Consider the following 72,089-nt stretch of genomic DNA (forward strand, 5'->3'; position numbering starts at 1 on the left):
AATTCCTTGACATCATTTGAAAATGGATCTGATAGCATCTATCTCCCAGGTTGATCTGAGGATTAAGTTGTATTATGTAGGTTAAGTATGGAAAACAGTTACATGCTACTGACACCAGTTAAGTGATGGCAAAAAGAGCTCTGGGGGCGGGGGGTGGGAGGTTGGGGTACCAGGCGGTGGGTATTATAGAGGGCACGGATTGCATGGAGCACTGGGTGTGGTGCAAAAATAATGAATACTGTTATGCTGAAAATAAATAAAAAATAAATTAAAAAAAAAAAAAAAAGAGCTCTGGACAAAAAGGGGATGTGGATGTAGTCCCACCTCCATTTCCTGTCAATAAAATGGAGTGTTGACATTTTCACAAGCTCACATAGATCAGAGACATGAAAAAGCTCTTTAAATGACAAATGGCTGAATAATGTCAATGGTCATCAGTCCAAGGGGGACGTTGGACCTGCAGACCTCCAAAGTGTCTCTCAGGCTGGTTATAGAGGCAAGTACTTCCACTGATTTTTCTTCAGATATTTTATGAACTGAGAATATAAGTTGTTACATGTAAAATGGGATGGTTCTTGTGGTTGTTGGAATTCAACTTGGCCAAGATTCTACATAGGATTCCATCCTTATTTAGCTCCTACTTGGATGAGAGGGTTTTACTTCCTTTGAATGTCATGCAGGCATCTCAGACTCAACATCCCTAAACAAGAGCTCATTTTTTCTGATTCTTTCCTGCAGTTACCTCTCAATTAATGGCACCACCATCTACTATGTTGCCCACTGAGAAATCGAGGCATCCTTTGATTCAGCCTCCTGGCTTATCTCTGTCCCTAAGTGAGGGCATACATCAGATCTGCTGAATCCATCCCAAGGTTTTGCTGCATTCCCATTTCTCCATCCCGTCATCAACCCAGTGCCCTACCCAGGAACTGGCTTCTCAAGTGCCATCTCTAGTCTTGAAAAATTGGTTACTATGGTCATCCATATCATTGTCACCATGCCCAGCATTTTTTGAACGCTAATGTGTGCCAGCACAATTATATGCATATAAATATATGTGTGCATACTACCACTGATGTAGTATTGTTACCTTCATTTCACAGATGACAAAATTGAGGCAGAGAAGGTAAGTAATGTGTTCAGGCTTACACAAATACAAACTGGCAGTGCTTCAACTTGAACCTAAGAAGTCTGACTCCAGGGCCTGTGCCCTGGTATGTTGTGAAATTATTCTAAGTCAGGCATCTTTCCTGGCTATAGAGAAGATGTAACAATGCCAAGAGGAAGGTATTATCCACATTTTGCAGATAGGGATTCAGATTTAAGAACCATAAAGAAAGAGCCCTGTTCACCAGGAGGTGAAAGTAGAGACAAGCCACCAGCTGCATCTGGCAGCATGGGAGTGGTGAAGCCAGAGAGGACTGTGGGTACAAGGTGCTGCTCTGCTTTAGTTACCAGACTTGACCCTGTGTGTTTTAATCTAAAAAACAAAGCCGGAAAACAAGCTCAGAGAATTCTAGGATGTCAGAGATGAAAGGGACCTATGGGGCCTCTTGTTGAGGAGGGTTTTACACAGATGCAGTATCCTAAATCGTGGGTTTAAGAGAATCTCCTGGAGTCCCGTATTCAGGAAGTATGAGGGTCAGTTCTGAGCCCCATGTCTTCCAATATTAAACCCAAGAGGCACAATGGGCTTTTCTCTCTTTTCATGGCAAATTCCAAAGACATGAAAGAATAAAGAGATATAATAAATAATACAGGAGAGCAGCAATCAGTAATCACTCTCCCCAATCTCTCTCTCTCCCCACCCTTTCTCTGTCCCTCCTCTTCATCTGTTTAGTCCAAAAATTCCTATAATCAGTTATAAATTCTCACATCACCTCTGCAATTCTTATCAGGTTTTTGCAGTTAGGAGATAAAGACCCATGGTATCTTCAAATCAAGCAGGCAGTTGAAGTGATGAATCTTTCCTTCCTAATTTCAGCTGAAACCACAAGGTGGGCCCCAGTCACAACCAGTGATGGGAAAGGGGAAGACGGGTTGGGGGGTGGGAATGGCAGCATTGAGGGGGTTATGTGAGCATGTGAGTCTCCCACTCGGCCTCTGTGGCTCACCCAGGCCCGCCCCCCTGACCCACTTTCTCTGGCCACCAAAAAGAAGAGAGATGTTACACAGAGATGTTATAATGTGGGACCTGATAGCATCTAGTCTGTTCCCACCAGATAAGCATTCCCAAAGCAGCTTCTCGTCTGTCAGTCAGTCACCATTGAGGAGGCCAAGGTGCTGCCACAATGAACTGAAACAATAGCACACTATTAGCTGCGGAATGTCCCCTGCAAAGTTCAGGGTTTCTTGGTCTGGGTTGAAAGGCTGACATTCATGGTAATGAATAGGACATTTTAAAATCACTGGTCTATACCCCACAGCATTCTGCCCAGGGACAATTGAGGAGAACTAGATGACTACAATAAGGGAACCCAAGACTTCATTCTCACAAACTAAGAATGCTGTTGGCGGTTATAGAGAAAACAATCTGACGTGTGCTTTTATTAATGCTCTGCCTGTGCATGTGGGACAAGCATACAGATGCTCAAATCCAAGCCAGACTGCTCTGGCTCCCTTTGGATACTGCTGGATCCCATCTTCAGAAATAGCAGAGAACCAGTTTCTCTGTTTATTTCCCAGAGTAAAATACTAATTCATGCAAATGAATCACTGAACTAGGTCTGTTAGACAACTTCTCATTTTCTTAATGATTCCCATTTTCTGGAAACCCAAGAGCATGTTGCTAAAGATGTTGATCATCTAGATTTTTCCACATGTATTTTATGCTAAATCTACACACCTTATGATTCCCATAATGATATTTTTTCTCGCTTCTCTGCCATTGAAACTTTATTTCCTTCTTTACCTGGCCAATTCTTACCAATGTTCAAGATTTGCCACAAATATATATCAAATTCAAGATTATTTTTGAAATGGAAAAATTTATTTTCTCATGAGAGTTGGCAACGTTTCCATTCTATGGTGAAATAAGAAGCCAGAACTTACGTTTTTAATTTGATGCCTAGCATACATGCAATAAACTACATAAAAAGCAATTATCTCAACTAGAGCTTGATAAAATTTTATATGCGTCTGTGTAACCACCATAGAGTAAATGGAGAGCATTCCTATGACCTGTCTTTTCTGTCCACTTATTATCAATACTCCACCCATGACATAACCACATTTTGATTTCTATCACCACCAATTAGATGTTCCTACTCTTGAACTTCTTATAAAATGAAGCCTGCACTTTCTTGTGTCTGACTTTTTTTGCTTAGTAATGTTTTTCATTTCTTCTTTTTATTTATTTATTTATTATTATTTTTTTAAGATTTCATTTATTTATTTATTTATATTAAAAAAATCATTTATTAGAATCTGGAAATACATTTTTTTCCCATTTATTTATTTGACATAGAGATAGCAAGAAGAGGAGCTCAAGCAGGGGGAGTGGGAGAGAGAGAAGCAGACTTCCTGCTGAGCAAGGAGCCTAGTGTGGAGCTCTATCCCAGGATGCTGGAATCATGATCTGAGCTGAAGGAGACACTTTACCACAGAGCCACCCAGGAGCCCCAGTAATGTCTTTTAGATTCCCCCATGTTATGGCTGGTTATTTTTTTATTGCTATGTACTTTATTTGAGCATTCCATAATTAGTGTATCCATTCCTCTGTTGAGAATTGAGTTGTTTCCAGCTTTTGGCCTATGTGAATGATCTTGTTCATATTTTTTGGTGGACAAATATATTTGTTTCTCTTGGGGATAAAATAATAAGTGAGATTGACGATTTATAGGATAAACCTGTGTTTACATAAACTAAAGTAGATCAAACCAAATATTCCAATTATTTGAGATTTCCAGTAGTACTACAACTTCATCAAAAACAATATTAAACTTAGTATTGTTTGGTTCATTTTAGTTTATCTTAGATGAATAAGAGATCTTAGATGAATGCTGGTGTCTTTCCATTTTCCTATTAGAAACCTGAGCATCCAATTTTGCAAAATGCCTGTTCAAATTTCTTGCCCTTTTAAAAAATAGAATTAGTTAGCTTTTTCTTATTGGGAAAGTCATTTGAACAGACACCCCCCCCCCTCTCTCTTTAAGGAAATAGATGTTTATTGTAGAGAACATTACAGAATAAAGTATGAAGAAGATAAAAATCCAAAATCTAAAAACATTATCCAGAATCCAATGTTTTATAAATAACAAGAGGTAACATTTTCTACATTTCAGTTCTGATGGTTTCCTATGCTGAGGTAGAGTATATTAACACCCTTAAACATGACACTTCTCAGAAGAAGATATGCAGGCCATGAGAAGATGACCTTTTCTCTAATCAACCCCCCAAAACAAAACAAAGATATGATCTGTCTTGAATAGTTCCTTCCAACAAATTGACATTGGTCTTGTCCTGTGTTTACTAGTATTACTGTTGAAATTCTTTCTTAGCTAGATTGACCGCTGGAGAATAGGTGGGTGTGAGCCAGTCCTGACTCAATTCCGGGCTTCTAGAAAACTCTCTCTGGCACTCTTCTGCTTTACCAAATGCAACCTCCATTAAATCCTACCAATGGTTTTCCTGCTATTTGGAATTGTTACAAATTATGATGTAAAGTTATCATTTTTCAGGATGCAATATTGTGCTTTCCTCAAGTCCTACTTAGAGAGGTTCCTTGTATAATAAAGCAGAGAAAAACCTATTGTTTTAACAGGTGACACCAGGATTCTTCTGTTTGGAGGAAGTACTTTAACAAGTGGTCGGTGTAGGAGGTATATGTGGACGAGGGCTGAAATTTAGGAAGATTTGCACGAGATCATGGGAGGAACTGTTTGACTCCAAGAGTGGGGAAGGGAAGCCAGGTGAGGCTTCTGAGCCCTTTGGAGTATTTTCAAAGCACATCAAGATGATAATATCCATTATCACACTTAAAAATGCTGATGTGGTAGATGGTATTACAGATCATCTATGTTTGGTGCCACTTCCTGTGGGAGGATTATACATCCCCACACTCTCAGAACTCAGGCATGGCCAAGTGACTTGCTTTGGTCAATAAATTGTGAGTGAAATTGATGTGCATCATTTTCTAAGCAAAAGCTTTAAGAGTCAGTGAGTGATTCCCTCTTTGGTGAAGACTGGCTGTGTTCCAGATAGCAAATGCTCTGTCAGCCTCCATCCACAAAAAAGAAAATGGGAACAGAGCCAGGGCCAGCCATGATGAATATGTTGGGTGAATAGACAGTAAAACTTCATTATTAGAAGCCACTAAGATTTGGGGTCATTTGTTAATTTAGTCTTACCTGACTAAGTCAGCTTGGTTCTGTTTTATAAATGCTCCTTTATTCCCTGTAGCTCCAACCATGCAAATCTCTAGCAAATTATGCTCTGCTCATATGTATGTTTCATGAATAATTTTTGTTGTTGAATCAAGGCAGGAGATGCATTTCGGATCTGGGTTGATGCATTGCTTAGGTAACACATGCAGAACCAGAAGAAAAAGGTTTATCTAGAGAATGCTGGTGGCCCTGAAATGCACAGAAGTGGTAGCAGATACTTGAACATTCTCAGACCATGGAGGGAGAGAGTGAATCAATTTTAGCCAGATATTAAAATAGCTAGGGATTCCCATCTGAATAGTGCTAATGGAGCGAACTTTAAGATAATACGTACCAGTGCTATTCTACATAATTTTCATGTGTAATACGTTTTCATTAACTAGACTTAGCTTAGGAAGTTAAGGATGGTGATGCTTGAGAGAAGGGTTTGCCATCTGGCAGGTGACGAAACGAGAGGACTGTACCTGGTCAGTCGAAGCCTGGGGTCTCTGAACCAGTAGGTGATCCAGGGGACTCAGGAGACGGCCTCAAACTTTTTGGATCATTACATTTTCATTTTGAGAAATGAGGGTTTACTATTTATTGAACTTTGGTTTTTTTCCCCCTTAAAATTAGCTGTAAGTAGGAGGAAATTCCAGGCAGCTTACAGTATTCAGTTGCCTGTCAAGCTGATCCCCAGTGAGCCCTGAATTGTCTCCTTCTTCTTTGTCTTTGGTGGAATTCTTATAGGGGTGGGGTGGGAGAGAATATATTAGAACCTGCTACCTGGGTATCATTTGAGCTATGTTTCTGTAAAAAAGAAATCTTCTGTAGGAACATACTGTTGGGGAAGTGATGGATACTCTTTTTTTTTTTTTTTTTCCTGTTAAGAGCCCGTGTCCCTGAATCTTGATGTGCAAGCAAGCTCCCTTGGGGAAGGCTGGGTCTTCATAGCAAGTGGATCTTTTTCTTCTGCTTAGTGGAATGCAGCAATACAGAAGGAGCTATAGTGATACTTCCTCCTTTGACACACTCTGGCTCTTTATTTAAGGTGCAGAGTTTATGTCATTCTGAGGGGGCACAGTGGCAAGATGACAGTGACCTTTGAGCTGCAGCTGATGGTGGCCATCCAGGCTGCCTCCCTGTGCCCAGGGGCTTCTTCTCTTTCCCAGAGTCAGTGCGTCTTCACAACATCCACTGGTGTCTGCAGAGTACCCAGTGCCTTGGCATCTCTGATGACTCCTGTTTGTATTTTTCTCCTTGGTTCCTCTAAGCTTCAGACTCAGATATCCCACGGCTGATGTGAATCTGCTCTTTGAAGTCTAATAGGCATCCAACCTGACTTATCCAAAATGGAACTCGACTCCCACTGGACTCCCCATGGCAATCTGGAATCTGATGGTGTTCCTGTCTGTCAATTCTCCTTTATGGGACTGGCAGGCACCACATATCCGCCCACCCTCTTTTTTTTTTGTTTTAAAGATTTTATTTATTTATTTTGTCAGAGAGAGAGAGAGCACAAACAGGGGGAGTGGCAGGCAGAGGGAGAGGCAGTCTCCCCACTGAGCAAAGAGCCTGATGCTGGACTTGATCCCTGGACCCTGGGATCATGACCTGAGCCAAAGGCGACACTTAATAACTGAACACGCTGGCATCTCTGTCCTCCCACCTTCTTGAGAAAAAAAGCCAACACCTTGAGTTCTGTGTGTGTGTGTGTGTGTGTGTGTGTGTGTGTGTTTGTTTTTTTGGTTGTTTATTTTTCATCCTCATTCACCAGAAAGATCTATTAAGTCTATTTCAAAAAACACATCCCAAATCTACCCATAGTTTCCATTACACCTAAGCAAATGGCCATTATCTCATGCCTGGGCTACTTAACTCATCCTGCAACCCATTTCCCTGCTTTCCTTTCTGCCTTCAAGTCGTTCGTTCTTCATACAAGTGCCAAAGAGTTGTTTTCACAGTTTAGATTGGGTCACTTTTATCTTGCAGTACTGTTTTCGGCACTGCATCGGTCCCAGGACAGAACCAAAATTCTGTCCCATGTGTACAAAGGTTCTAGGCAACCTGGCTCCTGTCTGCATGGTCGAGCTCCGTCTTGTTCCACTCTCCCCTGAAGTCCTTACTCCCAGGCACACTGGTCTTCCCCAGAGTGCCAAGTTCTCTCCCCTCCCCAGAGCCTCAGCATCAAGGTTCCTCCTGCTTGGAGCACTATTTTCTGGTTTCCTCATGAATGCTTCCTCACCAAAGTAGGTCTCAAGCTTCATAGTCATGTCCCCAGAGGGGTCTCCCACAGAGTCCCCAGGTGCACTCTGTAATGTCATTCTGCCTTCTTCCTCTATAGAACTTACCAGTATTTAAAGGATATTGGTTATTTCTTTTTTCTTTTTACTTGATTAGAGCTAGTTCCCCCTCAAATGAGAACAATGGGTTATTTGAGGACATGAACATGACCTTGCTTATTGATGTAAGCCCAGCTTTGAATAGTGCTGGCACACTTAATAAATACTTCCGGAAAGAATAAATTAACAGGTTGTGAAAGGGTATTTTTTTTCCCTAGGAACATCAAATGGTAGTCGTATCCCATGCACTGAGGTCAGAGTAGCAGCCAGCGGCCTTAGCAGAACTAACAATTGTGATAGACAGAGTAATGGCTCTGCAAAGATGTCCATGATCTAATCCTCAGAATCTATGACTATGTTACCTTACATGGCAAAAGGGCTTTGCACATGTTGATAAAGTTAACCATTCTGAGATGGGGAACTTTCCTCAGGATATGTAGTGGGCCCAGTGTAATCACAAAGGACCATGTGAGAGGAAGGCAAGAGAGCTGGAGTCAGAGAAGATGATGAAACAGAGGGTTACAGGTGCACCCAGGACCCAAGGAAGGCAGCAGCTTCCACAGGACAGAAAAGGCAAGGAATAGATTGTCTCCTGGAACCTCCAGAAGGAATGCAGTTCTATGTCTTAGATGCAGAAGACCCATTTCAGATTTCTGACCGCAAGAACTATGAGATAATAAATTTGTGATGTTTTAAGCTACCGAGTTTGTGACAATTACTGTTACCATAAAAAGTGAAGATAACATTGTGGCCATCAGCAACTTCTGAGATTTCTGGGGGATCAGACATTGGCCCTACTGGGAGGTGGAACAGGAGGGAAAGAAATGATGATGCCCAGTGAGTGCTTCATGGCTAGGCAGGGGCACACCTCTGGCTTCACCACTGCATTGCCATTGCTGGACACCATACCAGATACAGCACATAGCAAGAGTCCAACAACTGGTTCCTGAACAAACACATACGGTTTCTCTTGTAGCTCCCTGAATATTTAGAAGACACTTTGGGGAGGACTTGGAATGCTCAAAAGAGCGAGCGGGACAAATACAGAATGACCTCAACAGCTGCAAGGGGTCCGTCCTGACAATGTTGTCAAAGCTCTCAATTTATGAATAAGAAAATAGTGGGCTGGAGTGTTGATTTTATCCCAAATCACATTTTAATCAACAAGCACCTGTATTCCGTGTTTATCTTTCCATGAGAAATCTTTTACATGTCATTAATGCTACTTTTTTTTTTTTTTTTTAAATGGAAGAGCTGTTTGGCACACAGAAACGTTTTATCTTTCACAAAATGTGCCGTGGACACAGTGATGGGTGGGGATCCTCAAACCACGGGAACACGTGGCTCCTGGGAAGAAGCTCGATTGGCTGCTCTTCTGTGACCCGGTGGGGGCACAGTCCAGATGATGCCCAGCAAAGTGCTAATGGATACTCGTTATGAGTCTGTGGAATCTTTTGGGAATAGAAGAAATCACGGTGTTAAATCCTGAATCTAGGTCTGTGATTCATTATTATGTGTCTAAAACAATCTGGCCCTGAGAAACATAGATTAAAATTTGGGGACTCCCTGAGGTATCACCAGATGGGTGGAGGGCACTTGTCTGGCTCTGTGATGTCTGGGGGTAATGTCCGGGTGACACTGTCCCGAGACAGGTGGACAGGGATGGAGGACACTCTCCTGGGTCACTTGTTGGTTTTAGGGATATGAATTTCCAGTAACAATTTTTAGTGGCTCATATTTAAAAATACTTTTATTTTTGTCCCGACTGACTGTTTTCCTGGGCTTCACTGCTCATTATTTCTTTCCTCTATGGGACTGGGATATTTGAAACCTTTCAAATTCAGGCCAGTGGCTTTGCTTCTGCCCTTCTCATCCCAAGAGAGTTCACTGAAGATTTAAGAGTGGCTTTTTGGTCTGCAGTTATTGTTTTGTGACTTTTGTTTCATGCTGTCTAGAGGAAGGCCTTTCCTCCAGTTGTTTAATAGGTTCTGACAGCTCTAGATGCCACGACCCTGGGAATTAGTCACGCCGAGAAGGCAAGTGGCATTTACATCCACTCACCTTTGGAGACTTGCATGTAGAGTCTTGCAGAGAAATCGAGGTTGGGATTCAAAGTCAGTAACTGCCTCAACCCCCCCGAATCACTGATTAGGAACAGGCTGTTCCCCCAAGACCATTTCCACTTCTATGGCATGCTTTGAATAGAATTGATACATTTTGGAAATGCAAATGGATTTAATTTGAACAAAGTGAGCGACAGGATAAGTTAGATTCTTACTTTTCACCAGTTGCTTCCTGGCGCAATATTTCAGGCAGATGTTTTGGACAAAAAGATAATGCCAGGTTCACATCCTGATGATAAGGGTCACAATGCTGTTAAAGCCTAATTCCAAAATTACTTCCAGCATAGCGCGAGAGATGAGCTATGCAGTACAGTTTTTAGCATAAATGATCAAACTAAAAGCTTTGAAGAAAGCCAACATCTGTATAATTTCTTTACATACTATAATGTGCTTCCATAGGCATTATTTTATTTTGTTACCCTCCTTGTTAATCCCAGGAGAAATAAGGCATGAAGGGTGAAGACCCAGGAGGTTCTTCACCTGGCTTGCCTTCAGCAAAGTCCTGCTTGGTCAGTCTAGGAAGAATCCCCTCTGCCTCAGTGTCTCCACTTAGTAATTTTTCCATCCACTAACCCCCCAAACCGGCTCCTTGGCTAAAAGTCTCTACTTCCCCTTCTTGGACTTGGAGTTGAGCCCAGTTCTATCCCACGGTCTCTTTTTCCTGATTACAATCGTTCTTGAATAAAATCTGTTTTTGCCACTTGAACTACTGTCCAGCTCTGGTTTTCATGAACAAGCGTCGATAGCAATGTTATTAATGACAGCTGACATGCGTATGACACAGAAGAGTTGATGAAGCGTTCTGAAACTATTGTCTCACTTGAGCCACACCACCATGCTGTGAAGCAGGGATTAGAAATCCTGCTGTTTGGGAGAGGGTACCTGGCTCTACATCCATGCTGGCTTGCCCGCTGACGTGGTGGAAGGGGTGGAGGAAAGACCCATCCCAGGATCCCGGTCTGTCGGCCTCCTTTACCCTTTCAACTGGACTCAAACAATTAGGGTTTTTTTTTTTAAATCTCTTGAGCACCAAGGTGGTTTCTGGAGATTTTGAGGAAAATGACGACAATAATAAAAAAAAAGACTAAGATCTTTGTAAGTGCTTTATAGTTTATAAAATCCTTTCACACACATACCCTTATGTGGAATTCTGGGAAGGAATCAAGTCCTGTCATTTTGCAAGTGAAGAAACCAAGTCTGAGGAATGAAGTAACGTAGCCATGCTGGGGTCACCAAGGGCATGTGTAGCTCAGTCCTGTGACTTCAGAAATTGTGATCTATTAAACCACCCTCTCTCAAAATAAGTCAGTTACCTTAGATTAGAATGGAGGGACAAAGCAAGTTTTAATGGATTCACAAAACAAAAACAAAAAACTAAAACTGAAGCAAAAAATGCAACAGTCTACACTGGGTAGAGCATCACTTGGAAACTTCTTGTGCTCCCTGCCCATCTTCCCTCAGCGGCCTCTAGCCTCATACTCACGCTGGTTTTCTCTGGAAGTTTTTGCTTCCATCGCTTATGTTAGAAGTGATCACCCTGTCCATGGACATTTCTCTCTCACATTCCCAGACACACACGCTTTTCTGATTTCAGGATTTAAACTTTACTTGCTTTCTCATACTGGGCTTTAGAATCTAGTTAGTTTTATCTTGATGATACCATGAGACAAATATACTAAGGAATAAATTTATGTTTTCTAACAGTCTACACTTATATCTGTCCCAAACCAAATATCAAACCAAAGCCTAATATGTGATGTACACACACGTGTCTAGACACCAGGGTGCATTGCTAGTATCTATACAGAACATCCTCAGTTTATATAGGTGTGTTTTATACAACATAGACAGAACTACAATCAGCACATATCCCAAAGAATAAAGAGTAACACGTGGAAGCTAATTTTCCCTAAACAGAAAACTCTTCACTATTTATCTTATTATTAAAGTATACCTACTAACCTGTTAAAAATCAAACAGTACAGGAAAGTACATCAAATAAAATGGAAGCTTTCTATGATCTATTTCCCCGAGAGAACTACTGGTAATAGTTTGGTAAATATATTTTTAGCTTTTAGATTTTTTAAAAAGATTTTATTTATTTATTTGACAGAGAGAGAGATCACAAGCAGGCAGAGAGGCAGGCGGAGAGAGGGGGGGAATGCAGGCTCCCTGCTGAGCAGAGAGCGGGATGTGGGTCTTGATCCCAGGACCCTGAGACCATGAACTGAGCAGAAGGCAGAGGCTTAATCCACTGAGCCACCCAGGCACCCCCCTAGATTTTTTTTTATGTCTATAAGTATGTATATGTGAATAGTCTATTATTTTCAATAGGAGTGGAGTTATAAACATTAATGTGTACTTTTAAATTTAACAACACATCAGGAAGATCTTCTCAACTCTATTTATATATCTAGCTATATAACCACACACTTACATATTCCTGTATTTATATCTATATCTCTATATCCATATATTTTTGGGTCTATATGAGAATCGAATCCTTTTAGTTTGTATATCATATTACATAACCTAGATGTGCTATAATTTCTTTAACTGATTCCATATTGACAGATGGTTTGGACATTTCAGTGTCTCATTATTAAAAATAATGATGCAGGGATGCCTGACTGGCTCAGTTGCTAAAGCATGTGACTCTTAATCTCAGGGTTGTAGGTTCTAGCCCACATTAGATGTAGATGTTACTTAAAAGAGAGAAACTTTTAAAAAATAATGATATTTGCCAGAGGGGAGGTTGGTGGGGGATGGGTTAAATAGTTAATTGTGATTAAGGATTAAGGAGGGCACATGTTGTAATGCTGTTAACTAACTGGAATTTAAATAAAAAGAAAGAACTAATGCACTTTTATCATTATATTCATCCAGATAGTAAAGTAAAATTTCATTTCTCTTTAGGCTTCATTTCTGTTTTCAGTTTCATTTTAATGTTTTTAATATTTCTCACAGAATAATAAAATAATTCTGATTTGGATGATAAATTATATGGTCAATCTTATTTTTAAAATATACTCATCTTGGCTTGAGTGTTTTCAATAATATGTCATAAAACTCATTTGACTTCAATGCATTTTATAAAATTCCTTAAAATAAAAATTAATAAACCTATTTAAATTGAAAAAAAAATGATGCAATGAATATACAGTCATACATACATTTGAACAATTATTGGGTTACTTCCTTAGGCAAAATTTTCCCTAAGTAGAATCATTATTCTGATATATACTGCCAAATTGTTTTCCAGTAAAGTTTTGCCAATAGACAACTTTCATCGGCAGGATATGTGGGCTCCCTTCTCTACACCCCGTCACAAAACTAAGCATCATCAGTCTTTGAAATCTTCCGAGGCAGATTTTTTTACTTAATGTGATTCTACTCTAGCTCTAATATTTTCCTTTCAGAAGATAATCCAATTGAAAGTGTGAAAAAAAATAAAGTGAACCACAGCAATACATCTAAATATAATGTCAATTAAAGCTATGCAGAGTGAGCTTGCTCAATGATGAATCATAAAGAGCTGTTAGAAGCACACACAGATGAGATATTCTGAAAAATCTTTCCTTTGATTGAACAGTGGCAGTGGTAGGAAACTCACAGAGACACCCAGCAACATGCAACCTGGCATTCAGCATGACTTTACAAATAAACAGAAAGGCATGGTGCTATTTGGAATAGTGTGTAACAGAGAGAAGAGAAGAGGAAGTCTACACTGTATACAGTCTGCATTCTTCATCTGGTCCTAATTACAGCGCAGGTGTATAACACCTCATCAGTCTATCTGTTCTTCCATCATTATTCTATCTGTCCACACATTTATCTATGCCTCTGTCCGTTATCCAACAAACACCATTGTGTCCACTGTGTTTATTCACTTGACAGTGTCAATTTCTGTGCCAGAGGTCCTCATGGCCTTGTGTCTCTGCCCCTCTCAGCTCTGCATGTCTGTGACTGGCTTCATTCTGGAGATGAGATCTGACCTCGGGGAGGCCAGGTGACCACTATGGCTCTATCCCGTTTTCCAAATATAACCACCAAACATAAGATGCTTATCTTTCTCTCTTCTGTATTTCAATCTCAGGAAAGGAACTGATTAGCTTTGCTTGTAACAGGTCCCCCACATAGAAGAATACTCTATGGTGAAGGATGGAGCACCTTCAGTAGCTGACCTGGGTCCTTGGGAAGCCACCCTCTGAGAAGGGCATGCCTTGTGGACACGATGAATAGGAAAAGGGGGGCTCAGTAAACTGATTAGACCAAACTAGAGCTGCCGCTGTTTTCCATGAGAGGGAGGGGGTCATAAAGCATGGGTGCTTCTGACTCCTGTGTGCAGTCCTGGGGGAACACACTAGGAGGGGAATGTACCTTATGCTAAAAGGTAAGGATGGAATTGAAGGCGGAACAAAAGGCATTAGGTGGTTGGGGAATAACGAGTAATTTTGTTGGGCTGGGGGATATGATCTGTGGTGGGAAATAGTGGGCTCTGAGGTGGGAGAGGAAGTCAGGAATGAGACGACATGCTCAGAAGTTAGAATTTTATTTCCTTGGAAGAGTGATACAGGACAGCGTCCATTTTGGAAGACAGATCGAAAGACAGGGATTTGGGATAGAAAGATGACTGGACGGATGGCAGCACTTGCTTGGAAGCTGCTGCAACTGTCCAGGTGACTGAGATAGGAAGGTAGGGAGGCGGGGAGACTTTGAGAAGAAAAATGTTCACATGGTCAACAGCAAAAGAAATTTCCCAACTCCTTGAGGAATTTCATACTCAGGGCTGGACCTCTAATATCACCAGCATCTTGCTGGCCACCCCCCAGGAGTTGAAGCTTGACTCTTTCTGGGTAAGACCTTTTTCTTCTCAGGCCCACCTGCAGGGAAACTGTGGCCATTTCACAGCTGTGCCCACATGCTTTCTTGTCCCTGGCCTTGAATGGTAGTTTGTTTGCAGAAGGAAAGACCAGTGGGTGTGTGGACCATACTGAGCAAAGGGACAGTGAAGGGAGGTGGGATCTTGTGGCTATGCTCAGAATTCTGGATTTTGCTTTACCCATGCTAGGAAGCCACAGGTGAGGTGTGAGCAGAAGAGAGCCTGATATGCAAGTTATAGATGATTTCAGCAGATTTTCCGCATCTCACGATAAGAGACAGGCAGTTGGGCAATGAGGAGTGGGAGTGGAATGACAGCAGAGAGAGCTGTTAATCACTGCTGCTCAAACAAGGGACAATGGTGACTTTCATTGTGTCCATTTAACAGCAAGGAGATTGTAGCTTTTAGGATTTATACTATTGTCACAGCTTCTCTAGCCTTTGAAACACTTCTAGAATCTCAACTGATCAGTTTTGAATCAAATATGACTCACAAGACTCTAAGTGATATGCCCAAGAGCAAAATGGCAGTTAAGGGAAAGTTCTGGATTCAAAGTTTAGTTTGTCTGGCTCCAATACCAGGACACTTTCATCAGTCTTAGAATGCTGTTCATAATAAAACACTAGCTGATTTCTAGGAATCATTGTCCATTAAAGAAAATAGAAACAAGAGAATATTCTCTTTCTTTTTTTCACATTGGCTAACATATTACTTCATTTTCAGATACTGGAATTACAATACTCATTTTCCAGAAAAAAATTAAGTGTAATAACCAGGAAAAGGCACTTATAGGAATAACTGAAGCAATAACTAATATCCCTAATTGAGAAAGATTGAATCTCTAATTTTTAATATTAAAGGAACGCTGATTTAATATCTAATATTTATTTAGTATCCATTATGTTTTGGATACTACATGCTTTGCATATGTTATAACTAATCCCTGATACAAAATTTAAGCTGATATTACTTCCCCCAAATTAATGGTATAAAGAAAGCAATAAGGTCCACAGAGTTTACATAATTTGCCTCCAATCCTAAAACTGACAAATGGCCAAATGGGAATTGAAACAGAACTCCAAACCCTCTATGTGTGGAGGGGAGGGAGTCGATGGTGACATGCAGTGGTCTAGCCCCTTTGGAGCTCTCTAACCTTCACCATCCTCCCCCACATCCATTCAATAGCACGCCCAGGACAAAAGCCCCAAGACTTAGTGTGCAGAGCCCATAGCTGTTTTATGAAGCCAGTACTGTAGGCATACATCAGGATGGTTGAGTTGTGTATTGTTTTCTATGACTAAGAAATAGTCACTATCCCGTCATACCAGTAGTTTGAATTGGAATAACCACATTGAAACATAAAATAGATCAGTTTTTGAAAAGATCACATGCTAGGTAAAGATTTAAACAAGGTAGGTGGTGTGTGTGTGTGTGTGTGTGTGCGCGCGCGCGTTTGTGTTACATAGAATGTAAGTAAACAGTTTTTATTCTCAGATTCTCTGATGTAGATGAAAGGGTTGAAAACATCAAAGGAAAAAAATTATCCCTTTTGCAATAGAATTTTTTTCTTTCTTCCTAATTCTCTCTTTCTTTTATTTCCTTCCTCCAACCTTGTTCAAATAATTCTGCTTTCCAATATCATTTTTATTGTTCTTGATGTCATTGGGCTTGTCTGAGGGAGTGGAAACATTGTCTGGACTTTCACAGTTTAATAGCTGAGAAGGATAGACTTTTTCTTCTCATCTATCATTCATGGTTTGTTGTTGTGAGTTCACAAAGCCAGGAGCTTTCCAAAAGTGGAAAATAATATTCGGGAAGTAAACAGAGAAAGAAAGCTAGCCTTCTGAAAGAGAGTCCTAGCATCCTTCTGCCCATTCATTTGACATGGCCCAATCATTCTTTTGGTAGGTAGGAAGCAGAGAATGAATTGATAATTACACTCTCAAAGTTCTATATTACTTTGTATGAAGGGCGAACACACAGTGGATGGACATGGCTTGCTTTTCTTAGCAATGGGAGGTCTTTACATCTGCAAATACCAGAAAACAATCTAAAGAACATGACTAGTTGGAACATCTCAGAGAGCTTGACACTGTCATGTCTGGTGTATAGAGCTAATCATACTTTATCTCTCCTTCCAGCAAGCTGGTTTCAAAACAAATGAGCTGCAAGTTAGGAATATGTATATAAATTATTGTATACCTAGAGTAGGTAAACTTCCCATGACACAGAAACTAAATTGTTAATCCTCCAAGAGAGCTGGGGGCATGTGTACAACTTCTTTGTGAGCTTGGTGCCCACTCGCCATAATACCATGGACATCTGGAAAGGCCATCTCCGTGTCCCCCAAACTACAGGGCCTAGTTACTCTGATGCAGTATATCTGTGGTCAATGTGATCGATACTCTGGCTCTAAGTTCTATTTCTCTTGCCTTCTTTATATCTTTAGCACTTATCTGCTGATCCTGACCCTTTGAATTTATCTTATTTGAACCTGATAACCTCGATTTGAGCCGGAACCACTTAGTTTTCAACTTGCTCTGCGTTCAGACTAGACTGTAATTCTGAAATTCTCTCATCTTAGTTAGCCATGCCTTGCTCCACTGCTGTGGATAAGCTGTGCCTTGTTGTTGGCCCTCAAACCCCTGAATCTCGGTCAGATCAGTAGAAGGGTAAAATCGAACTCTCAGAAATGCCCCACATAGATGAGTATCTACATCTCTGTCTTTATCATAGTTTTTATATCTATACCTTTTTTTCCATATCGACCTTCTGATTTATCCTCATGATTCATTTTTTCATAGTAAGTCTTATCTTACTCTTCAAGCCAGATGTGTCCCTGACTCTGGACAGAGCTTCTTTCCCTTATCAGCTATGATTTGGTTTTTCTTTGTTCTGGGAAACTACCTTCCCAGTTCAAGTGAGCTTTCTCGACCCTGTTCCTTGACATTCTCTTTAAAGGCAATGCCAACAATGAATTTGCATTGGAGTGCAAAAAGAACGTTGTCTTCTGTTCTTTGTGCACTCATGTGCACAACATCTAGTAGACCTGGAAACAAAATGTGTAAGTACAAGGTAGACAAAATTCATGGGCTGAATGAGAAATTGTTTTATGGCATATTGTCCCTGCAAGAGCCTAACAAATTCACAAGAAAAGTTTGCTTTGATCAATAAGACACATCTTTATTGATTGTCTGATACTGAAGTTGATCTGATAGCTACTATTACGGCAAAGTGGCCTTACAGTTAACTACTTACATCTGGTGAATTTTTCTTCTTCTTCAAATCTCAGCTGAAATAAAACTTTCCTATTACATCTTCTAGGGTTTGTCCTTCCTGCTGGAATAAATTGTTCCTTTCTCTTTTCTGGTTATGTTATTTTTATCTCTCTTTAGCACATATTTGTTTTGCTTTATGTTATCATTAGTTGTAAACATATTAAACATCAGTCTGTTCCACTTTTGTAAAATGGGGGTAATGATAGCATTTTTTGACCAGGACTATTGACATGATTTTCAGGGAGGAAATTCCCCTCATCAAAAATAAACAAGTAAATGAAACATACCATGGTAATTAAAGAATTGCTCAGTAATCTATCACTAAAATTTTTCTATAATCCTGACATGAGGTCCAATTATTAGGTTGTGGATTTACATATCTCACTAATAAACCTACTAATAAACCTGACTTAGAAAAAGCATATTGAGCATATTGAACAAAAATAAAAGTTTTTATGTATTAGTAATTTGGTGCAACATGAGGGTAATTTTATACATATTCTACCTATCTCCAAGCATTGATTATACTTTGCAAAGTCTTTTTAATCCTTTATGAATTTTTATGTAGGTTTTCATTGAGAACACTTGTTTGAGTTCATTTTTGTAAATCAATGGTTAGGTTCTCTCCTTAAATCTGAATCACACATTACTTTAAATTTTTTTTTTAATTTTTCATTGTATGAGTTTCTTGTAATATATTTAACAAATTCCTTAATTTTGGATATGCCTTGTTTCTCACATCTTTATATAGGTGTACATAAATTATTTTCATCACTTCCTTTATTTTTAAAATTTAAATTAAATTAAGTTTTTTTCAGTGATCCATAATTCATTGTTTATGCACCACACCCAGTGATCCATGCAATACGTGCCCTCCTTAATACCTATCACTGGGTTCACCCAGCCCTCCACCTCCTTCCCCTCTAAAACCCTCAGTTTGTTTCTCAAAATCCATAGTCTCTCATGGTTTGTCTCCCCCTCTGATTTCCCCCAAATCACTTCTCCTCTCCATCTCCCAATGTCCTCTGTGTTATTCCTTATGCCCCACAAGTAAGTGAAACCATATGATAATTGACTCTCCGCTCGACTTTCACTTATTTCACTCAGCATAATCTCTTCCTGTCCCGTCCATGTTGATACAAAAGTTGGGTATTCGTCCTTTCTGATGGAGGCACAATACTCCATTATATATATGGACCATATATATCTTCTTTGTCCTTTCCTCTGATGAAGGGCATCTTGGTTCTTTCCACAGTTTGATGACTGTGGCCATTGCTGCTATAAACGTTGGGGTACAGATGGCCCCTCTTTTCACGACATCTGTATCTTTGGGGTAAATACCCAGTAGTGCAATTGCAGGGTCATAGAGTAGCTCTATTTTTAATTTCTTAAGGAGTCTTTACACTGTTTTCCAAAGTGGCTGCACCAACTTGCATTCCCACCAATAGTGTAAGAAGTTTCCCCTTTCTCCACATCCTCTCCAACACTTGTTGTTTCCTGTCCTATTAATTTTGGTCATTCTAACTGGTGTAAGGTGGTAAAGCAATGTGGTTTTGATTTGAATCTCCCTGTTGGCTGATGATGTTGCAAATTTTTTCATGTGTCTGTTAGTCATTTATATGTCCTATTTGGAGAAGTGTCTGTTCAAGTCTTCTGCCCATTTTTTGACATGATTATCTGTTTTGTGTGTATTAGGTTTGAGGAGTTCTTTATAGATATTGGATATCAGCCCTTTGTCTGTAGTGTCTTTTGAGAATTTCTTCTCCTGTTCCATGGGTTGCCTCTTTTCTTTGTTGACTGTTTCCTTTGCTGTGCAGAAGCTTTTGATCTTGATGAAGCCCCAAAAGTTCATTTTCACTTTGTTTCCTTTGCCTTTGGAGACATGTCTTGAAAGAAGTTGCTGTGGCCGATGTTAAAGAGGCTACTGCCTATATTCTCCTCTAGGATTTTGATAGATTCCTGCCTAATGTTGAGGTCTTTTATCCATTTCAAGTGCATCACACATTACTTTGATGAGAACTTTATTTCAGACTTCAGAAGTCCTATCAAGTGATGGTAATTAGAATGGCCAAAATTAACAAAACAAGAAACAACATGTGTTGGAGAGGATGTGGAGGAAAGGGAACCCTCTTACACTGTTGGTGGGAATGCAAGTTGGTGCAGCCTCTTTGGAGAACAGTGTGGAGATTCCTCAAAAAATTAAAAATAGAACTTCCTTATGACCCTGCAATTGCACTCTTGGGTATTTACCCTAAAGATACAGATGTCGTGAAAAGAAGGGCCATTTGTACCCCAATGTTTATAGCAGCAATGGCCACGGTCACCAAACTATGGAAAGAACCAAGATGCCCTTCAATGGATGAATGGATAAGGAAGATGTGGTCCATATACACTATGGAGTATTATGCCTCCATCAGAAAGGATGAATACCCAACTTTTGTAGCAACGTGGACGGGACTGGAAGAGATTATGCTGAGTGAAATAAGTCAAGCAGAGAGAGTCAATTATCATATGGTTTCACTTATTTGTGGAGCATAACAAATATCATGGAGGACAAGGGGTGTTTGAGAGGAGAAGGGAGTTGGGGTAAAATGGAAGGGGAGGTGAATCATGAGAGACTATGGACTCTGAAAAACAATCTGAGGGGTTTGAGGTGGCCGGGGTGTGGGAGGTTGGGGTACCAGGTGGTGGGTATTGGAGAGGGCACGGATTGCGTGGAGCACTGGGTGTGGTGAAAAAATAATGAATACTGTTTTTCTGAAAATAAATAAATTGAAAAAATTAAAAAACAATGATGGTAATATGATGTTACATGGTAGCCAAATTTATTTTCATATTGAGTGAAAGGTCCTTAAAATGAAATAAATTTACTGTTTACTGTGGTGAAAACTAAAGAAGCAAAATGGTGGTGGGTATTATAGAGGGCACGGATTGCATGGAGCACTGGGTGTGGTGAAAAAATAATGAATACTGTTTTTCTGAAAATAAATAAATCAATTTAATAAAAAAAGAATAACTGATAAATTTAGAGTTAAAATATGTTTTAGTAAAAGAGTTTAGAGAATGGGCAGATTGTTTTAAAATAGATTTAAAAAAATCAATGTTGAGTGTGAAGAAATTGTCCACATTTGAAGTTGTGATTCTTAGCATCTACTTTTGAAAATTTTTCATTTAGATAAAAATTAGAAGTGCTATACAATTTTTAAAAAAATTGTATTTATTTATTTAGTAAACATATAATGCATTTTTATCCTCAGGGGTACAGGTCTGTGAATCTCCAGGTTTACACACTTCACAAGTCCTATATACAATTTTTAAGAAAGTAGAATTTAGCATAATTGTCTGAAGATAGATTAGAAATTTAAAAAGTGAAAGTGTGAGAAATGAGAATAAATTTGATAACAATATAAAAATACACAGAATCATTGCAAAAGTAAAATCCATTTTGAATAATGGATTAAAATGCTGAGAGATTTATGAAAAGTTTGAGTATTGGCCCTGCACAGTATTGTGTACAAAAATCACCACTATGTGAAGATTTTGACTGAGGAAACCTTTCATTTTGGTTAAATTCTTCTTACAAATTTACCCTTTAATTGTCATCAACTCTCAGAAAAACATGTTTCTTAGCACAGAATCCAGCCCAGTAATAATCACAAAGAGAACGGTCACCTCCAGTGGGATAGTAGACCAATAGACCAGTGTAGACTCTGGTGTTATAAAGAGCCTGAGAGCCCACAGGGAAAGTTCCATGGCTCTTGGAACTCTATTCCTTTTATATAAAGTGTGGAAAATTACTTGAGCTGATATATTTAAAAATAATTTATAACTGTAAAGCTTTGGACAAATGTATAAGAATATTACAATGCCTTATTATCATTATCAGTACTATAATGATTGAATCATGTTTCAATCTTACTTCAAAATATGATTTTTTGTTTTTTAGGTACAAGAAACACATTATAGAAGCTGCTAATGTACACATAGATACTTTTATGTAGTACTGAAAATAAACTCTCTTTAGTTCAACGTCTTGTGCTAGTTAGTTACCTGTTCACTGGCACTAGGCCAGTCAATGCCTTCTGTGTATCATTCACTAAAATACTTGATTAAATAGGTTCTTCAGCTCTTTCTTTGCTTCATTCATAGACTCATCCATTTATTGTTCTGTTTAACAAACATTTAATGAATGTCTATGTGAGCTAGGCCTTGGGCTAGGTGCTGTGGATTTAACCATAAAAGAAATGGTCCCTATCCTTAAGGAGCTCACAATGGCTGGGATCACAAATGAAGAAAGAGAACAGTATGATGCAGTGCAGGGGCGCTGTGTCTTTAGCAGCACATGGCTAGAAGGAAGAGAAGAGCAGCATGAAACCCAGCTGTAAGGATCAGAGGAAGACTCTTGGAGGAGATGACAGATAGACATCTGAGCTAGCTCTTGAAGAACAATAAAGCTTGGGAAGACAGAGGGATGGGGGAGGAACATAAGATTTTTCTAATAAGCAACACCTCAAGTATCTTGTGCTAGTTTCATCTTAATGTTAGTTGAACTGAATTGAGCTGCCTTGAAGGCAAAAGTATTTTTTAAGTGTTTACAAGGTGGTGTGTGGCATCTGAAGCATAGAAAAGAGCTCTTCAGTTAATCAATTCTCTTTCATGCTGCCCAGTTAATAATTGCATTCATTCTCAAAGAAGCTCATAAATATATTACCACTTCAGGCCTACGGATTCAAAATGCATAAATGAAAAATGAGCAGTGCTTCCTTCCTCACTGTGAATATTTTAAGTTCCAACATTAATATACTCATTTCTCTTTTATAAGCACCAAAATGAACATTGAAAATAATGGGTTTTGCTTTATTGATGTCAGAGAAACTACAGAAATGTAAAAACATTGAGGTTGTTTTTTTTTTTAAACAACCAAATAAAATAAATTCTTGCCTCCTGTGAAATGCTGTAGTTTAATCTGAAATAAACCACAGGATACAAACATTATATTTACTTATATTAAAAAGAGAAATTCACGTAACATCTTTTACAGGACTGGATGAAATGGCACTGGCTCTTGGAGTGTGTTCAGAAATTGTTACTGATGAAAAGGCAGTGCAAAGGGTGACAGCAACTTTAGGAAGAACACTGATATTAGAAATGACGGCACTGGGACTTCTAATGTTGAGAAAATGAAGGCCAAGGGAGGGAATGAGAGCAAATATTTCCTGAGCACTTGTTATGTTTCTGAAGCTTCACAGGGGATACTCTTAGCCATGTTTCACAGATGAAAACTCCAAGGGTTAAAAACATGGAAGAACTTTCCCTGTGTCACAGAGTTTGGACTAATCAGTGCTGGAGATCAGTCTTCTGTCTATCACACCCCTGATCCTGGGAAGTTTTTCTTATGCTGTTTCACTGTATTAAAAGAAGACAGTAGAGTAGAAACAAATATTTTGAGGAAGAGGAGAGAATAGGCATTTAGACCAAAGAGCCACAATCACTTCAGTTAAATGGGGAGCAGGTCCTGTAAGAGTGAGGAGTGGAGACTTACGGGGACAAATCTACTGTTCTCCTGGGCATCAGGTGAACTAAGGTATGATGATCATTTGGACTTTCTGAAACACATGCTTTACTAAAGAAAAGTAATAAAAAGGAAAGTTTTTTAGAAATGAGTTATGATTTTGGTTTGAAAAATGTGACTGCTCTAGGATAATTCTCTTTGTAACAAGAAGTCATGAACAAATGGGTCATTTACCCAGTTCCTTCTTATTTGCAGTGATTTGTGTGTGTGTGCATGCCTGTGCATGTTTGCATATGTACGTGTATGTATGAGTAAGAGTCTCCAACACAACACCTCAACAAAGCCTGAAGATGACTGCTGCACTCTTTCCATAAGTCCTTGCCCTTTGCTACCAGTAAAGATGAACGGCCCACTGTTCTATTTCATTTTTATCCACCTAGCTCCTCATGCAGAAGGTTAGTCGTTATCTCTATTACTATTGGATTGGGACTCCATGAATTTGTCTCTCAAAGAAAATTATGTTTTACCTGCAAACTTCTAGGTGACACAATATAAAACTCTGAATCTTGAATGGCCCAAGCCAGGAGAAGGAAGAACTGAACTAATGGGAGTAAAAGGGGCCGTTTGGAAGACCTCACATTGTACTGCAAAGGTGGAGATTAATACAATCAGGAAGAACAATTATGAGCAAGGCTCTCTGGTGTAGTCAACAACCTCCTCAGTATCTCATAAAGTTCCAGAATTTCCACCTTCCGAGATGAACTCCCTTGGACCCAAGTATTTAAGTGCTCTTCATGCCGGTATGCCTTGGAATGAAGTTACATTTTAAGCCAATGTCAAGGATGATGTTATCTTTCAGACAGGGAGGAAGGAGATGAGAGAGTCAAAGGGCTCCTCTTTTCTGATTTTGCCACAAGCTAGGCTTACATATAGACGATTGAAACTGAGCCTGATCAATGTCACTCTGTCTTGTGATAGTAAGCATTCTGTTCAGCTTTAATATCCCGTATGGGTTTCATCACCCTTGGACACTATCTTATTGGTTTCTTTGTGCCTATGAAAGATGGTCTTTAAAGCCTGTCTTGTAAAGACAGTGTGGTGTGGTCATAGGACGTAGCATTCTCAGACACAGGATTTGGTTTAATTATAGGCTCTGCCACTTTCTGGCAGCTTGACATTCATCCTCACTGTCCCTGCCCCATGGCCAAATTCAAGCCATTGTCACTCCTTTCTTGGACTTTTACTGGTCCTCTTGTCTCTGGTCTCTTACTCTTTGATTTAGTCAGCTGCTATTACTGAACAACCTGTCTAGCCCATAGACTTTATGATTTCACTGTCCTGCTTAATTTTTAAAAAATGATTCCTCATTACCTAAAAAATTAAATGTGAACTAGAAGGCTCTTTTTGATCTGGTTCCTGTCTCCTTCTTCAAGTGATCCCTCCCACCTTGCTCTCTACTGCCATGGATCAGGCCATATGTAGTTTCTTGATAAGGAAGGGTATTTTATTCCTCTGTGTTGTATTTGCTTAATGGTCCTTAGGATGCAGCTTCAACAGATTATTAACTTTCCAGAACCCCTCTTTTTGCTTCTCATTTTAGTTATGGTTGATTCCTTTTTGGTTTTATATTGCAACTTACACAGACTTCCACTGCTCTCAGTTCTTTAAACACTCACTACATTGCAATGATATGTTTACGTGAATGACTTCCTTCTCCAGGGGGGTTGTGAACAAACTACGGATGGAGAGACTGTAAAGTGTATCCTCTCAATGAAAGAACCAAGTACAGAGTCTGGCACTGCACTGCCAGACAGATAGTATTTACTAAATGAATGACATTATTTAAGCCTTCGTATCTTAAAAACTCTAATTTACAAAATAAAAGGAATGACCACCCCTGACTCATGGAGGGGTTGTGAAGATAAAATTTTAAAAAATGTGAAAAAGAACTTTTCAATTATAAAGATTATTATGAACCTTAGTTTTTATTATGTTAATGTAGTTACTGCGAATAAAGCTCTCTCTTCATCTAATGGGCTTCAAAGGCTCCAAAAGTCAGGAATTGAACTAAAGTCTGGTGATACAGGCTTAAGGATTCCTGTAATATATAATGTTTAGTGTAATTATTAAAATTTCTACCTGCTGATTAGGCACAGACTGCTTTTTAGTTACCTTAGCTTCAGGAAAAAAAAAAAAGAGAGAGATCCATTAAGAAATGAAAGCTTTCTAACAGCTTGTTGTAGCATTGTTTGTTCACAACTACTAGCAAATGTATTTTGCCGAGTGCTTCAAATCCAGTTTCTAAAGACTGAGCCACATCTAGTAATCATTTCATAAATATTAATGGAGAACATGCAAGTGGAAAGTTAAATTAAAATGCTACCAAATGGCCAGCAGGCAGCAGAAAATGAGCAGGAATCTCTAATCAGTGGAATTCATGGTTGTATAACTTTTATCCTCCCATTAGAGTACAAAACAGAAGTTGATTTTTCTCCCACTTAAAATAAGTTCATGTTGAAGGGAAAATGCAAATCAGCTCAATTACTGAGAGGTTTAGAAGGAGCTATTCTTTAGGACAAGTCTCCTTTCCCTGGTCTTGGGTAGATGCATTTGGCTGAACTCATAGACTTCATGACTGACTGTGGTCTTCTCATCGGGTTGCATGGCAAAACTTCAGAAGATCTTGGGAAAGGAGAGAATAAGCAACATTTTACATTCATTACTAGTTTATCATTTTTAAATTCTGGAGTTTTTGTGAATCTATATTTTAATCAGTGTGTTAAAAATAAGATTGATAAAAAGATTTCAAACTGGGATACAGGAAGAATATAGAGTTCTGATTAACCGGGCTCAGTGTTGCTGTAGCATTTAATTTTAGATTATTTTATCAGCTTCAGACACCTTTATCCCATACTATATTCATCCACTCATTTGTCCACCTATTTTACAAATGTTCACTGAGTGCCTATTATGGACTATGTCCTGTGCTAGGCATTGAGAACGAAAAGTTGAGTAAGGCATGGTCACATGGTTTCTTCTCATACAGATTTCCTAGTCTAATGTAGAAATTGTTGCATATATTTGTGTTGGTATTGAAGAATTTATTAGAAGTAAAGCACTGAGAACAGTTTTGACACATAGTATTGACTTATAAGCATTGTGTGGTGGTAAGGGCAGGGCAATCACAACAGGAGGGAATAAATAGTGTAGAATGAAAATGCATACACTGGGAAGAATCAGACCATGATGGCTTCATATTCTGCTCATATTTTTCTTATGAGAAAAGAGGAATGATTGAAGAATGGAAAGCAGGAGAGTGAAGGTATCGTCCAAACGTTCCAGAAAGTTCCATAAAGACTTGTATGAAGGATGAAATTAAGCTGACAGAGGCCATAGGGCTCAGGACTGTAAGGCAATTAAGTTAGGTGAGGAGAAAGAAGACAGGGGGCTAAACAAAGAGAATAGCATACGAGAGGAATGATGAGGAAAATAGTTGAGATTTCTAGGGTGGGAATTGGTAAATATTAGTAATTCATCAAAAATGAAAGGCAGTGGGGGAAGTTGTGGATTCACTGTTGATGCCAAGTTTCTAGAATAAGTGGATGATAGGCAGTAGAGCATTAAAAGAAAAAAATGAAAGTGAAAAAAGGGTGTGTTTTAGATAATCATGTCAGAAAATGGGCAGAAGACATGAACAAATACTTCTCCAAAGAGGACATATAAATGGCTAACAGACACATGAAAAAATGTTCATTGTCATTAGCCATCAGGGAGATTCAAATCAAAATCACATTGAGATATCATTTTACACCAGTTAGAATGGCCAAAATTAACAGGACAGGAAACAACATGTGTTGGAGAGGATGTGGAGAAAGGGGAACCTTCTTACACTATTGGTGGGAATGCAAGTTGGTGCAGCCACTTTGGAAAACAGCGTGGAGACTCCTTAAGAAATTAAAAATAGAGCTACCTTATGACCCTGCAATTGCACTACTGGTTATTTACCCCAAAGATACAGATATAGTGAAAAAAAGGGCCATCTCTACCCCAATGTTCATAGCAACAATGGCCACAGTCGCCAAACTGTGGAAAGAACCAAGATGCCCTTCATCAGAGGAATGGGCAAAGAAGATATGGTCCATATATACAATGGAGTATTGTGCCTCCATCAGAAAGGATGAATACCCAACTTCTGTATCAACATGGATGGGACAAAAAGAGATTATGCTGAGTAAAATAAGTCAAGCAGAGAGAGTCAATTATCATATGGTTTCACTTACTTGTGGAGCATAAGGAATAACACGGAGGAGTTTGGGAGATGGAGAGGAGAAGTGAATTGGGGGAAATCAGAGGGGGAGACAAACCATGAGAGACTATGGACTCTGAGAAGCAAACTGAGGGTTTTGGAAGGGAGGGTGGTGGGAGGATGGGTGAGCCTGGTGGTGGGTATTAAGGAGGCACATATTGCATGGATCACTGGGTGTGATGCATAAAAAATGAATCTCAGAACACTGAAAAAAAAAAGAAAGAGGGGTGTGTTTTGGTGAAAAGCCTGAGTTCACAGCTTTCCTAAGAATTGTATTACTAAATAGAAAATGCACTTGGCTGGATTCAAATTCTGCCAAACCAGCTGTGTAATTCTTGGATGAGACAATTTACCTTTTTGGATTTTCATTCCCAAACTCACAAAATGGGGTTAATGCTATCCTAATTCAAAGGCTGTTGAGAAAGTGGATGGAAATAATGTTTATGACAGATCTTCGTATGTGCTAGTGAATCTGACTCTGAGGAGTAATGAAGATTTCACACTGAATGGTTTGTTATTTGGGAGAATTACCCCCAAAGACAAGAGTTATTCACATACTTATTCATTCAGACACCCTATTATTCCTTTATTTATTCATTCATCTATTTGGCAAGAATTGACTGAAACTTATTTGTGGATAAGTAGTATGTCAGGAACTTTGACAAGGAGGATTTGCTTTGGTAAGGAAGGATCTCTTTGGGTGCCAAATGTATCTTTGTGCTAAAACCACTATCAGATTTACTTTGATCTTATCTGTAACCCTCCTTAGTAGGATGAGAATGCAACAAAGATATCCCTCAGGATTTCAAAGGATGTAACACTGACCCTTCACATAGCTATTATGACAACAGAAGGTAGCACTGGATGGTTCCCAATGAGTCAATATTCCTTTTCAATTTGATTGGAATTAATTGGTGGAAGAATTGTTATTAATAACAATAATACTACTAGTAACTAAAATCTATTAGTTATTTTCCAATGAATAATACTTACATCTACTATTTCAATTAATTCTGTGAGAGAGGTTCATCCTGTCTAGCTCCCAGAATTTACAGATGAGGAAATTGGGACTAATAGAGATTAAATATCTTGGTTAAAATCATACAGTTATTAAACAATAGAGCTGAAACTTATGCCTAGGTTTGTAAGAATGCAACTACTATTATACTAGCTTATAATGTATTCATTTAAAAAATATTTTATTTATTTAAATAAATAAAGAGAGAGAGGGAGAGAGAGGACACAAACAGGATGGAGCAGCAGCAGCAGAGAGAAAGAAAGACAGAGACAGAGACAGAGAGAGAGAAGCAGGCTCTGCATTTAGCAAGGAGCCTGATGCAGGTTCAATCCCGGAACCCAGGAATCAGACACCTGACTGAAGTCAGGCCCTTGACAGACTGAACCACCCAGGGGCTCCAGTTTGTAATGTATTCTAATTGAGTCAAATATTAATGGAGTATGTTGCACGTATTTCAATATGTTTAGAAAGTAATAATATCTTGATCTCCCTAGTCTGAGTCAATTTCCTGTGTATATATATTTTGTACATACCTCTCTTTTTAGCATATAGCATACTCTTCTGTAGTTCAATTGACTTACTTCTCTGTATCCTTTCCTGTAATATGACCTTTTTGGAGGCAGGGACCATGTCTCATGATCTTGTACTTGGCAAACAATGAACAGTTGGAACATAACTGAGGAATGAATGTGTGTGTGTGTGTGTGTGGTGTGTGTGTGTGTGTGTGTGTGTGTATGTGTGTGTGTGTGTGTGTGTGTGTGTGTATATATATATATATATATATATATATATATATATATAATACAGATTAAAACAATTTTCTATCACTCATTAAAGGCTTTTTGCCTTTGGTACAACTAAGGATTTATGTAGTTGGTTATATTTTAACTGATGCAGAATTACTTATATAGGTTTGAAAGTCTTTTCAAAAGCTATCTCGTCAGGAAAGCCCCTGATGCACAATTATTAACTATCTCCTTTATGTTTGCACATCATGGTCTACATTGCCATATTATTTATTTTACAAAATTGTAGTTGTTTATCTTTCTCATTTCATACATCTAGATTTAGCTGTACTGATATTGACCTCAGCTGACAGAGCTGCATGGAGATTGTGTGGTTGTGCCTTCCCAGGAACTAAAGATGCTGCATCCCTTTCAGCCAGTGCCCTTTTCTCCACCTTCAGGTGAAAGTCTTTCCCCGCTGAAGCCAGTATGAAAAGGCTGGAAAAGGTGAATGTACCATCACATGCACAGCCAGCAGTGCAAAGCCATGAGAAAGATGAAAAGACATAACATCAGCAAAGGAACATAATTTTTCTGTAACTGACCCTAAGGAAATGGATATCTGCAAGTAACCTGAAAAATAATTCAAAATAAATTTTAAGAAAGCTCAGTGAGATTCAAGAGAACACAGACAGACATTTCAATGAACTCAGGAAAACTATATCTGAGCAAAATGAGAAGTTCAACAAAGAGACACATATCATAACAAAGAACAAAACAGAAATTTTAAAGCTGAAGAATACAATAAATAAAATGAAACAATAAAGCACAGAGCTTTAGTATCTGGCTCAATAAGACAAAAGAAAGAATCTGTAAACTTGAAGACAGAACTCTTGATATCTACTTAGAGGAGAAAAGCAAAAATTAGAATTAAAAAGAGTGAAGAATGCCTATGAATATTATGGGATACAAGAAGGAGAACACACATTATGAGTGTCCCAGAAGGAGAAGAGAGAGAGAGAAAGGGACAGAAAATTTATTTAAAGGAATAATGCCTAAGAACTCCCCAAATCTGGGGAAAGATATGGCCATGTAGGCACATAAAGTTCAAAGATTCCCAAATAGGGATTTTCACTAAGACACATTATAATCGAGCTCTCAAAAATCAAAGACAAAGAGAAAATTTTGAAAGCAACAAGAGAAAGAATATTCATCAGACATAAGGGAATACCAATAAAGCTTTCAGCAATTTCTCAGCAGAAATGTTGTAGGCCAGGAGAGAATGGGATGACATGTTCAAAGTGCTCAAAAAAACAAAACAAAAAACAACAAAATACCCTGTCAACCAAAAATACTTTACTCACAGCCCTTTAAAATTTTTATTTTATTTTTGCCATTTGTTTTTCAGCCTAGAACCTTTGGCCAAATGTTTTGGATTCTCTGTTACAGTTTCCTCATCACTTTCCAAAAATACAGTGGATATGAACTCTACTGGATCATGATGTTGAATGACCAAAATTTGATTTTTCATATATTTAATATTTTTCATGTATTTTCACATATTTTCCATTATATTTTTCATATATTTAAATCTGCAAAATCAGAAAGAAGTCATCTGACGTAGTCCCTGAAAAGACAGACAAAGTTAGGAAACACAGAAGCAATTTCTAATTCTTCTACCAAGGCCAGGCATTTGGGGAGCATAATCAGTGTGTCCTGTGAAGGGGATCAGGAATGCAAGGCCCTGGACTTCAGCTGCTATCCTCAGTAGATATTCCTGCTTCCCTTCTGGATTCTGTGAAACTTCTCTATGACTCTGAAAACAAATCCAGAATTTTACTTATGATAATGTGAGTAAGTGTCTATCTCTTGCAATTGGAAGAGTCTCTGACTAAGGGTCTCTTAGTCATTGTTCTTCCACCTATAAAAATTATTACAATTTCCAAAAAATCAGTGCTTTTGAAATGTACTAAATGGGATAAAATGTATAGATGCCCACTACAGGACTTGGCACTTGGGAGTCATCTTTAGCTATTGCATCTTTTCTTCCTGACAGAAGCTAGAGCTAGAAGGCATTTAATATGTCTCCAAGTCCAAACTTCTACTGTCTAAAGGGAAAACTGAGGCCTAAGGAGGTGAAATGACATACGGTTCTAGAACTCTTATCTCCAGGTCTATAAACTTATTCTCCACTTTTTCCAGGTGTTAATTTTCTTAGTATGGAAAGTGAATTCTCTGGTGGCAGTGGTAAAAATGAAAAAATGATGTAGTAGAGACTTATACATCCAAGCCTCCTGCATAGATATCCTTACAACATAACTATTCATCAAATATTCACCAAGCCCCTGCTTTGTTAGGACATGGGTTACCCAAAAGCGTTAAGCATGGATTCTGCTCCCTATCTATAATGAAAATAAATAAGTAAAAGGTAGCAGTGCTTGCCAGTCACTTCTTATTTTATCTTTTAGTATTTATGGCAAGCAGAGAGGTATTTCTTTATATTATTATCATAACAACCTTATAGGTTGTATTAACCCATTTTATAGATGAAAAATTATGGTTTTAGTGAATTTAGGCAAAATATATCTAGTAAGTGTCAGAGCTGGTGAGAAGGAGAGGAAGAGGCAAGTCTGATGTGGCTTCCTGTGCTGTGCCCACTACTTTCCAACTTGGAAAAGACTCCATAGGGTTGCAATGGAAAAACATTGTCTCAGATATCTTGCTCCCATGGAGACAACCCGAGAAGCCTGACTCAGCTTTCTTCACCTGATTTCCCCAAGTGCCAACAGCTTCAAAAATCTGCCCTTCTAACACCCCCAGCTCTGTGAGTCAACTTCATTAAATTCAAAGAATCCCTGAGCTGTTGTGTGTCTGTACATTGAATTTTAACACTCAAGTGAGCAGAGATTGGAATTCACCCACTATTCTGGATACAGGCCCTTGGTGTGATGAATGCTTGAAAGTTGCAATTTGATATGGAAATCCAAATGCACGTCTGGACTGCTTCTACCACATCAGGAGATGGTGGGATCAAAACTGCATTTAGGGCTGATGATTGAAATGCGTTATTAAATATAATTTTTTGGAAAGCAGTGGCAATTACTTCAGCATTAACATTTATAATTTAATTTAGCCCTGATTGAACTTTTTCTTTCAAAAGGAGGGAATTGAAAAGTGTGAAGCAGATATCCATTGGAAAGATGGTCTCTATCACTTACACATAGTGCTGAGTTGTGCACACTTTCTAATGCACACCAGGTGATGGCTGGACAACAACCTCCAGCTTACCTAATTAGTTCTGACTCCAACATTCTTTCTCTTTCTTTCTTTCTTTTTTTTTTTTTTAAGGTTTTATTTATTTATTCGAGGGAGAGAGAGAGAGAGAGAAGTAGTAGGAGAAGGGGCAGAGGGACAAGCAGACTCCATGCTGAGCAGGGAGCTCAACCTGGGGCTCCATCCTGGGACTTTGGGCAGAAGGCAGACACTTGTCTGAGCCACCTGGGTGCCCTCCAACATTCTTTCAAGAGGAGGATTTAAGGACAGGACACCTGGGTGGCTCAGTTGGTTAAACATCCAGCTCTTTTTTCACCTCAGGTCATGATCTCTGGGTTATAGATTGAGACCCTCCCTGGGCTCCGTACCCAGTGGGGAGTCTGCTTGAGATTCTATCTCTTCTGCTCCCTCTCTCTCTGCCCCTTCTTCCCGTGTGGGCGCGCACGCACAGACACACACAGACACACAGACACACAGACACACATACACACTCTCTCTCTCTCAAATAAATAAATCTTTAAAAAAGAAGGGGGATTTAAGGGATGTCAATATTGAATTTAATATCATGTGACTTTTCCCCTGACCCTGCAGGCTGGGCTTATGTGGTTTGTTCCCTCTGTGCTTTGAAGTTGAAATTGTCTGGTTACCTGTGCTTTCCCCTCACCAGTCACAGCCCCTCAGGGACAGGGACGACGACGTAAGTACCTTTATATCCTCTAAGACAAGCATAATGCTTGGCACAGAGTAAAAACCCAATACGTGTTCGACACACAAAATGACTAAAGGGCTGATGACTCTGCATAGCTTCTGTTTTCATTTACTTGCATGTTTACATCAGTCCTTTACACTCCCAAATAATTCATTCATTTTTTTTAACCTGAGAGCAAAAGGCTTTAGGAAAGCACTTGGGGTGGGGTGGAATGGAGGTTAAAGAAAAGAAAACAACCAACTGAGAATAAGACAACGCAAACTTGTATCTCCTGAATTTCAGAATGAAAGGTGGCGTTTCACATCCCATTTCCCTGAGAATTCTTGGCTTGCTTTTTCTAACAGTAAAGCTAAAAAAGGATCTTTTCACAAAAGAAGTATTTTTCTTGGCCTGGAAAATCAATTTCAATGTTAATCTTGCTCCTTGGAATGCCCTCCCCCACCCTTTTCCACCTAGCAAAATACTCTCCCCTTTCACAGCCCAGCTCTAATGTCAGCTCTTCAAATGATAATAATCACAGCTAATACCTAAAGAGTGTTACCGCTGGGATGGGGCTGTGCTGTTTTACAGAAATTATGTCCCTTGCTGTTCACAAATCTCCATCAAATCAGGACTATTGTTCATTATAAATTTACAGCTGAGGAAGCTCAAGATTACAGGGGTAGCATAGTCTCTGGAGCTCCAACATTCAGTGATTCATAGGGTAGAACACTGGAGGCTTGACTTCAGTGGGACTTTAATCATGAGGACACACTGTCTCCCTCTGAGGCCACCTGTGACTCTCTCCAGACACAGCCAGCCCTTCTCTTTATTAAGGCCCAGCACCTGCCCTGGCCAATTCTTAATATGCAAACCCTCCAGTAACTACCACAGCCACTTCCCCATGATTCCAGCTCAGAACTTGCAATAACAACTTAACAATGCCAGGCCAATCTTCTAAAAAAAAAAAAAAAAAAAATCTCTGCTGCTCTCACTCCTTTGTACTTTGGAATCCCCAGCCTTTGGTCATTGCCTTTGTAGTTTCTTTTGTTCCACTCTGCCTCATCTCTGCCAATCCAACATCTTAATCATCCTTAGTTTTTACTTTCTTTCACCATGTTCTCCATCAAGAAAGGAGTAGACCACCATCTTGTGTTCTCTCTACCTAACAGAGTGTCAGGCATAGAACACCTACACATGCAGCATTGTCCTAGAATGAGTGATGAGTGTATTTTATTTTTTATTAATTGCAAGTCATGATTGCAATATAGTAAATTCAAGCATACTGCCAGAGCTCTGATAGAGCACAAGAGGGAATTAGAGCTCATGTTCAAGGTGTAATCTCCCTGTCTGACCCTGACTTTTCTGACAAGTGATGCATATCAATCCTGAAAGGTGTTTCAGGTTCACCTTCCTTTTCTCAAATCACCTTTCCTTCTTAGAAGAATCCTTTCATATATGATCTCACAATAGATACATCTGAGGTAGTCAAAGATAAAGGCATCAACATATAAATCACATCCAACCAAAGTGCAACTGGGGATGCCCATGGGATGTGGAAGGCTAAAACAAGAGAGAAATCATTCAGAGTTTTGTTTTGCTGTTTCCAATGAAGACAAATGTTAAACTTCCCTGAAATTAGTGTAAATTCTCACTTGAGAATTTTGAAATTTAAATAATGAAATTTTGAAAATTTTATTGCAATTAAATTGAAAATTTAATAATGAATTGAAAATTAAATAATGAAATAGCATTCTTCTCAGCAAAGAAAAACTTATATCTTGCAAAAGTTGCACAGGCATATTTTCCTTCTATCTCAGATATATCCCATAGGTTGAACATATATTTTTTTGAACATTTTTTGACCATTATTTTTCTATATACACTACTGCTATAGAAGACAATTCAGAGGATCTGTGAAATAATGGTTAAGAAAACAGATAGTTGCTTGCCAGCCGTGACTTTGAGCAGTGCCTAAACTCCCCATGCCTTAGTGTTTTCATTGGAAAACAGGGTTAATAATAGCAACAACTATTTTATTGGACTGTTGTAAAGACTTAAAAAATTTAATGCATGTCATATCTTATCATAACTACCAATACTTGTTCGCCATTATTATTACCCAGTGGAGATAGAACTGACTTGGGAGAAAGAAGACTTAAGTCTCATCTCTGTTAACCAGCCAAGTGGCCTTGAATAAATCACTTAATCTTGCTGGATCCAAGAAACCTCCAATCTGAGCCTTGCCAGCAGGTGCAGCTTCCTGTGATTCTACTCTCAAGACCATATGTGGTTTTCCAGCAACTCAGGCTACCTATTATCTACTGTTGTTGCCTCTAACCACAAATATACTCTCCTCCCTCCCATGAGGCTGGTACCATGTGGGCATGTGTGCATGCTTGAACACATGTGCACCTTTTCACTCCCAACAGTGCTGTGTCCCACTTTGTACCTTTGCTTTTGGTGTCCTCTCTGCCTTGTCATTGTCTGGCTAACTCCTCTGCTCAGAAGGCACTTCGCAGAGGGCTTTCTGACTCCCTGAGCCTGATTAGAAGCCCTTTCTTAGCGTTCATTTTACACCAACTAGCATCATCACCATGGCCCATTTTCATGTCCGAATCCTTCATAAGTTGGGCACTTATGTAGGAAGACGGTATCTTTTGAGTTTTTTTAAAATTTTATTTTTATTATTATTTTTTAAAGTTTGTATCTTGTTAAAGTGTCTCATGTCCAGCATGTCCTGAACACAGAGAATGAGCTTCACAAATGTTTGTCAAAACACTTGTGAGAATCTTTGCTTTCTCATTTATCAAGAAAAAAATGTAGGGGGAGTTGATGTTCCTGAGCTGGGGTGTGGGAGTGGTGGGCACAGCTTTCGAAAATAACCTATTGGGCTTCTAGTTCTACACATGTCTGCCCACAGCCCTTAAGAAGCCCAGATCTAGTTTCTTAATTCCTCTTTGGTGTCCATGAAAATCATATGGGGGCGAGGATGGCAGGGAGAAAGCAGAAGGTTCATGAGGTATTTCTCCTATTTCTGAAAGATGGGTGGAATTGCTACACTTCTTCTTTAAGAATCTATCTAAAATAAATCGATTTCATCTCTCTTTGCTTTTGGGTATAATGATGTTGTTTCCAGGTGGCCTCCCTTGTTTTTCATGTTGACCACACATTCTGATGGCACTTAGTTTTGTCTTTATTATAGAATGATAATAAAAATTGGTTATTATTTCACACATACATTAGTACAGGTAGGGGAAATTATTTGAAAACTGACCAAGAGCAGAGTAAAAGAAACCAAGTAAATCAGGAAAGAATTTGTTTGGAAGTTCAAAGTAAGGGTACCTGCAGAAGAGATGGCAGCCATTTGTTCCTTTTCTGGCATTTCCAGAAGATTGGTGTATTCGTTTTTTAGGTCTTCTACAGCAAAGCACAACACAGAATGGTTTAGACAACAAATTTATTGTCTCAGTTTTGGAGGCTGGAAGTCTGGGAGCAAGGTTTCAGCAGCGTTGGTTACTTTGGAGGGCTGGAAGGGAAGATCTGTTCCACTCTCTCTGTTTAACTTGTAGTTGGCTGTGCTCTCCCTATATTTTTTCACAACAGCTTCTCTCTCTGAGTGTTTGTATGTAAATGTTCATTTTTATGAGACCATCAGCCATGTTGGATCAGAACTCTCCCTAATGGCCTCACTTTAACTTGAATGCTGCTGTTAAAAACCCTATGCCCAAGTAGGGTCACATTCTGTGGTGCTGGGGGTTAGGAATATACTATACGAACCTCAGGAGGGGCACAACTCAACCCATAATGCTTGGGGACCACTCAGACCTGGGGTCTTGCAACCTCCAGCACTGTGTTGGTGCTTTCAATATTGACCATTTACCATGTACCCTCCACCCTGACTTCATTCCTCATGCATTTAGGGAGCAGCACATGGATAGCATTTCCTGAATTCTAATTCCTCTTTTCATGCTGCAAAGCTGTTATTCTCTTTGGTATCTCCTTTCATCAACCTGGCTGCCAACCAAAGTCTAAAAAAAAAAAAAAAAATCCCAACACTGCAAGCTGAGTTCCTGCCTCGGGTCGATGTGGGTTTATTGATATTCCAGCATGGTTTGCTCCACGATTTATGCTCTGCAGTTTGTGAACCACAGACCCAAGGGGAAAAGAGATAGTGAAAGAAGGGATTTTTCGATCACTTTATATGCAGTAAGTGAATCTCAATTTCCTGCTATGTTATTTCAGAGTCCTTAAATATCCTTTTCTCTGCCTGGACATTAGAAATTACAAAGGCTCCACATTCTTCAGGATGAAATGTGAGTCCTGTAAGATCTATAACCAGAGCAAACTCTTAATAATGCGAATGTAGCTACAGACATATGCATCCCTCTGATTTGGGGTGAGGGGAAGATGACTGCATTGGGATCTGAAATGGTAAGAACAGCCTCAGGTCTATGAGAGACCTTATTATTCCTGTATCTTGAAGTCAGGAACCATAACATGGAGCCTCACTTCCCATCGCGTAGGCACAAAGTGAAGAGCCGTGAAAAAAAATCAGGATAGTTATTTTGAGTGTTGATCTCTGCTCAGAATGGGACTTCTGAAATGTGCAAATCATGCTGGGGTAATGAGATCTGCAGGCCCAGATTTAGAATAGGAGAAATCCCACAATGGGAGAGCTGGAGGAGAATTTAGGAATTGTTTATATGAGAAAAAACAGAAACATACCTCTCTTTTTAATGTGTATTCGTTTCATCATAAGACAAAAACCAGGCCATTATCTGTAAGCATGAAATAACTTCTAACATTCTATTTGGGGCAAGTGTAGAAATAATCCTAGGCGGCTTGCACAAACATGGAGAGAGACAGAGAGGGATGGGACAGGGTAAGGGAGACATGGAGGGGAGAGGATGGTGGAAGCTTCCATCCCGGGCTCACCGGCCCATTGGCGATACAAGCTTCCAAATGGTCTGATTTAGTAACAAGAGCTGATGAGAAAGAAAATGTGATATTGTTGAAGGGTTCTGCTCCAGAAGCTCCAGGCAGTCTGTTTCCAAGCCTTGAGACTTGCAGAGGAATAATGAATGATTCACAGGAGAAGTATTTCAGATGTGCAGCTTGTGGGTGCACCTGTACCATTTGTTGGACTCTGAAGCAGTCTTCCGAGGTGAGGGTAAGGAGCTTCACTGACAGACCACTTTCTTCCTATTGTGAAGAGTCCATGGTAGAGAATCTGAGGTCCGGGTCCATTTTCCTCGTCCCTTCCTGACTGGTGGACCCTGAGTGGATTAGTAAAGTGCTCCAAGACAGGGCTAGAACTCAGCTTTCTTTGGCCGCAGCCTAACATTGTGTTCACGTCACCTTTTCCTTTTCCTCCCAGCAGGACTATGGATTTTCTTTGATCAGCTCTGCCCTGTGACTTCCTCAATTTGGGGAAGTCTGTCTTATCTATGGCACGTTTTGTGTCGTGACTAGCTGAAGAGATGACAGAGAAATTGCACCACTTGAAAGAATTACTATTTTTCAGTCTGTTGCCCTTAGGATGTCCCCCTATTTGTAGCCCAAATACAAAGACCATGTCCTTCAACTAATCTCTGGTTATCAACTCAGCTGGACTATTCCAAGGACAATCCCTTCTCCTCTTGGCTTTCTTCCTTCCACACTTACTTACTAAGTATACATTGATGAGGTAAAAGCATTGTGCACTCCTGATGGTGGTCCATGCTATGGGTTTCAATCTGGTCTGCAGTGGTCCACCTAAATCCACCAAGACTAATCATGCCATACACAAAATCCTTCACTGGGCCCTCTGCATAAAAACTAAAGCCCAAGTTCCTGAAGCTGCTGAGGGAGAGGTAGGTAGGAGCAAGGACAGTAGATGAAGCTTGAATGAAGTACGGTGGTTTACTAGCCGTAGACCACCACATGTGCTTGCTTAAGGACCTTGGAACCTGGGAGCAGATGAATCTTTAAAGAAAGGAGCCGCGCTAATGATCTTTAGCACCCATGTTACTCTACATTCTGTGATTTGATTCATATCATAAGCCCAGTGTCTCTACACTCAGCAAACCACCATGGGTTGTATTATTATTAAATTGCTGCTTTTTGCAAGTATCAATTCAGTCACTCTGAATTACTCCCCTTCACTGCAACGGGTGTTAAAAACCACCAAAGTAATATATGACATGGTTCCTATCTTCTAGTAATGCACAGTTGTGGAAATTATGAGATGTGCTATTGTTGCTTTTCATATTTATTTACCGGGAACATGTTTATTCAATGTCATAACTCTGGATTAGAATCAGAGGATCATGGACTCTAGAATCAGACAGTATGGATTCAAACCCCAACTATATCACTTACTGTGTGACTGCAGGCAAGTCACTTAGCCTCCTGCTTTCTCATCTATAAAATGGGGGGAGTCATTACCCTTTAGCTTTGTGGTGAGGTTTGCGCGAGGCAATGCTGCTGAATTGCATAGAGCCTGGCCCATAGCCCACTCTTGGAAACTTTATCTTACAGTATTCTGTTATGGTAGGTGGCACTGGAGACAGGACAGCATACCTGTAGACATGCATTACACCACCAAGGGTGAATGATAAAAAAATGACAAAAAAAGAAAAAAGTAATTTCTACTGCAATAGCACTGCAAGAGAAACGGGCACAATGCTATCACAGATGCAAGGCAGATTCTACTTTGGAAGGAGTGTCTGGGAAAGCATCTCTGGAAAGGTGACATTTAAACTCCCATTTGACATATGAGAAGAGTCATTCATGGGAAATGCCAGGGAGCATGAGTCCCAGCTGAGGGACAAGTAAGCATAAAGCCTTTGCAGCAAAACAGAGCTTGGCACGCTCTAGGAACTAACAGAGGACCAACTGTCCTGCAGCTCAGGGCACAGAGAGGTTGGGTAGCAGGAGATGCAGCTGGAGAGGGTTCAGGGACAGATCCTGCTGGGTTTGCAGGCCGGAGTTTGGAAGTCATTCCAATTGGAAAGGACAAGGCAACAAAGTGGCATGATGTTTTTTTCATGTCTTTGCTTAATAGGTACACATAGTTGAGCTAATGTCTTCCAGGCCCTCTGAATTGAGTAGTGGGTGCAGATTTTAAAAGGCAGGGTACCGAACTGCAAGCTCTGGCATCGAATTGGAATGCACTAGTGGGAATGAAAATGTTCTTCATTTCTGGAAATGTTACGGGGGAACAGGAGCCTTCCTTCAGAGGCATCTGACAAGGCAGTCCCGCTTCAAAAAAGCAGACACACAGCCATGGTTGGTTGCATTTGGCAAAGTGTGAATTAATTCTAAGTGCATGCACTGGGAGAATGCAGCTCGCTCTGTAGTATGCCGGGTCCTGTACTGGGCTAAGGACATAAAGATAAATCAGAAGCACAGAGGCACCTGCTCCTGAAGAGCGCCCTCCTCTGCTGCTAGAGGCTGACTATGGCAGCTCGTCCCCTGTCCCCCACCGTATAGGAAGTGCAGGATAGGAAGGAACTTGCTGACAGATTCCGTGCTGGCACAGAGAAGGGGGGAGCTCTGCCCTGTGGAGAGCACAGGAAATGTGTGACGAAGAAGGTTATTAGGGGAGTTCACCTCCTCTGGGTGTCTCTCACCTCCGTCTATCTCAGCCAAATGGATTTGCCCTCAGTTTCATTTCCTTGGACTCTCGTTTTCTCCCAAGGTGAGAAAGGGCTAATTTGAGACCCTGACCCACATGATAAAGGAGAATGGGCTCTGAGAGTGTCATGCCTTCTCCCCAAACAGAATATTTCAGTCTGAACTGGGGTTACTACAGAGACATCTTCACTTAAAGATCCCCAATTTTTATTTTTGAGAGTTTTTGACCTACATCGAATAGTCATGAGAAGAGAAGATTATGCGAAGTTCGAGGATATGAATAGTACTTACAAATATGGTTTTTACATTCGGGTAGCATAGTTCATCAGGCATACATTCCATAGTCTTATCACTTGCACATTCATTAATTCAGCCAACACTCATTGAGCACTTGTATATTAGTCATTGTGCTAAATTCTGGGGATTCCACATGAACCAGGCACCATCCTCACAGTTCCAGGAAAAACCGTATAAATGAATATGCTCGATTGAAGTGGAAGCTGGCATTTTCTGTATGACTCAAAAGGGTAAAACTAAGACCAATGGCTGCATATGAACAGCAGATGGATTTCAGTTTGATGTTAAGAACCACTTTCTAATGGCTGAGGTGGTCCAAGGGCAAGTGAAGTTTCCTGCTCCCATACAGGAGCCTTTTCCCCAAGATGGCGGGCATGAGGCAAATATTAGTTGGTCCTGCAGCTGGACCACGTGGAGGACACTATAGGAGGAACTGTATGGTTCACCTTCAGGTCCAGCCATGCTTAGGTCAAACTTTTGTTTAGGTAAGAAAAAGACTTCTTGCAATTTAGCAAATGGGGTTGAGAGACCTTAAAGGACAGATGGGCAAGGACCCATAGCTCTGCCACAGGGTTTGCTGGGCAACTTTGACCTTCCACTCATGGGTCAGGAATACTCATGAGTGGAATGGGATCCTTTAAAAATCTGATAAAGTGTAAACCCAGCTAGAAGCCATAGGAATCATAATTATTCCTCATATGTGAGAATGAAGTGAGCACAGAACAGAGATATGCCCAAATGAATTTTCTGCTTAGAACCTTTCAGGAGCTCCTTAATATCCTTCAGGAGAAATCCTGGGCCCTTGTTACCAGTCAGGTTTCTCATGACCAGCCCCTATTTCTCTGCCCCCATTCGCTCTGTTCCCACATCATCCTTTCTGCCCCCTCCTTTCTGCCTTGTTTCTAGTCTCCATTTGTCCCAGAAACAGGGGGTTTCCCCAGGCCAGGGAACAATTTCATGCCTCTTTCCCACCTACAGTGCCTGGAACAGTGATTAGCAGAGTATGTACCAACAGTGTTTTCCTACTGAAACTTAGGAATGGATGAGGTCAGATCTCACCCCATCATTCAGTCATGGGGAGGCCTGCACCTGTGAATACATTTCTCTCTGTAGTGGACATTGTTGGTTTTTTACCACTGAGGTTTGCACTGTCTGTTCCAATTGGGATGACCCAGATTTCTTCTCAATGGGCTCAGGGCTATTTAGTAGAGCTTGGCTTTTTCGCGAATGGGAAAAATATAAGAGCTGGCCTTCACTGAAGGTGCGTTGCTGAGAGCTCCGAGTGCCTACGCCATCCCTGTGATGGCGGTGCTGCTCACGGGCTCTGTGAGAAAAGGGTTTCCAGAATCCAAGCCCTGGGGAACAGGGTCATGGGCTGGATTTCAGGAGAACCTTACCTGGAATGGACAGGATGGCAGTTTTCTTTTTTCCTTTCCTTTCCTCTCTTTTCCTTTATTTTCTCTCTCTCTCTCTCTCTCTCTTTTTTTTTCCTGGAAGCATGTGCTGAGATAACATTCAAATTGATGTATTGGCTACACATCTGGCTATATTAAGATTCTGTCCTCAAACGAATGTCAAGATGCGAGAGTAGTGTACAAAATCTTGTGTCAAGTGGCTATGGATGATGCTTCCGAAGGACTATCCAGACCCTATCACAGAATGCAAGCTTCAAACAGAATTTGCTTTAGGCCGCTGGGAAGCTTTGCTGTTAGGGGAGATGCCTGTGTTCTGTGATCTGTCAGGTGGAAGGAAGAGCACGTGGTACAGGAATTAGAGGTGAGGCCTTGGCGACAGGGTATGCCAGGCATCCAGCATGGGCTGTGGGGTGGGGGCAGGGCTCCACGTGCTGCCTCCCTTCCCTTCACCACCCCCTTGCCCTCCACTGCGCAGGTCCAAAAGTTTATGTTCTGAAGTTTCAATGAGTTTTCTTCATGAAAAGTTTGAGTTCTTTTTCAACAGATGAGAAGTCTTTGCGTCCCGACATGGGAGGTGTCTCCTTTCCTCAGCTGTGGAATTGCTGTATTATGAGGCTTGGAAAACAACATGTCAGTTCTTTTCTAACATTGATGGGCTGCATAGAAATAGAAGCTGTTGGTTAATTGAATCATGTGTAGACAGCAGAGATACACGCACACAGTGGCACTCAGTACGAGACGGCTGTTTCCACTTTTATGGAGCCCCTAGAAACTTTGGATGCTCTGCTTTGCATGTGAGATCTGCTCTGTGGCTATGTCCCCATTTGACAGAAAAGAGAAAAGTTGTGACCCAAGCATTACACAGCGAGTAAGTAACAGATGTGATTTGAACCAAGTAAAGGACTTTTCCTTCCTGATTAAAAGTAGCTCATTGGTATAAATCTAATTTAGAATTGGAAAAGATAACTAATCCACCCTGCCCTTACCAGAAGGGAAACAGTTTCAGGAAAGGGGCCTGTGCAAGGTCATATGGTGTGTCAACAGAGGACAAAGACCAGAATCCAGGTCATGTGACTCTTTCCCTCTGGTCTCCTCAAAGATGTGTGCCTCTGCCCCTTATAACACTTGCCTTCAAATGCCCTTCTGGGTCAGAGTCAAAGTCCTATCCAAACCCTCAAAGTTACTATGTAAGCAGCATGGTCCATGGACATGCATATCCCTTATTACCAATAAGTTATTTATTGTATTTAATTAGTCTATCTCAAAGGTAGTCCAGGTTATATCTGGGGCAGGAAAAGCAAAAGCTCCAATGCATATTGAAACTTTGCACAAGATATGTGTACATCTGGCTGTCATTTTAATAAGTATATAAATAAAAATAGCAGAAAAATCCAATCCTCTAAAACATCTTATGTGTAGGTCACTAACTGATTACCAGCTGGCCTCCCTGTTTGGGGGATGGCATATGTGTTTTCTGGGTGGGCACAGGGACACTGCTGAGCAATCCAGTGCACTTATTCAGACTGAGGGACTAGAGGGGTTCAGCTACATAGACTGCTGTTTCAATTTGCCTTGTTTGAACAAAAGAGGAATGTGAATCTAACTCAAGCTTAGGGTCACTGAGGACTAGGAATGTATTAGAGTCAAGTCCTTTAGGCTTATCCTAAAGTTTTCCAAATATGCTTTTTGAATAATACGATTCTTATGGCTCTTTGACCTTTACAAATCTTATAGACAATCTCTCGGAAGGATGGCGATTGTTTCCACTGGTGACGTAAGAAAGTTGAAATCTAAAGCACTAGTTTGCAAATCTGGCTGCATCTTAAAATTACCTGGGAAATTTTATAAACACTTCTGGTACCTGAACCCTACAGAAACTATTCAAATGTAATTGCTCAGAGGTGGGGCCTTTCTCCCTCCCTCCATCCATCTCTCCCTCCTTTTTCCTTCCTTCCTTCCTTCCTTTTGGTGCTTCCCCATCTATAATGTGAGCCCATGTAGCATTGAGGACCATGCTCCATGACAAGGTAAGAATAAGCCAGATGCAAGGCAAAGGGGTGCCCTGGAGGGGAGGGATGCTCTTTATGAGAAAAAAAAAAGAAAAACAAAACAAAACAAAAACTGTCTCCTCTCATCCATGGCTAGAATTAGGAAACAGAATAATTGTCTAGACAAGGTCATGACCTATTGCTCCCTTCCCGTTGGATAAAACCCAAGCTCTTGGTGTGGTCTTCAAAGCTCTCCACAGCTGGTTACCACCTGCACTCTGCCTCACCACCCACCAATGACCCCCACATTTTGTAATTCAATTACATAGGACAATTCAGTGCACCTCAAACATAATCACATGAGTAGTATGCCTCCTGCTTAAGACTTCTGTCTTCCGAGCTTTGCATGGTGAGCACTTATTGACCATTTGAAGACTCTGTCAATCATCCCTTGTTCCTGGAAGCCTTCTCTACAACCTCAAGCCAGGAATTAACCCCTCTGTGAATGTTCCCAGTAACTGGCTTATGCCTTTGTTAGAGCACTTGGGGTGTGAAGTCTAAGTCCCCCTTGCACATGTATACTCCTTGATCTAGTTTTTTTCAGTCACATCTGTTATGTGCTTGTCACAGAGTGGGTGCTTAATAAATGCATGCCAACTGAGTGAATGCCAACCACATAGCTCTAGTTCAGAACTGGAACTGGGAGAATTATTTTTTTCTAATCTATTTTCCCACAGTCCCATCACACATGTTACAAACCACTCAGTTCCTAGAAGGGCTCTTTGTGTCCCTTCACAGATAGAGAAACTGAGCTTCCAAGAGGACATGCGGTCCCAAGGATACCTCGGTGATGTTAGGAAGAGGAATGGTGAATGATTTCTTCTACAGTGTCACGTGTCCTCCTGCAGTGGAGCTCCTGACCATCACTTGTCCACAGAGCAGGATGTGCACCGTGTCTGCAGCATGGGGCTCTTGCCAGTAATCCAAGGGGTTAAGGATCCCAGTTCACTTTAATCCATTCCCAGAGCTTCAACTTTCACACACCTACTCACCTCCTGCATCCAAAAACCTAATCCAGTCTTTGCTCACATAGTCAACTGCCTATTAGACACCTTCAGTCACATTTTCCACAGGAAACTTAAGTGCCAACATGGAATTCATCTTTTCCTTAAATTTATCTCATTCACTATGAAGAAATGAGACAGAAACAAGGCAGTCATTCTCCTTTCTTCTCCTCACCAGCTACATCTAGCTGCTCACATGGTCTTGCTGATGTCACTTCTGCTCAGTGGGGAGCCTGCTTCCTCCCCACTCTCTGCCTGCTGCTCTTCCTAGTGATCTCTCTCTCTCTCTGTCAAATAAATAAATAAAAAATCTAAAAAAAAAAAAAAAAAAGAAATCTATTTTCTTGATTTCGGACTTGATTTCTTCATTTGGTCTTTTAGAGCCTAGACCAATCTCTCATTTGGAGTAGCCTGTCGTTTTTCCAAAATAGAGACTTTCAAAAAGTTTTTTAAAAAATGGTACTTCTTCCCTGGGTTCACAGATGATTTAAAAAATGATAATTACCTCTTCTATCCTCAGTTATGATTCTATTTTAGAATCCCCTTCCTCTAATTAAAAAAAATCATCAACTCTTAGTGCTATTTGAGTCTGAGTCATTTGTGCAGGAAAATCAACAAAGTTGCACATATAACTTTCCAAGGCAGGAATCAGGCTCTCCAGGCGTCTCCTTGGGATTGGGCATCTGCACAAGACACACACACCAGCTCTCCTGCCACGCTGTTCAGATCGTGCATGCCAAAGACAGTGCATTTTGGGGTAATTTCCACTCAAGTTTCCCTTTTAAATACTAAGGGGAGCCCCTGGCATTTGTTTGAGTTCAACCAATATTATCTATTATGATGTTTCTGTCCCTGCATATATTATTTAGGGACTTAAAAATATGCATCAATCCTTCTCATGATATGACCAATCCCCTGAGGTGATGACCAATAACCAATTTTCACTCTCACAAGCATACAGATATGTCACCTCATCTTCTTCAATTTCATTAGTTATCAAAGATTCATAAAAGCCGGAGTGGGAAAACCCAGAGGGATCACCAAGAATGACCCCTGATTTTCCATTGCTGAGCTGAGGTCACACATCTCATCAATGTCAGTTATAATGGGTGCCAGGTTTTAGAAGTACACAGCACATGTTAAATCTAGATTCTCCCTAGAAATGATAACTGCAGACTGTTGCAGGTGGGCTCAGTGAACAGATAAGGTACTCTGGAAGCCATCTAGATGCATTCTGAATTGTCAGCCATGGCCGCAGAGATGAGGGAGAGAGAACTGATCTTGATAGCTAGTCAGTTAAGGGTGAGTAGGGTTAAGGAGAGGCTGATGCAGGGGCACCGGAGGCTCACCGGGCCTGACACATCCCTGGAGTGTGGACGAGATGAGTTGGGGTGAGGTGAGAGGGAGACATGCTGAGCATTAGGCTGGGACAAGATGGTGAAGGAACCTAAATGTCATGCTAAAGACTCTGGATGTATCCATTAACTACAGAAGAGGCAGCAACAGGATTTCAGCAGCAGACAATCTATCATCCTGTGTTCCCCTGGAGTGGCCATGGTGTTTGGCTTCCCCACCTTGGCCTTCCTCTCTGGGTATTATCGTTTAAATGATCAACTGCAATGCTGGGGATCCTTTTGATTCATGTTCCCTTCACTTTCCTGCATCCAAATCATCTTGTCTCTCCCTCACACCTCCTAAGCTTACCCCACCTTTACTTGGCTCATCACCACTGCCTCTTCCTCATGAGAACCACTGTCTTCTCTCACCTGAACTCCAGCAACTGTCTTCCAGTGGGTTTTCCTGCTTTCACTCATACCCTCCAAGCTCCCCTTTCACCCAGCAGCCAAAGACACATCCTGAAAAAGGCAAATCCCATCACACTGACACATCATCCTGGTTAAAAAATATGTTAGTGGATTCTAGCTAATAATTTCAAAGTCCTTCTGTAGCCCCTAGTATCCTACCTGGTCTGGACATTGCTGGTGGTTGCAGGCTCAGGGCCTGAGGCACACTCCCTCCTCCTGTCCTCCAATTCCACCTTCTTCACACCTCAGGACATTCATAGGCACCTTTCTTTGGGCCACACAGGCTTCTCTCAGACTCTTGCACTGATGACTCTTTTCACCTCTCAGATCTCCATACATATGTCATCTGCCCCCCCAAATCTTCCCCGACTCCACCCCTTCTCCTTCCAGTCTTATTTTGCACTGAACATTTCTTTTCCTTTGTAGCACTCTCACACTGTGTGTTAGTGTTTTTTTTTTTTTTAAGTTTATTCGCAATTCCAAGTAAAATGTTTGCTACCTAGTAGGTGCTCAATAAATACCTATAAAATGAGTGACTTGCTCGTATACCTTGTTAAATGCCAGGTTTTAGTGACCTGATTTATGGCATACAACCCTGCCCTCAGAACTAGGAATGATCATAAGGACCAAGCCAAGCCAATTCATTGGCTGATCACCCACCAAATTTAAGAGATGTGGAGAATCAAGTCAATGATGGTGAGGATGTTGGGTCTGTAGGGCCTCATAGGCTTAAAATGGGAGCTGTTTGGGGATATTGCAAGCAGAGGAGAGAAAAATGGGGGAAAAACAGCAATAATGAGAGTGAGCACACAGATTCTAAAATCAGTGGGAGAGAGACTCAAATCCTGGCTATCTTTTCCTACAAGGCTGTGGCCCTTCTGTTCTTGTGTTCCATTGTAAATTTTAAAAGATTCCTTTTATTCTATCCAGTTGGAGTGGGGTTATGTGTCTTAAAACAGATGTTGTTGACTGAGACATTTAGAAAAGTCACTCTGGCTACAATGGGGAGGGTGGTCTGGAGCAGAGAGCCGCAGAGAGGACATGGCTTTTGCAGTGAAGTAGGTGAGAGATGGCAAGGTCTAAGAAAAGTAGAGGTGATTGGAAGGGATGGATTCAAAAGACATTCCATGGGTAGAGTTGACATAGTGACAAGAGGATGTGTGAGTGAAGGAAAGGGAGTCCAGATAAACTATGAGTTGAGTTCTTGAGTGTGGAAGAGCAGATACTGGGTTGAAAAGAACTCACTTGCACTTTCCGTGACCTACCATGAAACCATTCCTATCAGCTAGGTAGTCTGCCAGCCACATTAGTTCCCCCTTGAGGAGGCCAATGATACCCATCTCTAAAGCTAAAGCTCTTCTGTACTTGCTTTCTTCAGTCTCACCATTCTCATCCATTTAGAATCCTAGACATCTGCCTCATTTTTTAAGGTTATTTCAAGTTCTATATTCTCTGCTAACAAGAATTGCCCACCTCACCAAGTCCTCTGATATGTTGCCCAAGCCCACATAGTGCACCACACGTGGTGTATAGAACTTTAGGACCTGATCTATCACTTATGTATTCATGTCCACTAATGGAGACTCTTGAGAAAACTGGATTGTTCTTTGGATATGCCCTTGCTCCAATACTACACAAAAATGGGTGATTCTCTATTCTCTTGAGTCTTGGATAGACTTGTAAACTTTCACAAATGGTTGATGGCCCCACTGTTTGCTTATTTGGGCTTTTCCTTCAATCCATGACACAGAACAATGACATGTAAGGCCTGTGAATTAAACTTCAGTCTTCTGCTGCCATATCAAAAGCCTGGATAATGGAAGTGATATTTATGAGGACTTACTTGAAGGGCATGCTATTTATCCCTTCCTGTAGTGTGCTAATTTTTATTCCTGCATCAAGCTGTGCACTTGGACCATATGTTCTTAGTCCCCAGCAGAATTTTCATGCATTTTAATGTTATTTTCTTGGCTTACATCCAGGGATATTATACATAATGGCTTTATAAAAACTATTACTGTAGGGATGTCTTTGAAGTAGTATGCATTAGGTCATTCAGCTCCTTCTACATGGAGCCTACAGCAAAAAACTCTTTTGTAAAAATAAGGGTCAGGAAAAGCTGGGCCTCCTTTTAGGAGCTAGGGCAATTATTCTTTTTTGGTAACAAGGCTGTATCTTTCTTCTTGGATTGCCCATCAGGAAGCTCAGAGTCAGATACACAGGTGGATGGCAGGAACCAAGAAGGTCTGGATGGCTGGCACAAGGTGGGGTGGCCTGGGAAATGAGCATAGGGGAAGCACTGTGGATTTTACTCAGCACCAAAGATGAGGGCTGGGGATGAGAACAGCACAGAGTCAACAATTTAGAAGGCCTGAAGTTCTTGCTAACTTAATTCTCCAATATCCTCATCTGAACCGTTTTCTGTTTTTGATTCTCACCTGTGACTGTGGCAAGTCAGTAACCCATTCTGGGCCTTGGCTTATTGTAAAGTAAGAACATTACTGTAGAAGCTGTGTAATGAGAGAGTTTCTCTAGGGCTTCTCCAGTCCTGTTTGGATGTCCAGTTCCTTGTCTGTTCTCTGCTCCAGCTCACCTATTCTGGAGTAACCACTGGCGCCCCTCCCCCATGCTGGTGGCTGTCAGGCCACAGGGGTGGTTGATGAGTCCTCAAAATTAGCTACATGGTAGAATGATCTGGGAAACCTTTAAAATTTATGATGCCCCAGCTGTACCCTTTACTAAATAAATAATTCTTTTTAAAAAAATTTAATTTTGTTTTTTTTTTCAGTGTTCCAAAATTCATTGTTTATGCACCACACCCAGTGCTCCATGCAATACATGCCCTCCATAATAGCCACCATCAGACTCACCCAACTCTCCACCCACTTCCCCTCCAAAACCCTCAGTTTATTTCTCAGAGTCCACATTCTCTGAGGTGAGACCCAGACACCTTTATTTTTTAAAAGTGGGGGACTGGAATGTGTAACCAAGTTTGAGCACCAGAGCTCTTCAAAGGGTTCCTGTTAGTTTGAATCACCTAGAGATCTTTTAAATGCAGATTCTGATTCTGGAGGCTTAAGGTGGTCTGAGAGTCTGTATTTCTAAAACTACCAAGGGATCTGTTGGTTCCTGAGTCACAATCTTTTTTTTTTTTTTTTTTTTTTTTTTGTCAGAGAGACAGCGAGCGAGAGCGAGCACAGGCAGACAGAGAGGCAGGCAGAGTCGGAGGGAGAAGCAGGCTCCCTGCGGAACAAGGAGCCGATGTGGGACTCGATCCCAGGACGCTGGGATCATGACCTGAGCCGAAGGCAGGTGCTTAACCAACTGAGCCACCCAGGCGTCCCCTGAGTCACAATCTTGAGTAGCAAGAGAAGGACACACATTTGAGGAATAGCAAAGGAGGAAGTTGGAGCCTTGGCATACTGAAGTGAGCAGAGCCACTGGCTTTGGTCTGCTTCTCTGAGCTGTTGGCAAGGTCAAGTCTAGTATGAGGCCTGGAGTCAGAGGATACCATGATGCCCAAGCATTTATTCTGTCTTTCCTGTCCAAGCATTTACTCCATCTTTCCTGCGCCTTTCCTGCGACATGGATCTCTTTCTCCTAAGTTTGGTCCCTGGCTGGGACCTACGTTATGACACACTCACACAAATTTGTTTGCCGACAGGACTGTGAGCAGCTCGTAGGCCCCTTTGCTTCTCTGTCTTCAGTCCATGATTCACGTAGGTGTCTGTCCATTGAGAGAAGGATGGAGGATGGATCCTGTTCCTGCCAGTGACCTGCAATGGTGCCCCTTCAGTGGGTGTTTTCACAAAGGAAAATGAAAATCCTGGAACAGGCAGTGACATTGAATTTTTATGGCTTTCTGAACACTGCCTGCATAATCCTGCCTCCGGGCTTTTGCTCCTGACTGGAAGGCCCTCTAAGCACTCATGTAGAGTGACAGCTTCTCATCATCCAAGACTCAACTCAGAAAATCTCTTCTTAGGCTAAGCTTCTTGCTGTACCTGTAGGTCCACTTCCATACTGGGCTCTGTTGTACTCCTTGCTTGAATGTGTGCTTATCTGCATAATGTCAGCACTCAGCACATTGCCAGGCAGGGGATGAGAATTCAGTGAGCCAAAGTTAAATGAAACAAAATGAATGATTTATCACCGACTTTCTTTCTTGGTGTTTTCTGATTTTCATCCATAAAGACAGATGATGGTTGGATACCATGCTGATAACCAGAGTACTGAATCCTAGTTTCCTTTGTAACCCAAAGCTATGAACAGAAATAACACATCACCCTGATGTTTTTTGTCCTTTAACAGCATCCAACCTGAGCTGGAAGGTGGTAGGTTGCCTTCCAATAGCTGTAAGCCTGCATGGGAATCCCAGCTGGGAGAGCCAGGTTTAGAAATCCCTCTGTGCCCCTGGTGTAAGGGAGCCTTAGCTGCAGATACTCTCACGAACTTGGGAGGACTGTTTGCCGTAGGACACTGCCATCTACTTGCCAAGTCAGAGGTGCCCGCCTGGCTCCTATTAGGTGCAGTTGGTTTCTGATTAACTGACAACTCATGATTAACACTCCTCCCTTACAGGAAAATGACATTTGCTATCATGTGATTCAAAGCACACTTGTTAATTATCGTATTTTTAGCTGATACATAACATCCATTTTTAGAACATTGAGAAAAAATGTCATGTCTTTGAAGACATGTCTAGGTAATGAAACTCAGGGCAGTCGCATGTAAGAGTTTTCTTTCATTCTGTCTCCCCAGCTCACCCCCCATTTTTGCAGATTATGAGCTGGCATGAAAGGATACAGTTCATATTAAAATGGTAATGGTTTACTCCAACAAGGAGAGTTGCCTCATCACACCCCCTTCCTTCCCAGGGTGTGCAAGGGATTATGATGACTGGGCACATGGCTTCTGGCATGCTTGTTTTCTTTCTTTCTTTCTTTTTTTTAAGGATTTTATTTATTTATTTGACAGACAGAGATCACAAGTAGGCAGAGAGTGGGGGGGGGGGGACAGGCTTCCCGCTGAGCAGAGAGCCTGATGTAGGGCTCGATCCCAGGACCCTGGGACCATGACCTGAGCTGAAGGCAGAGGCTTTAACCCACTGAGCCACCCAGGTGCCCCTGACATGCTTTCTTGACCTCAAGTCAAGGATGGGAACTGTGTTTGAAAACATGTGGATGTAGCCAACCATATATTTCAGATAAGGGAACTGGTAGCTTGATGCAAACAGAAAAAAAAAAATGAAAATTTCATCTATGGGTTGAAGTTTGATTTACATTTTTGATGTCATAATTTATTTCCTGCTTTAAATGGGATCATTAATAGTAAAGCATAGATCAAACTCTGAGTTTTCACAAAGAAGTTTGGGTGTTTTCTCTTTAAGGCTTAAAACTGAAACACAGACTTCCAGAGCTGGTTAGTGCAGAAAACGATGTTGCTTTATTTCTTCTTACAAACATGCATTTCCTGGTCATTTTCTGCAGGTGGCAGGAAGGGTGGTGTGGCTTAAATCTTCCCATGGCCCTTCACTGGAGGGTCAGCCCACATTGGGCCTGGATGCTGGCCAAAGGTGTGCTGCTGATTTTTAACCAACTTTCTCTGTGTCTTGTGTTTGGGCCTCTTTCTTTCCAGCAACCCTTACTGGGTTAACAGAGAAATTTCAAGCATGAAGGCTGACTTCATGGTACTTCTAGGACAGAGCTCAACTTCAGGAAGGGTCCAGGCCCTCAGACCTGCTATACAATTACCTGCTCATCTCATAGGTTTATGCATGGGCTAGTCTCTAGACAACACCTGACATATGGATACATTCTTGGTCAGGAGAGAAAGCCCCTCAGGAACTTAATCTGGAATGTGCAAAAAACATACAAAATAATTTGGAAAAGATAAGCCAATCCATCCTGTGTAGAAAAGTCAGCCACGAACATAGGATAAGAATCTGCTTTTAGGTTGGAGTAGAGAGTAGAAACTGATCTGCATGATAAAGTAACAGGAATTTTGCAGAAGTTTGGAGTCTTTCTTAGGCATAAGAATGGTGGAGAGAGGAGGTATGTGCAGGTATGTGTGTGTCGGGGGGAGGTATGCAAAAAAAAAAAGTGGAAAAAAGAACAGAGAAAAGGACTTGGTCATGATAAGAGGCCCATCAGTTTCAGGTTAATGAGTCATCCAGTTCTTTAGCAAGGATGACAGATGACAGCACCCTGATAGCCAATATGAGTTTGAGCTGTGCGCCATTCTGAGCATGCTGCAGGTTACTTCCAGTACTGAGCAAATGTCCAATTCCCAGGAAAGCCTGGGGTTAGGGTTATTCTGAAAAAACAAAGGAGAGAGACTGGGTTATACACTGAAGGGGGAGGAGCCTGCAGCCCAAGGAAATGAGACGCCCAGGAAGTCTTGGAATCTTTAGGAAGCAGGTCTGGGCAACCAGGGAGTGAGCATGAAATGGCCTTGGGAATCTTGGGAAATCTGGGGGAGGGTGGATGTAGAATGGGTTCTAGCCTTTTTTTTTTTTTTTTGGATATGCTAAGAAAGATTGAATCCAATGAATTAGAAGTTTTGCAGACATGTGGGTTAAACTCCAGATATGAAGAGATTGACCAAGGTTCATACTTGTAGTCATAGGTAATACCTAAAAACCATTTACTAAATGCCAGGAATGTTCCTAAGAACTTGTTAACCCATTTCCTGCTACTGGTGAGGCAGTTGTTTTTATTATCCACACCTTTACAACAGGAAGAAACTAGAGCTCCTAAAAGCTAAGGAAATTGCCTAAGCTCATATATAGAGCTGGTGAGTAGCAGTTAGTATCAACCCTAGGGGCATGTTTCTGAAACTGTGCTCTAACCACCACTGTTTGCTCCTTCTCCTGGAGACCCTAGATCACCAAGCCATCTGGAGGGATGGCCTCTTACCCTCAGGACCTACTTTCCTCCCCTTTAAAATGAAAGTCTTGGACTAGTTGATTGACACGTTCATTCATTCACTCATTCATTCAAGATGCAAAATGGGAGTTTGGCATACTCCTGTAAGACTGTTTTCCATCTGTTTTGGGGTTTCATGCAGAATTCTTGTGGGGATGTTCCTGGCTAGCCTTTTTCCCTTTCTTCCCCAACATCTGATCTGTCCCACCACTTCTTATATCTGTCACTTTGAGTGCCCACGTCAGCTCTTATTCCCCAGAAATGTCTGTAATACTGCTTTCTGATTTTCTCCAAATTTTTCCACCTCTTGTAACTTGCCTTGTGATCTCTGGAATGTATGGGCAATCATAAAAAATCCCCTCTGGTGTCCCTCTTCCCTGATTTCTTTTACTTCTTACTGTCTTATATATGGCTTTCCCAAACAGAGACCTCCTCCCTGCCATTGCTGATGTCCTTCCCAAATTCTCACATTCTTGGGTTTATATGTGGGGAGACAGGTGTCCTTTCTTCTTGCAGATTCCACACATTCCTTCTTTCCTTTATTTTCTTTCTTTTTCTCTTTGCTTCCTTCCTCCCTCCCTCCCTCCCTCTCTCTTTCTTTTCCTTCCTTTCCTTTCCTTTTCTTTCTCTTCTTCTTTCTTTCTTTCTGCTAGCCTAACACTCCCCCCCCCCCAATTCTCTATCTGTTTCAATAGTTTGCACCCCATTGCATCTCCTTGTTGAAGCCTCCACAAATTCCTAGGTCATTTTCCATCATCATATTTGCTCCTGACTCACTTTTCTTATGTCAACTGCCAACATCTCCATGATGCACTGATACCCGTCCAGATGACCCTGTTAACACTTGGGGTCCCTATTCTTTGGCTTCTTCTGCTCATTCTTCCTCCTTTTCCTCCACTTTTTTTTTTTTTTACCACTCACATCTACAATCAAGTGAAAGACCTGATCACTGCCAGGAACAGCTGTTACTTGTTGTCCTCGCCAATGTGAAGCATCCTGCTCTCTGTTCTTGGCCACCCTTTCAGCTCTTCTTGTATCCATGGCTCTAGCGATCCTCTACTGGCTCTCAGAGTTTATGAATCCCATCATTGTTTTTTCACCATCTCTCCTTCTTATATTGTCACTGCCCTACTTTACCAACTGAAATTCCATGGCCCATCCATATTACCTGCTGGAAAAAATTCTGGTCTCACTTTAAAATTCGTGATTGTTAATTTCAAGTAGATCAGTAAAGGAACCCAGTAAACATGCTGTAGTCTTCTTGCCTCATCACCGACCCAACTATTTCATTGTCCTTTACCTCTCTCCTTAAATCTGACAACTTCTCTCCAATGCTCAATCAGCTGCTGATCTTGCAGAACCCCCCCACAAAAAACAAAAAAAAAAACAAACTCCACCCCCCAAAACAAAACAAAACAACAGAAAGTTTCCAGAGCATGTCTGCAAACTTATATCAATTAATCCACTTAAGAACCTGTATCTGTGCCTGTATATACCACTTCCTCTTCTATTGCAGAGATGAATTGCCTGTGCTCCTAGCCTATGCCATTTCTGGTAAATGTATTCCAGATTCCATTTCCTCTCCCTTCCAGAGGATGTTGCTTGGGCAATTTTCTGGTCTCTGACCTCACCATTAGTTTTTCTTGTCTACCAGATCTTTCCTATAAGCATACATTCCATCATTTTCCCTATCAAACAAAAAAATAAAACAAATAAACAAACAACTCTCTTTTTACATCACCCCTCTATTATCCCATTTATTTCCTTCCTTTATAACAAAAATCCTCAAAGAAATTGTCTTTATTCATTGTCTTTATTCTCCCTTTTTGTATTATCAGCATAATGTCTGCAATGAATTATTTGCATGATAAAACAGTAAATGTGTATTTCTTTTTCACATCTTAGTCAGTGTAGGTTGGCTGGCTCTCCTGTGTGTTTCATCTCATGGGTGAACCCCAGGAAGCCAGTCAGTTGGCTCTTCTGCTATGACACTTCTATCTTCAATATTCAGTCTCCAGATTGATCACAAAGTGAAGAGCGTGAGCAGGGTTTCACAGGAGGTTTTGGGTGGGATTGCTTAGCGTTGGCACATATCCTTCTTCTCACATTCTTTTCTCTGAAATCTGGGTCTCAGGGCCCCAACAGAACTTTAAGGAAGGCTGAAAAATATCCCAGTGTGCCCAGAAAAAGGGTATGGATAAGACTTTAGTTTGCTAAATCACTGAGATTTGGAAGACTTTTGTTACAGCCTCTAGTACTACTTATCCTGACTAATACAGAAATTGTAAAGTTCGTTTTCTGTAACAAAAACCTAAAACACATTGCCCTGACTTAGTGGATATTTTAGAGATGAGAAAAGTTAGAGATAAAGTTATGTAGCAACAAATTATTTGTTAAAACCCCATTTTTTTGTTGAGATCATAGCTCTATGATTAAGTTGAAGCATAGGCTGTCAGTGATGTGTGGAGACCATTATTGCCTGCATGTGCAAGATATTACACACAAGAGATGTGTTCAATATGAACTAGATAATTTGTAAACAAAAATGAAAGCAAAAAGAGTCAAGAAATATAGAGTCTTACAGAATTGGAAAGGCCTGCTGCTTCAGTCTCTGAACAACAAGACAAAGGATTTAACGAGGCTTTGAGTAAAACATTCTTAGAACACTTCAGAATTGAATAAAGGGACACAGTAGAGATCAGATTAAGGGCCTGACATTCCCACTAAAGTCTGATAGTAGGAGAGAGGGAGAGAGAAAGGGGGAGAGACAGAAGAAGAGAGAGTAGGGGAGGAAGAGAGAGAAAGGGAGGGTGAGAGGGAAAGAGAGAAAGGAGGGGGATAAAGGGAGGGAGAGGAGAGGGAAAGGGAGAAAGTGAGAGAGGGAGAGGAGAGAGAGAGAGAGAAAGAAGGAGGAGAGGTGGGGGAGAGACAAAGGTAGAGAGGGAGGGAAGGAGAAGAAGGGAAAGAGAGAAAGGGAGAGAGAGAAGGAGGGAAATTGCAGAGCTGAGGTGAGGAGACAGAGGGATCATTTAAGAATCATGAGTCTAGGAATAAGTTCAGGTGTGTTCCTGACAGAAGACCCTGATGAAACTGATCAGCACAGGTCGACATGATCCTCCTCCTGCCCAGGGAAATGGGATTGATGAGCATCTCATCAGCTCTATCACATGGCTCTGATTCTTCTCTTGCTTCCACCCCATGAAGTGGCTCTCATTGAGGTCACTAACAAGAGGACACCCAAGCTGCTAAATCAAATGGTCAGTAGTCATTCTGCATCCTCCTTGACCCCTCTGAACCTTAGACATGGTTGTTTGCCTCCCTTTTCGATGAAACAGTTTCTGCACTTGGATTGTTCTTCTGCTCATTTCCTTTCTCTGTAGTGTTCTCACGTCCTTGGTTTTCCTTTCCATCATCTCCTCATCTCCTTGATCTTCTCATGTTGAGACCACCATGCCCAGCCCTCAGACCTCTGCTCTTTATGCCTATTCCCAGGGTGACATCATTAGGTGTCATGGAATTAAATGCCACCTACACACAGATACTTCACAGACTTGTGCATCCAACACAGTCATCTCTCCTGGCCCTGATCAGATTCACCCATCCATTCACCTCCTTGTCATCTTCAATTATATTAGTCACTGCAAACCCTACGTGCCTAGCACTGAATTCCTCATTTCTCCCCAAGAGGTGCTCTTTACATTGTTTCCCCAGCTCAGGAAATGACAGTAACATCCTATGAGGTTCTCAGATAAATGAGCTCAGGGTAATCTACACACTTCATTTCCCCTGTGCCACTCACTAGCAAATCTTGCTGTCTCTGCTTTCCAAAGCTTCTGTCCATCCACTCTCAACACAGATGACATGATGACCAAAAATAAGTCCAGTCATGTCATTTCCCTGTTCACACCTGTGACGGCATCCTTCTAAGGCCAACTCAAAGAGCTTTAAGTAGTCTACATGCCTCATAGGCACTGGCTGTCTCCCACTTCTCTGGCATCTACGATCTCCTTCTCAACTCACTCCTTTCTGGTTACCCAGTCATTCCTGCCATCCCTGAATATTCTAGGCATGCACCCACCTCAGCATTGTAGCACAAGTCACCCTTTCAGAATTTACTTCCATGCTTCCTCTCACACCTCAGTCACCTATTGCACTCCCTTATTCCAGCATTTCCTAGTTCTATCTTAACTCCTTCCTTGCATTACCTTCTTCCTTAGCCTTTCTACCTTCTATGCTGGCAAATACATTGCCAACTGATTATATTTACTCCCTGTTTCTTCCCCATAAAATAAAGATCCAAAGAGATAGAGATCTTTGCTGTTGTGCTGCGTTCCATGCACCTAGATGACTGCTCAGGGTGGACATGCAACACATATGTATCAAATACTGCATAAAGGAATAAACTAATGCATGCATGTGAATGGTGAGAAACACAGAAGGGAAATGTGAGCCAGTCTGACAGGAGAAGGAAATGTCAGACAAGCCTGCTGAAGCCTGGGCTCTCTCTCTGGGAAGGTGGAGGGGCCTTCCAACTGCCCAGGCTCCACTGATGTACCTTGTCATTCTGTCCAGCTCTCTCCTGTGGCCTGACCCCAGCCTCCCTGGTCTGAGACTTTCTGCTTTCTGCAAACCCACTGCACTGACTCCTCTGGCTGTTCTGCATGGTGGGAATGAGGAAGTAAATTGGTTCCCGTGGGAACTTGGGCTCACAGTGCTGGGAGGCTGGCATCTATCCTTTTCCATCTCCCTCTTCATCCCTTATTCCTCTGCAGAGTCTTCTCCATTCTAAAAGGGAGCTAGCATCAGGACCCTCACCACTGTCTGAGCATCACTTTCTGTCCATTCTTCTTTGCTTCCTCCTTTGCATTTCTCATGCAGGGAGCTTTGAGACAAAGCTTATGGCATATGAATAACCCAGGGAAGGATGCTTCTAAAATTGTGATAGCACACTCAGTTTCAAGGTATCAGTTGACTGCATGACCCAAGTGTGAGCACACACAAACAAATACAGCTTCTGTCCCGGAGAAGAAAGAATGATGAAGTTACTGCTTTTCAGTGAAGAAGCACAGGCTTTGAGGAAGGTGTGCATTTTTGTGTATTTGTGTGTATGTGCATGTGTGCAGTGAGGGAAACCAATCTAAGTCTCCTTCACATCTGTTCACCTATGGGTTCTACTTGGCATGTCTGGCACATTGGTGTGACCCAAGACTTCTGGAGAAACATCACCTATAGAAGAGAAAGTTAGGGGAAAAAGCCCAACTGGAAAGATATTCTGAGTACAGTGGGGGTATGTGTCACTCAGATTGCCCCAAATAGAAAGAGCTAATCTTATTCTTACCTCTATAAGGTACCCAGTCCCAGGAACTCTGCTTCAGTTCCCCTGTTGCAAAGTAGGACACCGATGAGATGAGGAAGGTCTTTTTCCCCTACTGGCACAGAACACACCCAGATACCTGGGCCGCCCAGAAGGCTGAACTTGGAGGTGCCCACCCCTTGTATGTCCCTTGTAAGATGCCAGCAGGTGGCCACCGCAGCCATGTGGTCCATGGTGATGCCTCAGAAACGTGGCACTGGGAAGGAGGAGGAAAATGGTGGACAACATGAGATCACTGACAGAACACATCCAAGATAGAATCTTGGGGAGCCTGGAAATAATGCCTTGTAGGCAGCTAAGGATCTTCATCTAAGAAGTGGAAACACAGGGCTGTGAAATGAGAATAATATATTCAGCCCAGGAGCTGGGTGGGTGGAGCTACCTTCTGCCACGTGGCACTGTGTGATGTTGAGTTCCTGGCTTCCCTGAGCCCTAGTTTCTTCAGCTGGAAAACGGAGACAGTGAATCCCTTTTTTGAAGTGGCATTTTGAAATTTAGAACTAATGAATTTAAGGATACTTGAACAAGTGTGGTTACTTTCATTGTTATCAGTACACCATCGCTGCAGTAGAGCAAGGGCAACATGTGATTCATATCTGAATTCCCAGTGCATGGTTTAGTGCTCAAGCAGACTCACCTTACTGCACATTTATGAACGAATGCTAAATATGGAGAGACTTACAAATAGGAAGCACCTGGTCTCCTCATGAATGTACTTCTCTAGGAGCAAGGTTGCCATGAGCCGTCTTACTTCCCTTTCCCAACCTAATCTTGGTTTGGGCCCCTTGGCTGGTTGCCTAGGGCTCTTCCAGTGTGCTGCTGGGCAAAGCCAGAGGCAGGGTGGGTACACATTCTTGCTTTTCTTTTCTTTTGCCACTGGTTCATAGAAGCTCTAAGTGTCCTTCAAGGTGTTCTGTGATTCCTTGGATTTGTGACTTCTTTTAACCTTTCTGGGCCCAACTAATTTCATGTGAAGGAACTTCTTGCTAATTCTTTTTGTCCAACCGCATCTGTTGTGCAGATAAAATCAGATTAGCTTGAATTATCAGCCAAACACTCCTCCGGCCTGAGGACAAAGCAGGCTCGCCTATGTGGGTACGCGTGTGCAAGGGGCTGAGACGAGCTTGTTGAAAGACCATTACCTAAGAGGGAACAACCATGGCCATGGGCCTTCTCACGTTCGCCGCAAGCCCACGGGACATGCAATTCTCCAGTTCTCAAAATCAAACCAGATGGAGAAGGATGATCCAGAATTTGTAATTGCTGCCAGGTTTTTGTCCTTTAGAAAGCATCCCCCCATAAAATGCAACCCCCATTAAGATGCATTCATGCAATGCTTGTCCTTAAGCACCCCGACATATGTTTATCCCCCCCCCATAGTTCTAAATGCTGCTTATGTCTTTTGAGGAACAAACTAGAACATTAATAATGCATCCGCACTTTCATCTGATCGGTAACATTTAATATGCAATTTTTAAGCTTATAATGCACTGAAAATGAAAAATAAGATTAGATATGGTGATTTCACCCACTTTTTTTTCCGAGTATGGAAAATCTGATGGTGCCAGAAAGCACCTGCCTTTTAGGGGACATTTTATTTCTAGAGTTGCTGTCTCTTTGGCCATTGTTTTTAGGTCTTTAGATCTGTATCATGTATATGAACTGTTCTTGTTTAAGACACTGGCTTGTCATTTGGTGTCCCCAGCTTATCTGAGGCTAAGTGTACTAGGATTTTTTGTTTGTTTGTTTTGTACTAGGACTTTTATGTGCCGGAAAGAAAAACTTAATTAAAGATTATTGGGGCACCTGGATGGCTCAGTTGGTTAAGCGACTGTCTTCGGCTCAGGTCATGATCCTGGAGTCCTGGGATCAAGTCCCGCATCGGGCTCCTTGCTCAGCAGGGAGGCTGCTTCTCTCTGACCCTCTGTCCCACTCCCCTCTCATGCTCTCTCTGTTGTTCTCTCTCTCAAGTGAAAAAAAAAAAAAAGATGTAAAACTATCCGTGAAAGGCAAGAATAATCTCCCAGGTAACCTGTTCTGTGATCACCCAGTGAGAACTGAGGGGTAGTGTCGGGATAAGCTGAAGCTGTGACTCTGAACTGCAGACAAGGATTTTCTTACAACGTGGAGATGAAAAATACGAGGTGCTGTTGAATTTTCGAAGAACCAGTGAATGTGGTATTACATGAGCCCTCCTTCCTGTGTAATTCTCCAGGAAGCAGGTCTGGGGCAGTGAGTGTGAGAGCCCCTAGCGAGGCACTGGATCCATGGGATCAAGGTCTGCGCACACTGTCCTCCATTTGCTGACCTCATGGGCCAGCCCCCAAGCCTGGTGTCGGGGACACACAGTCCCTGCCCCCAAGGGGACTGTCTAAGGGAGGGGAGCCGGAGTGAGCACTCACCACAGTCCCTGTAATAAACACAAAGGGAAAAGTCATACGAGCACAGAGGACACGCCATCAGCTCAGCTCCTGCTGGGGGAAGGCGGCCCAGAAGTGTCTTGCTTTTGGAAATCTATGCAGCCGTGAAAGAAAATAAAAATTTAATCGGAGTGATTGCCGAAGTGAGAGGAAATCCAGCTGTCCTGATGTTCATGGTTTCCTTTTAGCCCTTGGCATCTCAATGTCCCCTTAAAGATAAATAAGAAGTAAAATCAAATTTAAAAGCATAGACTAGGGAAATAGACTCTCTAAGGGGAGAGCGGATGTCTTGTGCATGAAGTTGTATGCAGAAGCGAGGTGATCTCAGTAGGGAGACTTTGGTGGCTAATTATCGTTGATTGGTGAGGATTATCCATCTGGAAGTCAAGGTTCTTTTAAGCGGTGGCCTCACCTTGGTGTTCCCTCGAGTCTGACAACCCACTGATCCTTACAGCTCCTCTGCTCACCTGCTGGTGCCATGCTGGCAGGACTACGACGAGGGCCCCAGGTCTCCCCAACATCTGTCTGCCCTCATCCTTAACAAGAATGTTAACAGTAGAACATAAGGTGTCCCTTTGCCCCTTGGGAAAATTTCCCTTTTCAGGGTCTGAGCCACCAAAATTTGTTTCAACTCTGTCTTGTCTGAGAACCAGGGCGATGATCTAAATCATTCAACAATAACAACAAAAAAAATTTTATTATCTGGGTTAGTGGCAATTAAATGGTTTTTTTTGTGATTCAGGGACCCTTCTGTGAACATAATAAACTCTGTAGAAAAAGAAAAAATGTTTTTGTGGATGCCCAGGACACATTTCACATGTAATTCCTGAGGAAACCCACCTAGAACCAGAGACCATCGGTGACACATGTGTGTCAAGTGCAGGTATTAGAAATCATATGAGGTGTGAGCTGCCCAGAGAGGTCATCCCTAAAGAGGGAGCCTGTACCCCACATAGGCTGACCCACCAGCATGTGGGAAGAGCATGTCAGGACTTCCAATATATTATATGTTGTGTTTGAAAAAGTAAGAGAAATAAAGCTTTGCAAATATGTAGAACACCGAGGATTTTTTAACAAGCCTATGTTTCTCAGATTGAGATGTGTTCTAAGGGGCACCTGGGTGTCCTGAGGGAAGAGTAGGTCTAACATTGTCTCTGGTTTATTCATTTGTCAGAGGCTTGCAACGTACCGCAGCTCACTGGTGACAGATGTCATACTCGATGCAGTAGATGTCATGAAGACAATACCTTTAAATAATATTCACAAGCCTTTGCACTGAGATGTGAGTGGTCATTTTAATCTTTTGTGTCATACAGGAGATTTATGATATTCTCCTGGCCAAAATCTTAAATGTCTCTTGGAATCTAAAGATGCATTTTTCTTTAGTAGCAACAAAACACATACTCAAAATTCCCTGAACTTCTAGAGGGAAGATAAGTGAGAGTCATACTACCCAGCTCAAGTCTGTATTTAATTTGTCCCCCCAAGGTAATGGGCTGTTTAAAACGTGAGTTTAATAGCTGATTTTAATCTCGATGAGAAGAGAACATTTTGGATATGAGCGGTTGAGGATGTTTTAATTGTTTTGTGATTTGTTGCAAGAATTAATGAATCACTTTTAAAAAGGCTCATGCCTTTTACCCTTAAAAAAGTAAAACTTGCTAACACAATTTACTAACAAGTTAAAACTTTCCCAGATAAAGGGTTGGAAAGTGGGGTTTAAAAGCACTTAGTCAGGGTGCCTGCGTCGCTCCATGGGTTAAAGCCTCTGCCTTTAGCTCTGGTCATGATTTCAAGGTCTTGGGATCGAGCCCCACATCAGGCTCTCTCCTCAGCGGGGAGCCTGCTTCCCTTCCTCTCTCTGCCTGCCTCTCTGCCTACTTGTGATCTCTGTCAAATAAATAAATAAAATCTTAAAAAAAAAAAAAGAAAGCAGTTACTCAAACCCGTTTGTTGACAGCATATTTGTTGTCTCAAACAAATGGTCCATGTACATGTGTATCTGTGCATACAAATCAGGTTACTGTAACTGCCAATTGACATCAGTTGTTATTTCAATAAAGTCTTTGCATAATTGGTAGAAAGAGCTGGAAAATCAGTAACACAATTTATTAATCATACATGACAATGCACTTCTTTGCTTTGTAGGTATTTCTCTTTTGAGGGATCTTTTTCATGTATGGCAACTGTTAAACCCAAGGATTAAGATAAACCTGAATCAAAACCAGTTCTTTAAATTTCTGCATAAAAAACTTAAACCAGTATTTTCAAGAAAGTAATAAAGTTTATCGATCACGTACCTTTGTCTAAAATATTGATAAACTGATAATATAAACCTTTTGTTCTATTAAGGAATGAAACAAAGAAAATAAAAATTCAGCATTTTTTTTTTTCAGTTTTCACTTAACAATGTTCTAGTTTTTTGTTTTTTTTTTTTAAAGATTTTATTTATTTATTTGTCACAGAGAGAGCGAACACATGCAGACAGAGTGGCAGGAAGAGACAGAGAGAGAAGCAGGCTCCCTGCTGAGCAAGGAGCCCGATGTGGGACTCGATCCCAGGACGCTGGGATCATGACCTGAACCGAAGGCAGCCGCTTAACCAACTGAGCCACCCAGGAGTCCCAACAATGTTCTAGTTTTTTATTTATTTAAATTTAAAAATGATTTTATCTATTTATTGGAGAGAGAGAGAGAGCAAGCATGAGTGGGAGTGGGGGGGAGGTAGAGAGAGGCAGAGGCAGAGGGAGCAGCAGATTCCCTGCTGAGCAGGGAGCCCCAGGATCATGGACTGAGGATCATGACCTGAGCTGAAGGCAGACATTTAACTGACTGAGCCATCCCAGGCGCCCCCCAAAATGTTCTAATTTTTAAATGTTTCATTATTTATATCTGAGATTTATATAGGTATAGATGTATAAATATGCAGGCAAAATTTTTAATTTAAGTAAATTTTTATATATCAAGGAGTCTGTGATCAAAATATTTTTCCTGAGGGAAATTTTCAGAAAGGCTTGGAATCCACTGATTTAGAACTGTTTTAGGGCCACGGGGAGCATTTAACATGTGCAGGTTTTTGTTCTTATTACATTTATTTATTTATTTATATTAAATTTTTTAATTTGAATTCAATTTGCTAATCCGTAGCGCATTATTAATTTCAGGGTAGAATTCAGTGCCTCGTCGGTTCTGTAGAATGCCCAGTGCTCGTTCCAGCTCATGCCCTCCTTAATGCCCCTCCCCCAATTACCCCACCTCCTGACACCCGCCCCTCCAGCAACCCTCAGTCTGTTCACTAGAGTTAAGGATGTGCGGGTCTTTCGAAGCTGGTTTTGAACTCTGAGCTAACTCCACTCTCTGTATGTCTGCAGAGTCTTAGAAGATCAAAATACTCATGATTTCACCGAGGTCTCTGGGACAGGGAATATGGATACAGCTATAAGAATAAGGCAGGAAGCTGGGTGTGTGTGCGTGTGTTTAAGTTGTGGGAAATGCCTAAATTCTCTCTGTATGCTACTAAACCAGATAATGTGTTGGGGGAAGAGGAGGAAAAGAGGAGGAAGGGGTGGTAGGGGGAAGACGGGGCTCACCAGAAATTGCCCTGGCATCCGGCTGTTCCGTGGTGAAGTGCGGCACCGCAGGGTGACTGGAGGGGGAGTCCGGGCACAAAGCCCACAGAGATAGTGTGTCCCATCCATGACTTTGTGGAGCTCATGGGATTTCTTTCATTTTCAGTGTGTCCTCAAATTGTTCCTGTTTCCGTCATGGGTTTATGGACAAAGCACACATGGGAAAGTGGTTTATAACCTCTGGAGTGCTGTACACATGCTCAGGACTAAGGAAAGCAAACATCTATCTAATTAGATGGAGGCTGTTCTCTCTTCTCTGGTTGGAGCTCAATCATCTCAGTCAGTGTGGGACACCAGTCAGACATCTGATTGACAGACATAATCTTTGGCTAGGTGATTGAATGTAACACAGTTTGAAGCAACTGCAAACCCAGATCTTAGGATCTGGCACAGTAATATATCAGTTCTTGCAGGATATTACTTGCTTTGGAATTCTTTAGGACACCCTGGATTTTGAGATACTTTTGTATTCTCCATGATGTCTAGGAAAACATGCCAGGGTGGGTAGATGATTGCTAATCTAAATTGACTTGAGGAGGGGGGGTACCTGGGTGTTGCAGTTGGTAAAGTGTCTGACTCTTGGTTTTGGCTCAGGTGGCGAGCTCAGGGTCATGAGATCGAGCCCTGTGTCAGCTTCGTACGCAGCGTGGAGTCTGCTTGAATTTCTCTCTCCCTTTCCCTCTGCTTCTCTCTCCCACCCTCTCTCTCTCATGAATAAATAAATAAATCATTAAAAAAAAAATTGACTTGGTGCCTTCTCTGATTTTCCCAGAAGGTGACTGGTTAGCAATTAACCCAATGGATCTACTAGGCTCTACACTCTTGACAATGCTAGGTCACTGTTATCACACCATATCAACATGACAGTGTCCAGTGGTAGATATTCTTGGTCCAATTTATGGACAGGAATATTGAAGTACAGAGTTCTTGGTTACCACAGCCAAGAGTTTTAACTGATCTTATAAAACATATTTTAACAGACATTCACATAAATATACTTCCAAAATCAAGCATTATTCTCTCTATTATGTCAGTGGACTTGCTTATTGCCACAACCACTATCCTTTTCTTAAGGTCTTTAAATATTATTCATATCTTTCTTCCAACAGCACACAGTTCAGCTAATTAGGCATTAGACAGGAAGTGGCAAAGTCAGGGAAAAATTGTTATTCCTAATTATGTCAGATTCTTCTGAGACACTCCAACAAAGAGAAATACCTCCCTTGTGCAGACAGGGGACTTGCATTTCTTTTTTCTTTCCTTTCTCTCTTTTTTAAATTTATAGCCTAGCCTGGGGCCATTTTATTCAGGGCTCCTGCCAAGCTACAGATCTCCCCCTGGAAATCTTTTGTTTCTGTTTTCTGTCCTCACTCCAGACTCTGCATGCCTCTTCTTGAATCTGCATCTTCTGATGTCAGAGCTTCTAGGTGCTGGGTAGTATCTGCAGGCCAGCTCTGAGGATTTCAGAGGTGAGTGTGAAGAAAACATTCCATGTCAAAACAGTGGCATGGGGGATGTCCAGTACTCTAAAAACCTCCTGACTCTGAGAATTACAAGCAGGTGCCACAAATGCTGTGTCAGGCCTCTGCTGTGCCTGGCATGTTGGTATGAAGGGCTTCCCTTCAAATGTCATGTTGCCTGCCCAGTTTGCTTCTCCCTGGAGCAACACAAGAGAGAAGAGTCCAAAGAAGAAAGAGAGAAGATGAAGAAGTTGTTCTCTTGTCCTGTTCTGGACACCCAGTTCTGGGGAATGTCTTGAAAGCACGAAATTCATCATTTTAAGCACATCATGACTTGGCAGCTCTTCAAAAATCACTACTGTGTGTCTACATGTGCCAACAGACACAAGGATGAATAGCAGCTGGGCTTAATCTGGAGGACTGCATGGAAAGGAGTGATCAGAAGGTATGTAACTCTGGTTTTATATGAGGTATTCATTGACTGCAAGGGAAATCCATAAGGAGAGAAGAAATTAGTTCTTTCTGGGGAGCTTCAAACACTTTCACTATAGAGATAAGCTTTCAAAGACACTATTATTCCACTAGGATGGAGAGAACAGACACATGAGAAGGTTACAACGTAAGGCATTGGGGTCTCAGAAAGCTTTTCAAGCTGCGACCTAGGAAGGGGTGGTGTGGGAGGGAGAGGACATCAGACGATGAGGCTGAAGAAGAGGTGCGGGCCACAGTGCAAGGGACAACGGTGGCCAAGTTACAGAGTCTCAGCTTCATTTTGAAGGTTATAGGGAGTTTTCTAAAGGGAGACAAAGGCAGAGCATGAAGTTCCTTCTATAGCTGTGGTCACTTGGATTATTTGTGCTCTGGAGAGCTCCAGGTAAGGTAGTCCTTAGCCCCGGTGAAGGCACTGCCTGCAGGTGGTGGATCAGACTTTCCCAACTTTGCTTTCTCCACCTCAGGATACTCAGAGACCTGGCTGATGAATATCTGTACTCAGAGAATAGCAATGAAAGAGGAGACTTGTCCTTTTTGATAGAGATGTCAGGAGCATACATAGAAGTTACCTTGCCAGATAGCACACTCCACAGCAGGTCAGGTGAGATTTCTGGGCCAGTTTCTCAGTCTTTATTCTATAATTTTAGAAGGTAGGATGTTTTTACAATCCATGGATTAAAATGAAGGCTTTAAAAGGCTAATAAAAATAGTGAGCCTGTTTCTGGCTTCTCCTGAGTGAATTTTGTTCAGCATAACCCTTCAGTGTTGGATTCAGGATGGCAAAGTGAACCCAGAATAGAGTACCCCACTTGGAATATATTTCCAATTCTCCATTTTGTTTTTAGAAGCACACTAGGCTTTCAGTTAAAGTATGTCCTACCTAAAATGTGGAGTACACACCAGTCTCCACTTGTTTCTACACCAGTGATCTGACAGCCATCAGTGCCACCCCTCTTCCACATGCTCTTCCATGGAGACTGGCTCAAGGAACATGCTCATCAGCGGGACTGAGTTTCAGGACAAGTTGGTAGGTGGAGCAAGGAAGATGCCGGGTGGACTCAGGAACCCAAGGGAAATCGTCCTGCCACTTCCCAGTCAATGGTGTGACGGAGCCAAGTGTTTCAGCTTTCTGAGCCACAGTTCCTCACGGGCAAACTGGGCTGGTGACTGCAAACCTTCATGGTGTGAGGGGCTCAGAAGGAGAGGGGATGTCTGGGGCTCCAAACCAGGAATCTATCTGATTGTGAAGTGCTGTTTCCATGGAACCCACCTTGCAGTCTCTTGCTCTGCCCCTTTCCTGACTTCTTTTTGCCATGGAGACTTGTCTTTTTTCCTAAGTCACTCAGTAGAGATGGGGCAAGGATGCATTTGAGAAGAACTGTATCAGCTTGACTTGTAAATGAGGCTCCCATATGCCGGGCTGATCAGACCATGTCTTAAATTTCATTGGCATCCTGATGTTAGGAAGTGTTCTGCCATTACAGTGGATCATAACTGACCTCCCTGAGGTTGTGAACCTTCTGGATTTAAATGAAGATGTTGCCCAACAAGGCTGAGAGATGTGATGTAGACACCTGTTTGGTTAAGCCAAGGGAGGGAAAAGCAGAGGTGGAATCTGTCTGGAGAATTTAACTGAGGGGCACAATGCCTGCCCTCCCCCAACCCCGCAAGGTGATGTTGGCTGTGCTTTAATGCAGAGTGGCTGAAAAATCAATGAGATGATTTTAAAAAGGTGGTTTCTAGTTCTGAGCTTTGTTACTCTGTCTTGGCTGGATGTTTCTTAACTGGTCTTGCTAGTTGCCTGGTCTACCTCTAGTCTCTTTCTGTCTAAATTGTCTGTCAGTTTTCAGTCAGGATATTCAGCTACTTGATGCATTCCACATGGAAGGGCTTTCAAACAGGGAACTGGAGGCTTCTGGACCATGTGAGTCTGAAAGAACGAGTCAGGGAGGTCACGCCAAAGCCATCAGTCTGCAGGAGTAAAGAATGAGCTTCCTAGGAAACTCACTCAGCCTTTGCCTTGAGCCTGCCTCCTGCACACTTACTGGATGGTGTTGCCCCTCCAGAATCATGAGAACCTCTTTCTTTTCTAGCTTCCATGTTTCTCTGGAGTTTCCCTCCCTAATACCTGACACCCAGGAACCATAAGGTGAAAGGGGGTCTGGAGAATGTTCCTGATTCCTCTCCTGCCATGTAGAGGCTATAAGAAGGGTTCAAGGAGTTCCAGGGTCACACTAAACAGTCTGGCAAACCACCCCATACACAAGCGGGGAACACTAGTAATATTCCAAACTTTAACAATGTAGCCTGTGCAGCCTCCCTGTTGTTTGTCTCCGAGAGCACAATGAGAGGGCTTCTGTAACAAAAACACGGTCTTGAACTCCAGACTCACTTGCCACCAACTTCCTCTACTGTGAGTTTCCTAACCCACTACAGCTCTGCTTTTGTGGTTTCCCTGGACCCAAACCCCTCCCTTAGCCACACTAACTTTTTGGAATACTAATCAGTTTTTAAGGAAAGCTCAAATGTCACTTCAATCTTGGATTAATTATACTGTGAAGTAAGAATTCTTTGATTAGTCTGTTCTTAAGAAACCTGACAGCACCAATTGTGCAAACATTTATGTGGACCCAACCCTTTGCTAACCTTAACGGTTCATGATTCCCTGAATGTAAACTTTTTATCATGTCTTTCTAAATGTTGAGACTATAGGGTAAGTAGTTCACAATGAAATCACTCAGTGTTTGAGTCTGGGAAATGTTTTTAGAAAGTCTAACCAGAGGGTCACCTGTGTGGCACAGTTGATTAAGCGTCTGACTTTTTGTTTCAGGCCAAGTCATGATCTCAGGGTGGGGTCAAGCCCCATGTCTGACCCTGTGCTCAGAGGGGAGTCTGCTTGAGGATTCTCTTTCCCTCTCCATCTGCCCCCTACACCTTGCTCGTGTTCTCTCTCTCTCTCTAAGATAAATAAATATATCTTAAAAAAAGAAATCTTGTAAGAGATAAATCTCTACCTCTGTTAATTCAGAAAAACACTGAATGTTTCAATGAAACACCAATGCACCAAAAGACAATCCAACCCATTAGTTAAAAAACATACACAGACAAATATAAATGTAAAGTAGTTGTGCTGAATTAATTTTTACTGAGCTATGATATGGTTAACTAGTATAGAGTTTTATTCATACTGTCTTCTGTGTTTGTGTCCACTTTCATTTCAATGACTACAGTCATGTTTCTGAAGACTTTTAGAGATTCACTTCCAACCGTTATTCCCTAGTTCACGCCTAAGACCTTAGGTTTCTTAATACTTGCAGATTCTCAGAAATAGGATGTCTCTGACTTTGAGAGGGAATATATATATCCCGAAGCTTGGAAGAGAACATGCATATATCACAAGGGAAATGTGACTCTGACATTAGAGCAGTGATTACTCCCCAAATTCCCAGAGCCTTCTGGGACCCTATTTGTCAGTGTCTCACTAGGTGCCCACTCAGGGACTGAGAGCCAGTCAGCCCAGTATGCAAAGGCTATGGTCACAAAGCACCTCCAGAACGTACATCATATGGGTATTTGTGTGGACTTGATTCACAACTGTAACTTGGCTTGGAACACAAATAGAACTTTCTATTCTCCTGACTTTTTTTTGTATACATCAAGCTAGTGTAAAATCACATTTTTAAAAATATGTGTAAATAAAAAGAAGGGTTGTGTTGAGTAAAAGTCTCTGGAAATCCATCAAGTCCAATGTGTCTGAAGAGCTGGTGGATTCAAACTGTGTATCCCTTTCACTGGGCATAGGAGCGGGTTAACTCCAATTGTTATGAGCAGTCTCTGAAATAGTGGATGACAAAGACTTCAAGAAATAGACACACATGTATGTACATTAGGTATATACATATTTCATCATTCACACATTCTATAATTTCCATATGGAATCAATTAATTTTAGGTGAAATCACTTTACCTGAGTCTGCTTATGCCAAATTAGTAGGATATACATAATGAGACCTCAGGTCAAGATTACCTGTATGGGATTAAATACTTTTTTTCCCTCAGATATGGAAGAGGGCAAATCTGTCAGTTTAGT

Source organism: Mustela nivalis (genome assembly GCF_964662115.1).
Source record: "Mustela nivalis genome assembly, chromosome: 8".
Lineage (NCBI taxonomy): Eukaryota > Metazoa > Chordata > Mammalia > Carnivora > Mustelidae > Mustela > Mustela nivalis.